This window comes from Numida meleagris, chromosome 3 (genome assembly GCF_002078875.1).
Source record: "Numida meleagris isolate 19003 breed g44 Domestic line chromosome 3, NumMel1.0, whole genome shotgun sequence".
In the NCBI taxonomy this organism is placed as follows: Eukaryota; Metazoa; Chordata; class Aves; order Galliformes; family Numididae; genus Numida; species Numida meleagris.
Genome location: NC_034411.1, coordinates 46,599,892 through 46,663,954, shown reverse-complemented (window position 1 = coordinate 46,663,954; position 64,063 = coordinate 46,599,892). Strand labels below are relative to the sequence as shown.

At 38.4% G+C, this 64,063-nt stretch overlaps 1 protein-coding gene and 1 long non-coding RNA gene across 9 annotated transcripts in view; both read right to left on the bottom strand.

Moving 5' to 3' along the window:
- Window positions 3,388–34,308, bottom strand: LOC110396591. Its single transcript, XR_002437079.1, has 2 exons — window positions 21,223–34,308; window positions 3,388–13,222 (listed from the first exon to the last, which is right to left on the bottom strand). It is a non-coding gene; the product is annotated as an uncharacterized LOC110396591 (long non-coding RNA).
- UTRN (utrophin) overlaps window positions 44,655–64,063 on the bottom strand; it is a 354,351-nt gene continuing 334,942 nt past the window's right edge. For all 8 annotated transcript variants that reach the window (XM_021391928.1, XM_021391929.1, XM_021391927.1 and 5 more), the window contains 6 exons: window positions 61,315–61,473; window positions 60,696–60,939; window positions 54,197–54,305; window positions 52,644–52,730; window positions 48,692–48,714; window positions 44,655–46,821 (listed from right to left, as the gene is read on the bottom strand). In XM_021391928.1, coding sequence (XP_021247603.1) covers window positions 46,813–46,821; window positions 48,692–48,714; window positions 52,644–52,730; window positions 54,197–54,305; window positions 60,696–60,939; window positions 61,315–61,473 — 631 coding nt within the window. In that variant the 3' untranslated portion in view covers window positions 44,655–46,812. The remainder of the gene's footprint in view (window positions 46,822–48,691; window positions 48,715–52,643; window positions 52,731–54,196; window positions 54,306–60,695; window positions 60,940–61,314; window positions 61,474–64,063) is intronic.

The following is a 64,063-nucleotide window of genomic DNA, read 5'->3' as shown; positions in this document are numbered from 1 at the left end:
TTTATCCATTTTTCCCTCCTCTCCAACCTCTGGTTCCTCCTTCACGTTGCTTGCGATCTCAAGATGCCCTGTTCTACATCCCAAGCAACGACTGGGGTGGACAGAGTTGGCCAGAGGTGCCTCTAGAGCCTTTCCCCAGCTCCTTGCAGGCTCCCCCAGCTGTGGGGCGGTGACAAGATGAAGATAAAGCAGGATATCTGAGAGATGGATACCCATAACCACCAGAACATCCAATAACAGCAGGTCAACCAGGCAATGAGTACTGAATCAGTCTTGCTGATTTCTTAAAATTTTTCCACTTCAAGTTTCTCAACATTCAGTGCAGGAAATTAACATTGAAGAAGGATGATGGATAAACTCTCAGAGAAAAAAGGTAGTAAAACATAAGAAATTAATTAAGTATCTTGAGAAGTATTGGCACTGGCTGGGCTGAAGGAAAAGGATGAAACCTTTCTGAAGTGAAATCCAGAATTCACTGTTTGTTTACGGAGGTGCTGCCAAACCATTTTGAGATAGAAGCAAATAAGATACAGCCAAACCATTCTGGAACACTTCCTTTTCCTAATATAATTGCAAGGTGAGAAGTTTATGCCCATCTCAATAAAGACTAATGAGGAAATTTATTATATGTCTGCAGCACATCACTTTTAAAACCTGAAAAAATGGGTTCACAACTAATGCCAAACTATGTCCCTTAGTTTAACATTTTATTTGCCTGCTATTTCTTCATGGTAATTTGAGGTTGCTGAAGGACTTTTTTCTTTTCTTCTTTTAGATTCCTGTATTCTTCTATTTTATATATAAATATATACATATTATATACATACATTTGCTATATGCTATAAAATATGATATAAAATATAGATATTTTATAGCATGAAAGGTCAGTGACTGGGCATCTTGAATGACATTTGTTTCAAAAATAAAACACCTGAACTCATGTTCATGTTTGAGATCCCATTATAATAGAGATCAAGGGCTCTGTTCAGATGATTGAAGGTGGACATACAGAGCACTTAGAGCTATTTTAGGATATCCAGGTCACTTACTCAGGGGCTGTAGTTATGAAAATTGTCAACAGGGCCTACCAAGAAATTCAGCTTTCTCTAAAATATACAGAATACATAAAGTACTAAGGTAATTTTCTAAACAAAGATGCAAGGTGACATTTTAGAATCCCTAAATCATCACACCAATCATCCATGTGGAAGGGCTCTTGTATCTCATAGGTTTCACCTCATATTTGACTATGTGGATGTCTCAGAAACTCTAAGACAACTCAAAAAGGCCCCATAAATCTCTATTAGTGTAACTACCTTAAGTGTAAGATCTCCAGTGACTATAGCGGGAGATTAGATAGCTAACTTGTATTCCAATATTTAGAAACTTCACTGGGATCATATTCACAAATGTATTCTCATTTTGTACCCATGGATGAAGAAATTCCTTAATCCAAATTATTCCAAAGCGCAGGATCCTAAAGCACACCACTGTTAGTGTGATCAAACTTTTCTCCCGTTCAGATTCCTCCAGCTCAGTTGTCCTGAAAACCAAAGAGTTGATAAGTGGTATTCTCAGGACAGACTATTTCTCAATTAGCCTCAGAGTTGGTCCTTTTACTTTGCTAACTTATCCAAACTGAAGTTATAAAGAAATGCCAGTACTATTTGCTTGTTTTCTCTCAACTGTAACTTTGGATGATTTCTGGACTAGTTTTAACTGAAGCTTGCTTCTGGCTTTTTTTTTTAATAAATCAGAAAAGGTGAGAGTTATTGGCTTAGTACTATTCTGTGGTAAGAAAAGCTATCCTTAAAAGAGCTATCAGTGTCCAAGCAACAGCCATTTGTGTCCAAGCAACAGCCTCACTCACTCTGTTCTTTGACCTCTCCCTCTTAAGAGACTGGAAACTTCAAACAATGACAAATAGGAACATTATAAATCCTTTGAAAAATGTTGACACTGGTAGGAATGGAGCTCACAGTGTGAAGGTCATGGAGCATATGAAACTAAAACATACCTCAGGCAATAATGCTGGTTCTCGCAGCACAAAGATCAACCATGGCATTAATACAGCTGTGCCTAAAATTCTTTTATCCAAAAAAAAACGACAATGCAAATATCTTAGTGCAGATTGTAAAGCATGTGCTGACGTTCAGAACAACTACCTCTGCACAGAGAGCAAAGAGGATCTATTAGACTTTCTCTAAGATGGTTATTAGCGGAAGCCTCAGTATTCTGAGAACTATTAATTCTGATTCAGTACCTACCACTGCAGCTTTTACAGGGAGGATCTAGCTGACCTGATGTATCAGTGCTGGATGCTATTCAGCTGAAATGTCAAGGCTTCAAGCACACTGCAATGGTTTTTCTGTGGAGTTCTTACCCTTACTGCCTTAAGCTTGTTGCTTGAATACAGGGAGAAGAACAAGTTTCTAGCAATATGAATGATATTGCATCATTGATCAATCCACAGACATCTTGTCTGTTTCTAATTCTATGTCTGATGTTCATGATACTTCAGACTCATTGGGCTGTATCTCAGAGAGACTAGAAATCCCTGATCCTGTTCCTAAGGGACTATCATTAGTGACCAATGGTAGACGAAGAGGTAAATTTCTGAACTTCATTCAGAAGGAATGAATTTTGAATTATGAGTCTAACTAAACTAAATGATCTGATACAAGCAATCCTAAAGAGTTCAATAATACATGACTTGCTGGAATTTTACTCTTTTTCAAGACTATACCTTGTTTAAATTGCAGAGCCACTAGAACATTCAGGAACACTGCTGGAAATGAAAGAATAGAGTGAACAAATAAATAAATATTTATATATATACATAGCCATGGAAAGACAGATCTGTAGAGGTACAGTTTATTGGTCATGGATAAAAAACAGTTTAAAAAGGGAACAGGAAATGTAAAAGAAAGCAGATCAAAACTAGTGTGAATAATATATGTAAAGAAAGTAAAATAGAAATACACATAGAATTCATGGAGCACAATAAGAATAGAAGCCTTCCTGATTGCATTTTATCTTTTTTTTTCCCCCTTACTGAAATATTTAGAAACTCTTCTTATTTATTTACCCTTAACATACCAGAGCTGTGCATACTGACCAAAGCAATAGAGACCAGTCATGTGCTTTTGCCTATGTATGTGCTTTCAGTATGGCTAGTGCCTTACCACATTGCTGTTCTTTAGCACCAATGACTTTTGTCCAAGAATAGTGACATAATCCAATGCATGACACTTCCACTCTTACAGTCACATGTGAAGTCAGTCCACTCCATTAAGAAGGAAGCCTGGAATTAGTACAATTCACATAATGTATCTGAGAAATTCTGTATATTTGCATGCACAAGAAGAACAGAAAGCCCCAAGGAACTTAATGTTGTATTCCATTATTTATTTTTCCCTTAGGTAGCTTTAAGTGGCTTTACTAATAACAGATTACAATTACTACTTTTTTAAAAATTACATTTAAAGGCTGCAGTTAATTATTTTGTTATCTTAGTAATAATGAACTGTTTATGGCAAGTAGAAGAAAATAGTTTCCACTATTGTTTTTGTGATAATAGATGTCAGCAGTTTGATGCTAATACTTCTCGTGTCATATGAGTGCCACAGTAAATCACTTATTAAACAAAGAATAATTTAAAAACTTGCCCTCGCACAGTGAAGACAGTATTTCCTAAAATTTAAAGATCTCACTCTAAGAAAGCGTTGGCTGGTTTCTAGCTTGTGCTGCTTATCTTAAGCCCTCTACATATTGTGCTGGTGGCTACTTCTTATTTGAAATTGAATTGGCTGGTGAAAGAAAAAAGAACTAGACTGTTCAGTAACGTGCATCATTGTGCTTGATATCTTGAGTCAATGGACACATATATTTGATTTCATATGCTAGCAAATTGATAACAATGCAGTGCAGAAGTTCAGCAGAGGAGAATGGCAACTAGAGTTCTGTTTTTATCTATATTCCTTAATTAGACATATTTAGTAAAACTTCTATTTGATTTCTGCACCACAAAATCATTACATAGGTAGATATATGTATAATAATAATTATAATTAATTATAATTCATATAATACCTCAGAGACTGGCTTTGTCCTTTCTCTGCATATCATTGAATTTCTGGTTCAACTTCTAGTAGAAAGTCGCTACAGAATGAGACTTTTGGATCAGAGCCTGTGTGGGACAATGAGCTACACACATTTCTGAAGTATTGTACAAAATAGCCTTGACTGGCCCTGCTGGCATCCCGCATTTTAAATAGAAATAGTTCTTTCTACAGTTTGACTTACATCCTTACTAATACACTTGTTTCATGCTGACATTGAGTTTTATTCAACAATGAAGAAACATACTCCATAAATATCCAAATCAGTTCTGACAATGAAAATAAGAAATTTCATGGAAATATTGTTAAGCAAAAAATATCCATATATTTAATACTTTTTTTTGGAGCCTATAAGATTTTAGACATAAAATTATGGTAAAGAGAATGCATGTCATGTTTTCATATCCATACGCATGTCTTACCTAATGCTCACTAGAAAGTTAAAATGAACAGACTGCAAACAACCTGCTCTCTCTGCCCAATGGATATACTTAGAAAAAAAACACTTTCAGAATCCAAAATGCAACATGGAATGTCTGCAAACAGAAACTAGGGAATCCCACCAGCCCCAGTTGTAAGCAGACAGTACCTCTTAATGTGGCATTGACAAGGGACACAGCATCTAAGACCCCCCTATTTATAGAAGCTTGGGAAGATTTATAGCATCATAGAGTACATGCTTTCATATATAGCGTACATGATAATTCTTGTCTCTGTCAAAGTAATGTTTTTTAGAATATAAAGAATTTAGTACATTTACCCATCTAGTACTGCAACTTTCTAGTGAGTCATTTTCTTTATGGACTTCTGCAGAAAATCAAGTACATGTGGGTACATTTTTTTTTCCCCAAGAGAGATGTTTTTCTGATTTGGAAAAAAAAAATTCTATCCAATATCACATCTTCTGTCTTTCTGGAGTCACTAGGCAGATGACTTTAAAAAGGATTTATTATCTTTAGTTATTTAATCAGTAGAAATCCCTTCTTCAACAAACTATTTCCTTTCCTCAACAACAAAGCACTTAAAGTCTTTGCTTTCATTGTAGTAAATCCCTAAGCTTGTTTTTCATGACACAGTATATCCTACCTATTAGACGAGAATTGCAAAGAAAAAAAATATTTCCAGAGAAAGAGAAGGAAAAGGTGAGGAGGAAGCTGTTCCCAAAAGCTAATCCATTGACTGAAACTAGGAAGGAGTCACAACACAAATATTCGTAGTAATATTCAAATTTGCTGCAAAAAAAAAACCAACTTCACCTTCTCCAGAATATGACAAATAAAAGTCAATGATTATTTTAGCTAGTGTCAAATCATCCTTTGAATTTTGTAATCATAACAGTGCAGTTATGTTACAAAAAAAAACCAAAACAAATTAGGCTTGTAGGGGGAGGTAGTGGGATGGAGTTTTTATGGGACCAGATGGAATCACTAGGGAAGGTAGACAAGGTTTTCAATACTCAGAGAGCAGAAAACGATTCTGCTTATAGATTTTGTCTATCCTGATGGAGACTTGCTTCCCCTTTTCTCTTGTGGCATTTTCCTGATAGTCTTTTTTGAAAATGTCGTGGTCTTTAACACTAGACACTGAGCTGGAAATCAAGTTAGACATCTGAAAAAAGCTTCAAGGTTATTATTTTTTACTGATTGAAGATGATTCTATGAAGTATGTTGCAGTGGCATATTCATTAGAGAAAAAAAATCTCCTTGAGTTAACCCACATTTACTTAATGCGCGGGGACACAAGGGAGAAGAGGAAAGCTATAAATACAAGAAGTTCTGAAATGACACGTAATGTTATTTTTAAGTAACTAAACAAGATGCGTGAAGAAGTAAAGGCCATTGTAGGTCACTTTACTATGATTTTCCTGTGATTTACAGTCAGTGTTCCATCACAAATAGGTTCTGTTTACCTTAAGAAATACTATGACTAAGAAAGCAAACCAGTGACTTTGGTTCTGAATGCCATCACCCCTGAGTGCTGTATTTTTATCCCACAGCCAGATCCAGAAAAGTCAGTGGGCTACAAAGAAAGAATGGAATAGAGCAAGCAACAAAAACTAGCATGATAATTCAATTAAAATCACTCTAAAAAACTGAAAAAATTGCATTTCCTAGGAAAGTAGAAGTTGCTTTCTAAATCTGCCCTGCCCAGCCTTTTTAACTCTTGCCTTCTTTGACTTTCTCTAAAAGATCCAAGTAGCTCCTGGATTTTGGATCTAGTAAGTAAATCCAAGTAAGACTTTTCAGAAAATACCAAAGGCTGTTCTGTGTGGAATTGTCAGTACAGTTTTCAGTCACAATCTAAGAACAGTTTGGTGATTTTTTCATACCTGCTTGCTAGTTTTATGCTTCACAATTTTGTGAATATTTGCATGGGGATTGTGTAGTGTATTGCAGGGGACTGTGTACAATGTAGGTCTTTATTTTGCTTGCAATCACGACACACTTCCTGAAGAACTATGGCTCCTTCATGTATGGGAAGCCTGTCACAATTTAAGTACTGTTTTAAACATTAAAAAAACAAGTCCTGTTGACTTGCAAAATTGATGCATCTCCAGTTTTAGTTTTGGACGGCTGCAGCCAGAATGAGAAGGCCTTGCAGGCAACATATTGCCCACGTACAGGGGATCACCCTTTAACCCAATACTTGGTCCAGTCTGATTCTGACACTGTCAGAATTTTGCTTGCGTGGGCCACTCAAATCAGCAGAAGATGTTGAAGATAATTGTTAGGTATAGCAAGGTGCTTCCAGTTGATAGAGGGCTAAATCAAGAATCCGGAAGCGCAAAAGGTGATTTACTTTTGATGCTTTTACTCTGTAACACAGAAAATATGCCTGTTTCACTCATGGGTCTGGTATAACAATAATCAGATATGTCTACCTGCTTGAAAGGAGGAAATGGTGTTTGCATTCATGGACTCTGCTTTGTTTGTGTGTACAAATAACTGTATGCTAAGAAAGAGGGGAAATACAAATAGTATGTTCTTTTTCCAATGAAGACATGTTCCTCACTGTTGAGTGGCAAATTGATTTTTTTTTCCACTGCTGCAGAACACAGTTATTGGAAATTGCAGGGTGATAACATAGTGTGTCTCAGCATAAAATGGTTAGAGGATAAGAAATCAAAAAAAGGAAAAGAATAAATGCTTAGGGCAGAGGTTATCAGTTGCACTGTAGAATATACAAACTACATTAACTTCATTGTTCATCTGAAACTTATCAGCAAATAAAGTCATTTGGGCATTTAGTTAAGTGTAGCTGAATTCAAAGCACTATCAGAAAAGGAGAAAAAAAGCAAGAGTACAGATAGCCTAGGTTTCTACTAAGAAATGTCTGTTTCACAAGGTCATTTTTCACACTAGAGTGGAGGTGCAATACTAATAGGCAAAACCTGCATCCCTGGGCTGCCATTCTTGGGTGCCCTCTGCTATGACCTTCACTTCCATAGAACAGCTAGTGTCTAATTCTCTGCTGCCCTGCACTTTAATGGCCATTTACATCTGTGTAGACTTACTACAAAATACTAACAACTCCATGACTGAATGCAGGATTGTTGTTTGGCGGTATTTTGCCTACCATTATGGATGAAACTTATGGAGAGGGAAGGAAGGAGTTTTGCACAGCCCCATCAAATCTCTAGGAAGAGCTGCTATTTTTCTATTTCTGCTGTTTAGGGTGAGAGGGAAAGGGCTCTCTCTCCCATTCTGTTAACTATCCTTGTAGTTTATGGAAGTGAAAATGATTGTGCAAACAACATTGAGTCATCATAGCTCTACATCAGAAAATAAATCAACAGCTACAAGTAAAAAGGCATGGAATATTCTATTGGGAAAATATTGAGCTGTCAGATTACTCAGACTGCAGTATAATTTCTCTGTTTGATATACCTGCTTGTTGATGTTCAGACTTGCTGCTTTTGGCAACAGGATCAACATAAGAAAATATCAGTATTCTTAGCTGCAGAATTAATGTTTCCTCAACGTTATTTTTTTTCCTGTAAGCTGATCTATTTGCCTTTCAGCCATTAACAATCAAGACTGATAAACTGCTGTTTCTGAAGGGACTGAAAAAGCTCACCATTATTAACATGCATAAGATTATAGATAATTTTTAACGCCATTTCTCATTTAATCTTCAAGTTTACTGAGCAACAAAAGCCAGCATGAACAAGGCAGCCACAGGAAGGAAAGAAATAGCACGAGTGGAAAAGAAAATGTAGGGGAGAGAGTGAAAGGCACAAAGAAAGTAAACCTTAGCTTTGTGAATTGCTTCAAGTTTTTTGCAACTGCTTTCCCACACAGATCAAGTATTTATCTTGGATGAGGAGGGGGAGAGAAATGGCCATAAAGAAAAAGCAACCTCAAGACAGCAATCCAAAAAGTAATTTTTTGGGTGAGTGGCAAACAGATCTATATAGAGGTATTAAACAGTGTAGCTGCTAAAAAGCCTGAAAAAAAATCTTTTTTTTTTTTTTTTTTCCAGCAGCTTCATCCAAATCTGCAGAATTTTAAATAACCACATTTCTGTTTCCCATGTAACCTCCCAGAGCACTCAGCCGTTGCAGCTGGCATCTGCAAACACAAAAGGCCATCACCACAACGGACTTTGGGAGCAGGTTGCTTGCACACCCACCTAGTCATTTTCTCTGAAAAACAGCACGTTCCTTGCCTTTTGACTAGTGGGTCTGTGTGTCTCCAGCTTTACTTCACTCTTCTGACTTTGGGACTTTCATTCTCTAGAGTGGGCTAAGGCATAGCCAAGAAGCTGCTGAAGTCTCTTGACTAAAAATAAGCAAGATACCAGTTTCTAAGGTCTAACTTGGGATTCTATAATCTACTGCAGGCTGTTCTGGTTGGAGCTGCCGGCTGCCACCATTTGCTTTGATGCAGATCAAAGTTAGACATTTTTAGAATATTTCCGACTAAATGCTTAAATTGCTTTGCCTATACCTTTACCATCCACAGTTACTCTTTCAGTGCAGTCTATTCGTGGAAATAGTGTTAGAAACTTTCATGCCTATTTATTTTCTTTACAAATTCTTTGTGCTAAACGTGATTCAGAAACTAACAACAGACCATATATGAGAGCCTATGAAGTCACAGGCATTGCTTACTTAAAATAAGCTACTTAGTCAGATTTTTTATTATTGCTTCTGTAGATCACAGCCAATATTTTAACTTATTGTTAGTCTATGCTATCTGGAGGTCACATCAGCATCTGCTCCTCAGTGTGGCTCTGGTTCAGTTTCACTACAAATATTTACAGTAGTCAAAGTCAACACCAGTTCTCCTTTCAGTAAGGTTTTCAAATAACTTTGGGATTTGCTCTGGTCAAGCTTAGTGTCTCTGGCCAGTGGAATGCATTCTTCTTTTTATAAAGCTTGAACCACATTTTCATATCATTCCAGAAGCTGTCTTTTGTTTCTTTCTCTTGCTTTGAAAATAGACACTTTTAAGGTCCAGTAGTATGTTCCTAGAACTCTAGAGACATTGAGATTCTGACCAGCTCAATTTATCTTATAAACAATGCCAACAATTAAGAAATGCAGACATGTCATAAATTAGGCACAGAACTTCTAAAATTATAAATACTGACATGTTTCATGACTCTTGAGCTGTACCTGACAGTTGGGGTTGTACATCAGTAGCATTGCATTGGGTGTGCCTTTGATGTTGTTTTTTTCAGACCTACACAAATAATAGCTGGGCTAAAGAGGCTGTCTCTTAACCATTGGTCCAAAAAATTATTTCCAGGCAGAAGCTGCTTTCTTGTCTGTTTTATTTTCTTTTCTGACCTGACATCCATCTCACCCTCAAAGAGATGAACTCCTTGCAGAAGATTTGTACAGCAGGGCTGAAACCTCCAGAGAAAGTTGGTTATATAGGGGTTAAAATTAATCCTCAGTTAAGAGCCTGTACCTTGAATAAAATCTTGAGTTGCTTCTCAGCATTTTAACTCACTTTAGTCCATAAGTCTTCTAATCACTTAATAAAGTGATTCCTGTCATTCTTATGGATGTTTACTGGGTTTTGTTTGCTAACAGCTTGTTATTACATTGGTTTTCTTCTCTCAGTCTACCAGAGAGAAGAAAATTTGGAACAGACTGCTGCAATCTGATTCCACCTGTCTAAGCATAGCGCTACAGTGCCTGTAATATGTACCCTGAAATGTATAGCTTGAATCTGCAAGCTTCTTTCAAGCTCATCTTCTTATGGAAAAAAAAAAAAGATCAGAAAATACTGTCTTCAAGCTCAACACTCATTGTGCTCAATTTTCTCCCCTGTTGCTCTCACCATGTTATCAGTTTTATCCAAAACACTCATATTTATTCATGCATAGAGGTGAATACACTTCTAAAGGAAGTATTTAAGGAGACCTGGAGTTTACTATGAAGACTTTTTTGATGCCTAAAGTCTTGTTAAACATTTGCCAATGAGATAGTATGCAGGCCTCTCTGAAAGTAATGCCGCCTATTTATTTCTATGGAAACGACAATAGATACAAAGAGCACAGTAACACTATTTGACAGACCAAATTTACAGTTACAAAACACTGTTTCTGAGCACATTCACCACCATTAGCTGTACATTTTTGCTAGGAATGAACAAGAGCCTGAATGCTGTTCTTGTAAAAAGCTGCACCAATGGAAGTGACCCACTGTTTCAGAGATTCTATGATAACATCATTGCTAGGAGAATGTTGCCCACAAAATCTATTTTTCATCTTTCCAAACAATCTTTTACTTTGCTGATGCCTCTGTTGAAATGCACCATCCAGCACCCCACTCTGCTCACATCCACTGATTGGTCTCCATAAAGGTTCAGCAAGCATCAATGAATACCTATGGGTACCATTTTTAACTCATGGAGGAATTCAGTGATACACTTTTGCTTCATCTGCACTTCCATGTCAGACCACCCCTCTGCTGCCACCTGTCACGCTGCAACAACATGTAATGAAATACTTTGGGGAAGGTTCAACCCTTACTGCCATGCCACTAACATCCACCTTTGAGTTTATAGGTCAACATAAAATAGAAGGCATTACTTTTGGAGTAGAGCTCATATATTTATAATTCAAAGTTAGGATGAGTCCCAGCTTAGGTCTAGAGCTAAATGTCATAAAAACAGGAAATCTGGGGGGAGACTCTGACACTCCTCACTAAAGTCACCAAAATTAGAACACTCAAAGCTTTGAGCAAGTTGAAATAGGATCCCTACTTGTATTTTTTAGATGATGTCTCTACTCGTTTACAGGAAGGCACAGTTAGTCTATCTCTCATTAACAGATTTTAATTAAGCGTAAATGTTTAATAAGTGAAGTTTTAAGAGTTCCCACTTCCTTGGTTTCATTTATAGATCATATATTTTGAAGGACTGAAATGTAAAAAAAAAAAAAAAAATTGAGACCAGATGAAAAAGCAGTAACAATGAAAAAGAAATTATCTCTATTCCAGTTTTAAGTGGGGATGAGACATTAGGATCATTCTTTTTCTGTCTATGTATTTTCTCAGTTATTTCACAAGCCTTTTACTTTTCTCCCCCTACCTCCTCCCCTTCCCATCTCCCAAATGTCTAACCATTCCCTACTTTTCTTAACTGATTGAAACTGATTAATTTGTAGGTAGTTTTGGGAACCAACATTCACAACCCATTAAGAGTAAAGGTCTCTTTCAGCAACGTGTCATCTTTTGCTTAGAAACTGGGGCTCCTCTGGAAAAATATATGCTTGCTAGCAGCTCTCAAGGGGCTAAACAGGGGAAAATGACCTTCCAAAACGGTTGAGCTCCTCCAAGGAAAAGGAAGGAAATACAGTCTACAACACTGCCTGTGAAATGTCCCAGGCTCTGAGACTATGCTCTGTGCTCATTTGTTTCCCTCAGCCTTTGCAGGCTGAGCTTCATGTTCTCAAACTTTTCCAGAGACCTCTTGCCTTTTGATATCCAAAAGTTTCACCCCATAGAAAAATAGTGCAAGATCTGAAATGAAGCGGTGAGAGTTACCAACACAAAAGTCAGGATGAACCAGACACTAGCAATAGGCAGTTTTACAGACAGAAACAGTGATGGGAGCCGCTCTGCCTGTATACTTTAAGATGGTCATTTCCATTCCTAACTCACTCCTACTGAGCTCTTCAGTACTTATCCCCTGCCTTGTACCGGATGAAGCATACCATACTTCAGTGTCTACACTGTAACACGCGTTTCTGCATTTCTCTTTAGTTGTGAGCTTGTGCTTATCCTGGAGAAAAGTCAAGAAAGCCATTAGCCTACACTGGTAGCATTGAGGCCATCTAAATCATATACTGGAAATCAGACATTAACTTCTCCAAAGACTGAAGTCATTTGCCTATAGAAATACAGGGAAGAACTTTTTGATTTTCCCATTTAGTAGAAACTGTAGATAATGACACTGAAGAGACCATAAGTACCAAAAAAAGTTAATGCTTGCAAGTTTGTAGTGTATTACTGTGAGTGGCACCTGCAGTAGCAGCCTTTGTGAAGAACTGGACTGCCTTGTGATGGGATCATGCCACCTACATTTCTCAGAATCTTTCTTTCACCGGAGGATCATTGACCGATTTTTTACAAAAAGAAGAAATAAGCCTGACATCTCAGGAAAAGAATAGGCTAGGAAACAATCATATCTTCTCTGCTATGGTTTAAAATTAATGTTTCACTCAGAGAAGAGATGGAGAGGAAGCTTATCAACTCAGTGATAACTTATGAGAATTTTTTTGATCTTAACAAGAACCTCTGTGCTTCCGTGCATCAGCAATAAAGCTCCTAAAGGATTCACAGTTACTGTAATGTGCTTTCTTTCAAGGAACAACTTGTGTTTAAATTTAGAAGCTCATCTTCATTTATAAGTGTCACTGCAGCAAGTAAACATTTAATGTATGGAAACACTGATTGGAAACTCTTTACACTGGTTGGCTGCTGGGAGCGTATTATAACACTGATCTTTAATTATAAGCAATGAGTTTAAACAACAAAATCAGCAGTCCTCAGAAGTGTAGGGAGTTTTCTTCCAACTAGCTGCACAGATTCAAGTAGTTTGTCCAAGACAGCAGCATGTTTGACATCTTTTGGCCATCTTCTGCTAAGAAATATAAACATGAAAAGCATAATAAATTACTACTCAAGTTTTCCATTTCCAAAACTTCAGACTACTAGTAAATTCATTGTGAAAGGTAATGAATATTGCATTTTTCACAATTCTCTCAATACTTTTATAATGTTATCCACTAACTATGGAAGTTAGAGAAAGAGTATTGTGCTCTCCATGTAAAGTAAAGTGCAAGGAAACATTTTTAACTTCAGTTTGGCAAATCATGCTTTGAAAAATAATTGCACTGTTCACCTGACAGTGAGCACCAGCTTTTCCAGACAGACTACCATGCTGTGCATCTTGGTCTGACATGTTTTTACTTGATTTTATGACAGAGAAATTCCACTGAGCGAACAGATTCAACATTAGCATGAGAGAGATAAAAAACCTCTACTAATGGAACTTAGTCAATCATCAAGAGCAGCAAGATGTCTGCATTTCTAGATTGCTTTCATAATACCTGCTATTACTTGAATTAATTTTCATGTCTGAAGGATTTAACTCAGGTCATATTTGCAACTATCATCCAATTTAGTAATCAACAACCAATTTAGAAGTGCAGTATTTCTTGCATTTTATGTGCCAGTCTGCAGATACGTAAACTCAAATGAGCCAGATAAATTTTGCTTGAATGACAAAGATAAATCAAACACTAGTACGGTGAGTCACCTTCTTTTGTCCCAGACAAGGGTTTTGGATCCAGTGCTTAAATATATTAGCACTATCTATTCATCCATTATGTTTTGTGTTCTATGAAAAATAGTCTTATCAACATTTTTATCTCTTTTTTGATGGCTTCCAGATCCAAATTAATTCTGGTAGTACCCTACTGATGATAGTATCGACAGAACAAGATAATTAAACAGAAATAATACTCAACAAAATGGAAGAATTCTGTTTTAGTAGGAGCTCAGGGCAATGACAATGTTTTTCTATTTAATCCACAAGTGATTATCTAGAAAGGCCAAATGACCATATCAACACAAGTTTAAAAACGGAAGATTTATCTACCTTTATTGTTTCTTGTTTTTAAAAATACTGTACAGAAAACAGAAAATGCAGATGACAGGGAGAAATTAATAGAATAACTATTTATTTTTTAATATATAGCCACGAATAGAGAAGGCTGCACTGAGAAAACAAGGTCAACAAAGACAGATTTTCCATTTCTAAAAAAATAAAAAATTGAGTGGCTGTAAGAATTTTAAATAATCAGTATGTCTCTCTATGCCTCTATACTTCCATGAACTAAAATGCTCTTTTTGTTATTTTGAAGTATTATTTTCTAAAAATCTTTTTTAAAGTTTCTTTTTTCCTAATTTTTGTAAGAGAATACAATCATAAATTGTTTTAAAGGGAATTATTTTCAAAATTTTTAAACCTGTTTGATTTGTATAATTTTTCCAACTTAGCAAATCTGGTAAGGCAGAAAAGTAAAAAGCAAAAACCTTTGTGATTCTTCAATTGATTCTTTTCTATGGAAAAATAGATGGAAAACTATAGACACACAGAAGCAGTAAAATTCTCTGTCCAGTGTTGAAATAGAGAGATGCTTCTTATAAATATTTTTACTGTCACACAGCAAATGCTCTGTGCAAATAAAAATCTTCTTTAAAATTGTTATGCATGACTCTTCATCACACACAAAGTATTGGTTTCTTGTAAATTCCCATTCAAAAATGTTATAACATCACTACAGACATAAAAAACTAATATCCCAGTTCTATGGACTTTACATCTACAGTTTTGTATTGTTCTTATAATTCTTCGTGCTTTAGAGAACAACATAGGCTCTCTCCAGTGGATAATTTAACATTAGTACATCTACACATTTTCTTATCACAGACTTTTTCACTCATTGAAAAAAATATCAGCATTATAGTTCAAAATAATTGCCTGAAATTTTATGGACCTGAAATTTACAATATACTTAGCAGATGTTTTATCTAAGTTTTATGTAGATCATTAATAAGTCTTATCTTTCAAAATATGCTATATTGTTCAGTTTGTTTGCATTAGGTATTCTTAAGAGATCGTTCCAGAACAAACTAAAAAGACATACAGGCCTTTTCAAGACATTGTATTAGAATTTCCATGAGGTCAGTAAAAGATTTTCAGATATGACTTTTTCTTACTCAGAGTACATCCTCTAGACAGGGCCTCTTACTAGATTGAAAATACAAGTATTTATGACTATTTAATTTGGCCCAGATGTGTCATGTGTCTTTGCAAGACAGAACTGCCTGAAAAAAAATCTTTCGAACTCAAGAGAAGTTTCTGAGCTTTATAACTGAAGATACCACAATTATTTTTAAACTCTTATCCCTGAGATTCCCCTTTATTTTCTCAGAAATAATGGAAAAAATGTATTGTAAATTCAATTGAAAGGCAGATCCTCTTGACCAACCTGATCTCTTTCTATGATTGAGTGACACCTCTGGTGGATGAGGGAAAGGCTGTTGGTGTAGTCTATCTAGACTTCATCAGAGCCTTTGACACTGCCTCCCACAGTATTCTCCTGGAGAAGCTGGCAGCCTGTGGCTTGGACAGATACACTCTTCACTGGGTAAAGAACTGGCTGGAGGGCTGGGCCCAGAGAGTAGTGGTGAAAGAAGTTAAATCCAGCTGGTGACCAGTCACAAGTGGTGTTCCCCAGAGGTCAGTATCGGGGGCTGTCCTGCTTAATATCATTATTGAGCTGGACAAGAGGATTGAGTGCACCCTCAGTAAGTTTGCAGCCAAGTTGGGAGGAAGTGTCAATCTGCCTGGGGGTAGGAAAGCCCTACAGAGGGATCTGGACAAGGTGGATAGCTGGGCTGAGGCCAATGGGATGAGATTCAACAAAATCAAATGCCAGATCCTACACTTCAGCCACAACAACTCCAGGCAATTCCAAAGCTTGGGGCAAATTGGCTGGAAAGCTGCACTGAGGAAAAGCATCTAGGAGTGTTGGTCAACGCTCAGCCAAACATGAGCCAGCAGTGAGTTCAGGTTGCCAAGAAGGCCAATGGCATCCTGGTTTGTATCAGAAATAGTGCTGCTAGCAGGAGCAGGGAGCGATCATCCCTCTGTACTCAGGGCTGGTGAGCGTGCATCTTGAGTACTGTGCTCAGTTTTGGGCCCCTTACTACAGAAAAGACACTGAGGCCCTGGAACGTGTTCAGAGAAGGGCAATGAAGCTGGTGAGAGGACTGGAGCACAGTACTTATGAGGAGCAGCTGAGGGAGCTGTGATTGTTTACTCTGAAGAAGAGGAGGCTCAGGGGAGACCTTATCGCTGTCTGTAACTGCCTGAAATGCAGTTGTGGTGAGGTGGGAGTCTGCTTCTTCTCCCATGTAACAAGCAACAGGATGAGAAGGAAAGGCCTCTAGATGCACCAGGGGAGGTTCAGGTTGGATATTAGGAAAAATTTATTCTCTGAAAGAATGGTCAGGAGCTGGAACAGGCTACCCAGGGAGGTGGTTGAGTCACCGTTCCTGGGGGTGATCAAGAAACATTCAGATGTTGTACTAAGGGACATGGTTTAGTGGGGAAATATTGGTGATAGGTGAATGGTTGGACTGGATGATCTTGGAGGTCTTCTCTAACCTTGAGGATTCTATGATTCTAAATAATGAAAAGCAGATGTACTGTGCAAAAAGCTTTTGAGCTTGTGATATCTGTACTCCAGCAACAGACCAACCAACCAGACTGCTCTTTGGGTTGCCAGATACCCTGATTTACATTTGACAAAAATCTCTGAAATCTGATATAGTAGCGATGAATATCAAAGCTTCAACAGGTTTTCTTGGAGTTTCCCAGTACAACAGAAGCAAATGACAGTTTTGCATCATGAGAGGATTTAAGCAACTTCCACTGGATATTTACCTGAATAGGTTTTAGCGATCACTCTTTTTGACTTTCTGCTCATGCACTCTCCATTAACAAAGAAAAGCCTATTTTTGTTTGCAAAAAGAACTACTTTTATAGAAAGACAGATGTACAGTGTTGCACTCTCATTTCTATAGCAATGAGATCTCCTTCAGAATCCAACATTTCCAGTGCATAGGTGTAAAATTACAGGTAAACTCTGGTGCTGATAGTAACAAATAAAGCTATGTGAAAGTTAGCATTTGCTTCAAAGACGTGGAATAATATCCTAGTTCTAATGAAGCCGCAGAAACATATCTGACAAATACACAATTCTGGGAAAAGAAGAGTGTGACTATATAATGAAATTGAATATTGAATATTGAAAATTGAATAGCCAGTACAGACCAGGTTGCCCTCATAGCACTTCCACATGGAAATCAAGAACTGCTAGAAAACAGAGTAAGTCTTGCAAGTTTTCTTGTTCAATTTTTGCAAATCCTAGATGATACAGAAATTAAAGATAACACAAATTTCAAAACCATCCCGAGCAGTAGGAAGTTAATTATCCTTAGCAGCAATTGTGCCATCACACAGCTTAGATTGGTGACGCCTGTGAACAATTTTAATCTCCATAATTTTAGAAAAATATGAAAAAATACATGGAACTGAAGTCCTGGGAATTAATTTCACACCAGAAAGAAGAAAGGAAGTAGATTTACATAACTATATGAACCACTTAGAAGAGAACTCGATCACAGCCTGATATCTACTACATACTAACATACAGAGAGAAAAATTGTTCCCACATGAAGAAGAAAGTAGGAAAAAAAACATCACTTGATGCTACAGTGGGGTGAAGTTAGGTCACTTTACAAAAGATGTATGTCAAAGTAGTTATGCAATAATATTGATCACCTCAGGAGCAGATGATGGCTGTTTCAAGGTAAATACCAACTAGATGGATTTTACACCATTTTAAAGAGAAGCATAATTCTGTAAAGTGTTGTATAAGATGTCATGACAATGTATGATTTAAGTTACTCTCCTGACTCTTCCTACACATAAATTGATTTCACTCAGTTCATCAGGGCCCAGCTTGGCCTGGCCCAGCCACCTTGAATTCTCCCTGCCAGCTCTAGCTCCCATGTCAAATGCTCAGGGGATGGTGTCCATGGGCGAGGGCAGGGCCTGTACCAGGGTCACCTTGGCTCCCGGCTCATCTGCCTTCAGGGAGCAGCTAGCCCTCACTGTGCTCTGACACTATACCACAGCATTTTCCCCAGAGCTGGTTTCCAAACAAGGTCAGCTTTCCTGCTAGGGGCAACTGTATCTGAAGTCAATGCAAACTGAGAAAGGCATGAAACCAGTCCTACTCCCTCCAGTGAAGTTTTGCTATTGACTTCTACAGAACTAAGATTTCACTTCATAGCGCTATAGCTGTACAAAGAAGGAAAAAAAGAAAGAGCTTACCTAGAGGAGGAGAGGGTTAAACACAAGATTTTAAGTAAAAAATAAAGGGGGGAGAGGTGTTCCTTCTCATGTAATTACCAAATGGAATATCACATTTTACAAACACATTTTCTTACATTTCCTCAAGCCACCAAGTATAAAATTTGAAAGGGTATTTTCAGAAGTTTTTGAGAAGGTAAAAAATGCTAGATCTCCAGTCTGAGTAGCTCCAGTGGGACTGCAAATTAAACTGCGGTAGTATTCCTTTCATCATTCTGGAGGAAAAGTGGCACAACACAGCTCACACTCACAGAGCTGAATTCCCCTTTACTCCATCTCCTGCAGCCCAAAGAAGGGCTACCTCTTCCATATTGCTTTTGAGAACTCCCACAGCTTCATGCAATCCCCTAGTCAATAGGAAGGCACAGCCTGAGCAGTGTTCATTTAGTTGGAGCAACAAGAGGAAGTCCAGCCATGCTAAGCATTACATCATATGAACAATCACAGGCAGCGTTTGATCCCATGCCCTATATATTTATTTTACTGTTATCAAGACAACTATATAGACCACCAACACAGATGTACCATCATGTTCTAATGCGAACCTCACCGACTACTCCCATAATGGTTTACCTCAGAGGATCTTTTGTGTCATTCATTCTGAAGGTTACGGACTTTCATTAGCCTGTTGAGTGTACTGTCCTTAAGCAGGACTCCGCAATCTAATAATAGATTTGTGTTATGGACTCATCTTTCCAAGAAAAAAAATGAAAACAGGTCTAGAGAAAGATTATGTCAGCACGCACTTGTGCAAGATCAAAAATAGGTCTAGCTGAATGGCTTCCACTCAGAGGGCTACAAGGTATTTCGTGCCTTTAGCCATCTTCATCTCAAAATAGAATCACCTAGGCTTCTCAAATGATATTTTCTTTTTCCCTTAGGTTATGATATCATAATTAAGTTTGCTTTGCCTCAAAAACCACGACCTCATCTCTTTAATCTTAGTGATACTTATCAGAGTTCCTCAATGGTAGAATTAAATTAACCCTAAGGCAGCTCAGAATTACCTTCATAAAATGATGAAAGCATCATAACATTTGTAAAAAAAAAAAAAAAAAAAAAAAAATAACATAAAAAAAAAAAAAAAAAAAAAAAAAAAGGACCATTAAATGTTGTAGAACTGGCTTAAGACTAGATTCTCTATGAAAGATATCTAGAAATAGTTTATATTCCCAATTAGTCTTTCCAAGGACCCTACAAGCTATAACTGTACTTCCAAAGAAATAGTTCAATGCACAGTAGCTCTGCTCATGGTCCCAAGACATTAATGGGATCAAGTAATTCTGATTACAATAACCATATTATGCAAATGAAGGTTTTCCAAATGAATAGGATATTAAAGCTATTATGTTCTGACTATTAAGGCAATGACAGAAATTTTTTTTGAAGTCTGGTGTATAAGTGAAGTTAACATGGTTTTCTCATGTGCTTTTTCTGGCTTACTGAAGGTACAGTGAAACCAATTTAAAAAAAATAATAATAATTCACAACACTGTGAATACTAGGACTCTCTTTAAACTATAGAAGATCTATGTTTAGATCTTCCAAACTCTAGCTAGACATTTAAATTTCCCAGTGGAAGATTTGTCAGCATTGATTTTGACAGAATATTTTTGGCTACATGAATTTGGCTCTCCCTGAAATTTCTTTTACAAAACCCTGCATCTTATCCCCCACTTCTTCTTCTCCATAACCATGAGAAAAATTGCCCCACTTCCACATTTAAAGAAAGAACAATAATACTCTTTTGCAAAAAGGAGTAGGATCTATTATTGCAACACACAAAACTTAAAATACAAATTAAAGCACTCTATTCAAGATTTGCATCTTCAGAAACGTCTATTTTGTTCTGGGTATACATAAACACTTACAAAATTATCAGCACAGATAATGAAACAAGAGAAAGAGCTGTAGATACAATTCATCCTACAGATGTTATGATCAGAATGGATGTCAACAAGACTGTTACTTAACCCTCAGTCTGAGGTGACAATTTGCAGTATTTTAGATGAGGACTACTTTTAATTAGTTTTTGCCATGTCCAGCGGATAGAACAGGGACTGAAACTCCCCGCTGAGATTTGGGACATCCTTACCTCTCAGCACTGACCTTCACATACAGAGAGATTGTGAGTGCAGCCAGGAAAACAGCTGTGGGAGTATCGACCAGGACTGACTTGGAAATGGCTACTCCTAAAATGTGGAAACATTTGCCTTTGCCAGAAACAGCAGATGATCCTGTAGTTCTTGGGCTAGTGATCCTGTTTATGCTTACAGTATCAGGATTTATGGGTTGGCCAACCATGCCCAACCCGTATATTAGCAGAGCACTCCACGTTAACAGATATGTCCTACTCTCCTTTGCACCTTCCTAGCAAGGTTCAGACTTGGCTCACCTCCCAGAAGCACAATGTTACTACTATTCTGTTAAACGCTATACAAGGCCCCTCAGCCTCTTCTGCTTCTCTGCTCAGCTATGCTGCCTCTTTCTTAACTGAATAAATAAAATGAGGGAGGAACAAAGCCCCAGACAAGCAGAAATGTACTTCCCCTTTCCCTTCCAGTGTTTAGTAAATATCACCACCCCCACACAACCTAGTCAGAAACTCAGACATGCTAGGCAGCTCATACCTCTAGAGTATCTACATTCTCGAGCTTCTAGAAGCTGAAGAGGTCCCTCAAGGGGAACAAACTCCTTTTTCTGGGCAGCCTGCCTCTGTAAGCTAACAAAGATGCTCATCAGATCCTTATGTTCCTATATGTCAGTCTTCATTGTGGTGACAACCTGCACCTGGGCCCCACAAAGCTCTGCTTACGGCACAGATACCCCTTACAACAGTCTCCCAGCTCTTTTCAGCTGGTGCATATCCTGCCAGTTCTGAGCTGAGGAGTAGCAGCAGCATGACAGAAGTGCATAGGAGACCTACTTGGATGTCTCTGGAGGACTGGGCACAGTCAGACCAGAAGAAAAGTTGCATCTCTATTGTACTCATGGTCCAAAAGTCAGAAATCTTTGAACTCTGGTCTTCACCAAGATTTCCCCAGATGAAGAACTCTTTCCTTTTCACAATGGTGGAAGACAGGCATGAACTGATGCACAAGTATCCCAGGACACGGCCTGAGACGGCAGACCCACAAACACAACACTACTCAGCCAGGAGGACCTTTATGACCATCCTCGGCTGCTGTGAGGATCCAGTCCCAAGATCTCAACAGATGTACAAGGGAGAGAGTGAAGTAAAAACCTTTGCAAAGTCTTTGTAATCTTTGAAGAGCAACTTTGGAACAATGTTAATGGCTTCTCTGAGCTCATCAGAATGATTAGGAAGGCTTCTTTTTAAAAGAGTCTCCTGGAACTTACGAGGCAGGTGTTCATGTTTACTGTTGCTTTTACAAAATAAACCATTATACATTATGACTCTGAATCAATTGGAGGGAGTCATTAATGCTATTTTGAATATGATTTTAATATCAAATGCCTCTTGCTTTCCATGGGACAGTCAGGGGGTGGACTTTGAATCAAGTGCTGGGAGACTGGGGTAGAAAAAAATCATACTTTGAACCATATAGGTTTTCATAGTTTAGTTAAAGAAACTCCATTTGTCGCAAAATAAAACTTCATAACAGTAAGAAAGGGATTTTTATTCCTAAATAGATTCACAGTACTACACTTTCATCCAGTATATGAGTGGGTAAGTCCAGTGCTTGCTCTGAATTCCTTAAGGCATCTTTAAACTCAGATTAATACAGAGAGTTCTTACCACACGATTCACCACAATCAGACAAAATGGAAGAAAAGCTTTTCTACTGCTTTTTAGAGTCTGAGGATGAGCTGTACAAGCAACATTACTTCTGCTGCATCTATTACTTGGACCATAGGGGCTCCATCTGCTTCAGTAATTAAAATCTAATTACAATTTTAAAAATGAACTAGCTGAGAATTGCGGCACAACTGAGTTCCTCATAATAACTTCAATTATGCATGCTCATATTTTCTTACTTTCTTTTCACTTTCTACAACACCGAAACCATTTAGGGGCAATTCCTCAGTGTCTTAAGAAACTCAAGTTACTGGTCAACTTCATATCCCTCACAGTTAATAAGGTTCAACCTCGTTTGGTGTGATCTATAACCAACTGAAAAGACAACCCTGAAGGGGAAAAGGTATGACCATGTAAAATTTGCGCAAGTAGCATCAGGACCGGGCTGCATGTGCTTCTCCCATTCACACATTACAACAGGAAGGTAATTCCTGTTTTAGATTAGGAGTGAAATCTAGTCTCATTTTATCCAAGTTACTTCAGCTGGAGATGGCTACAGATAAGTAGGTCATTCTGAATTAGAAGATGCTCAGAGAACAGAAAGTTAAAATGTCAGATGTATCATTCTTGCTTGTGTCTGCAATTATACAATTTCACTTTCATCTCTAATGTGTTATTAGTAAGTTATATTAGGAAAATACTGTATCACACAGCTGGGCAAAGTTGTTATTGGGCCAAGTTCTGCTTGTGAGAAAATGTGCCTATATTTACATTTATCTGTATAGTAGATAAAAGATTAGATTTTCATATGGTTTTTCAGCTCAGTTATGATGATCAGGCTCTCAGGAACTAACAAATAGTGAAATTAGAGCTGTCTTGTGGCCTTTGTATAATAAAACAAGAAAACATTGGACTGGATGATCTCAGAGGTCTTTTCTGACCTAGGTGATTCTATGATTCTATACACTGCTTTTTATTATTTCATGGAGTGAAAGTAGGAGTGATGTGCTCAAGAAGTGAAAGTAGGAGTGACAGTTGCTGAAGGGGTCACCACTCTTCCTCATACTTCTTCCATTTCCCCCATTCTCACTCCCACCTCACCTAAAGTTCCTATACCTGAAACCCACCATCCTTTCTTTTCGGGATCTCCAAATCCCTTCTTGTTTTCCTTCTGGTTTCCATTATTCTGAAAGACGGGTAGGCAGCTTCCTCCCTGCGGGCTGGGTTGGGCACCGGGTACCCTTGCAGGCAGAAAGGTTATCTATTACCTGTTGCTGTAACAGCTAAGGGCAGAAAACTGCAGAAACATTCCTGCTCTAGTCTTAAAAAACCAAGCTAGAGAGGGTCTCTCACTCTACAAAGATGCTGTCTAGATGTGCTGGTCAGTGTTGTGCCAAGGGCACTGTCTCACATGAAGAGAAGTTACAAATGGCTGGTAAGGGATGTGTAAACTGGGGTAACGTGAGCAAGGCTTCCCAGTGGATGCTTATTTATGGCCTTCATTCAGTCTTAATATTAGATAAAATTCAATGAAATGTACCCTTTCAGCATCGTATTTTTCATTTATATTTCAGGCTCAGAAATAGAGTTATACTTATCTACAGGTAGTTTCACACATGCTTTGCCAGGTTAGATGTGAACTTCACTGAGAAAGAGAGAGGACATATTTCTCCATTGTGATATTCACTGCTCCAGCTGTCTACTCTCTTACTTTGTGTACCAGCCTTCCCCCTAAATATATAATTCATTGATTCATCCCTAACAAATCCATGAGGTGACCTGTAGGCACTGGACAGCTCAGTTATCTGAGACTGGACACTATTTGAAAAATAAGGTTCCTTTAGAGAACCTGTGAGGGAGACGAGGAAGCTAGATAACAAAAAAAAAAAAAAAAAAAAAAAGCAACAGGAATATTCATGGTCAGGGGCAACAAGAGCTTACAACTAAAATTCCATGTGATAAAAACTCCTGCTCATTTGAAAAGTTTCTTTTAAATTTACAAAGCCCAAGGTCAGGGCTTCCATATTTGCTGCTGCTCTGGTTCACATACCAGATCCCACGATGAGTTTCAGTTTTCAGGCTAAGCACTCATTTGTTGTCTCTTGTTCTAGCTGCTGGACTTCTACATCCACAAGTATGTAACATATAAGTAATTAATGGTACTCTAAATATTCATAAGTCACTTCCTGAACTTACTATCCTCTCATAAGAAGTGTCTAAAAATCATTTAAAATATGTATTCTTTAAAGGAAAAGAAAAGAGGGCTTTTGAGTTCAAGCTTTTTATCCTCAGTTTTGAGGATTTGAAAGGTATCTTCCTAGCAAAATGAAAGGTGCATTGCTCTCCTTGTCTAAAGATTCAAGAGCTAGATTGCAAAATCTGCCATGAAATTGCCAGGAAAAAAAACAACAACAAAAACACCACAGCAAAGCAAACAAACAACAACAAACAGTTCAGGAGGCATTAGAGTTTGCCTTAATCTTTCATTTTTCTCAGCATCTTTTTTTCTTTTTTTTATTTTTTTAAAACATGCATCCTGTATCATCTGGTTAGGGACCTGACTGCAGTTCTGCTTGCTGTATCTGCTGCCTTAAACAGCACACGCTGCCCCGGAAAACAGGAGATTAGCTGCATGAGGAAAGGCTCCTCTCCCCTGCTATGGAAGCAGTGCTGCTGGAGAGTGAGGAGCACAATTCTAAAGGTGGCAAAAATACTTTGAAGTCCTTTTAAGGCAGGTAGAGCTCCTCTCTCCTCACATGCTGTGGCTTGATGGAGAATGATGGACAACCAGGATCTCCACAGGGGCAGAAACATTGTCTCTTATGTATGTCCTTTCTCTTCTACCATAAACCTTCAGCTCTTGGTTGGGAGAGGCAGAGACGGTGCCTACTGGACAACCGCTGCCTTGGCCGGTGCTGAAAGAACCAGTCCCCTCAGCTCTTGGTCCACCTGCTATTTGGGAGGAGGCAGACATGTAGGGCAGGAGAACAAGAGAAACAGTGAGGTGATTGCCCACAGCCAAAGAGAGCATGTCAGCTTCAGTGGTGCAAGAAATTTCAGCTCTGGAAGCCAGGCTCACATAGGTATTCACCTGAGAGTCAAGCAGCCTCATGAGGCTGCACCCACATGTGGCTCTTTGAAGCCTTCTCTGTAGGGTCAATTCAGGATCCACTTTGCTCTCTATACTCTTTCACCTTGTGCCTATCTGCTGGGGATAATTCACCTAGCACATATTCATGAGTTCTTCTGCAAAACCTGGGTGCCTTAAAAGCAGTGATGTGACAGTCACATAGATATGCTTGAACAGCTTTGTGCAGCTGGCATTTAGGTAATAGCGCAAGTGAGAATATAACTTCATTTTGAAAGAAAAAACAGAGGGATCAAGGAGAAAATCACTGACGTACAAAGACTTATTACTGCTAGTGATGAAACATTCATGAGAAGGGACTTAAACATCAACATGTCAAGCCTTTCTGCTAATCTAGGACACACCATTAGGATTTGCAGTAAACAGCTGTCAGCCTTTCCATCAACAACTTCCGTCTGCACTCACTGGTGGCACAGCCACGATCAAATATTAACACACCAGACAACAGTGAAAAATCAAAGTTTGGTTAGAGTTGCATAGGAATTTCTCCTACAGCCTTGCAAGGACGGAGCCAAAAACCTGTATTTGCCCAGGATCAAGCAGGGAGCCCATTAAGGTAGCCCAGATGCCACGACTGCCTGTATTACCAACCTCTTTGCTAACAGTCAGCACCGTTGTGTTGCTGATGTGCTAGCCTTATTGAAGGCCCCATTAGTGGAAAGGAACATTTCAGAATCCTTCAACATCTGAAGGAGCAGACCAGAGAAGGCAAGGAGAGAAAGAGTTTAGAAAAGTCTCCACTTATCCTGCAGCAAAACTTCTTTCAGCAATGAAATAAAGCAGAAATAGCTTATCTGCTTTTAGACATTTGTAGCAAATATTGGTTCTGGCCACCAAATCATTAGAGGTAATTTAGGTCAGCTGGTAACAGCATTAGTAACACCTGACATTTCTCCACTTCCGCTCTGCACCTGAATCGATCCCATGATTTTCATGCGCTGTTGGACCTTTGATTTGAAGTGAGGTGACGCATAGAACTGGGTGTTTTTTGATGGTTTTTTCAGCAGGAAGCATTTCACACCATGGTTTCCTGGCTACTGAAACTCAGCTGCAAAATGAAGGGCAACAGGGAGATGGGACAGCCCTTTTAAGGCACTCCAAAGCATTAACAGGACACAGCAGTTGGACGGAGGTTGCGACTCAGTTTGATATTAGGAAGGACCATAAAACTATCTAACACCGTTCAGTGTATATCACCAGTTTTCACTTGAGAACTGAGGAAAACAGAAGTTCTGCTGTTGTAGTGTATTTCAATGCTTAATCACAACCTTTGCTAAAAATGGGTTTGACTTTCACTTCCCGCTCTTCATTCTAGGCCCAGCACGTTAAAGTTCATTAAAGTTGTGCCCAGCATACGTTATTTGTGATATGCAGCTGTAAAAACATCTCAATATGGTTTAGCATTGTTTAGAACTTAAATTTTATAAAATAATAAATTGACAAAAAAAATCCTTAGGATTTCAAGAGTTATAAAATGTATTGAGAGTAAGTGGAGAAATGAAATCGGGCCTCAAGTCTGGTGTGTTTTTAGAACAGTATGCAAGCTTTGCAGTAACTTTCTGGAACACAATTCTGTGTGGGAAAATAGAAAAATATTGAACTGGACATATTCTATACAACTCATAAGTGGTTCCCAACAATAAACTTCTCAGTTGTAAGCCTAGCAATTACAGATCTGAGCTGAAAAATGAGCCCTGACTCTTCTTATTAACGAGTCTGTGCTTGCAGTTACTTACGGATATGAAAATTCAGGTCAATTTGAGAAATACTATGATAAATCTCTGGTGAGACTCTCCGCATTGCCCCATGAGCCGCTAACATGAGGTCAATAGGCAGTGATCAAAAGCTTTATTTTTCAGGGTAATTCCAATAAATAGAGGTATCAGCTGTTGTAATGCAACTGCATTCAGGAACGATTTTTAGTGTGTACTCATTAAAGGTCTGCTATACAACTTAAAAGTCATTAAGTGGAATATGAAACAAAATTATTATTTTATCACAGCTGTTAAGAGACCCAAATTCATCCCTAAATTATACTGGTTCCATCTCACTTATAAAGTATGCTTACAGATGATTACTGTGGGGAATAAATTGCAGAACAAGAAGGTGTATCAGAAGTTAGAGGTTACAAATTGGGTTGGATATTAGAGTGAATTCATAAGGTAGGGAAAGAGCTCTCACTTCAGATAATTCAGACAGCACCACAGATAATTCAAAGCAACTCAAAATTGCAACCTTCTGGAAATCTGGTCCATTAGCAGGGCAATAGGAAAAAAGTGCTGCATGAAAACCTATAGTGAGACAGACCATGCAGTGTTATGTGATTAGGAATAATTCACTGTAAACATTTGTGGTGCCTATTTCGATTACAACAAATTCTATGTTTTTCCCCCTCATCACAATTTTCTTTTGGTAAAAATCCAAGGATATCTGGCTGCCTTAGGCCTGCTTTCATGCAACTTATTCCCTGCCATTATGGCAGTAGATCAGGTCTCTTCTCAGAACGATCTGTGCTATTAAAGACATATTTTGACTCATGAGGCTTGACTGCAACATTTCAGATGTCCTGTGTGTGCTGGCAGTGGAGTGAGATGGCAGTGCAAGAAGAAGCTGGCTGCTGTGCAAAACAGTATAGGTAGAATCATTCATCCTCCAGTCCTGTTGGAGATTGGCAGGTCTCTCTGTTGGCACTGAAGGATGTTTGTTCAAATGGCTGCCTATATGAACATGAAGAGGAAGTTCTTTCTCCTGTTGCACTAAATCAAGACTTTTACATTTAATTCTGAAATGGTCTCAGAGTAGATGAGCGCACAGTTGCTAGCAGAGGAAGGAGGCACTTCCTTCTGCCTTTCATTAAACACACTCTCACTGAGTTCACGAGTTGTTTTTTTCCTCTAATTGCTGTCTGTTAATGTATTTTTGACCCTATTCCATAAGTCAGCTTTTAAAGATGGGCAAGTGGGCTACACCTCACACAAGCACAGTGCACACTCTGTGCAAGGTTGGCCACCAAGGAGATGTGCCTCTATTTATCCTTCTTTTGGGAGAAGATTGAAAGAAAATAAAGGCAGAATTTGGAGCTGGAACCCATACAAACCTTCAGCTCTGACTGCTACACCACGACACTGACTGAGCTGGTGGCTTCTGCCACTCGATAGAGCCTATGGCATATTCTTAAGACATAGAGCTCAGTGTGACCTGCAGATCTGCTTTGCAAATTTAGATGTGCTCTGCGACACAGTCCCAGACAGCTGCCTCAGATCTGCTCCTAAAATCCACCAACCTTTGATGTCACGCACCAGACATGCTAGAAGTAAGAAGGAAAGCTTCAAAATTCAGTAAACCTAGCATGCATGCTCTAAGATTTTAATTCTTTTGATTTCAGTGCTTTGCAGCGTAATCTGAGTTACAGTTTGTGTTAATTTTCCGATCAATTAAAATCTGAAAAGCAGCTCTCATGGAAAATGTTTTAGAGTTAAATGGAGAAGCTAAAGCAATTCTAATTTGAGGAGATACTTTCTAAATACGTACTGGTAATTGGAACAAAATTATCTGAAATTAAGCTTACATTGAGTATTTTTCATGTTCGACTTGTTTTAAGAACAATTACATTATTTTTACTTTCTGTGATAATTATACAAGTAGCCATCACATTCTTTCAAAATAATCTATGTGAGCTCTATTTAAGGAAGAAACATTTATAGTTATATTTACCTACAAATCTAACTTGTAGTCTATTTTAGAAAACCCAGCATTTAGAGCCTAATCATACACAAATGACAATTTGCATCCACCTGGTAGATCAGACTATTCACTACTTCATTTTACCTGACAGAGAAGCAATGGAGATTTGAACAGCTTACCAATTTCTACAGTACATGTTCTGCTTATTCATTTCACTCCCCATGGTTATCTCCCTTACACATAACAGACTCATGCAGAGCCATAAATTAAGTAACAGAGAATCAAGAAAACCTCCATATATACCTGATTTGAAAGGTATTTTCTCACAGCTCATTCTGTGTTGACAGTTTCACCAGTTGGGCCAGCCACAGAGATACACTGTATATTATTTGTACCATGTTTTTCCCACCCATCAGTATAAAAATATGTAAGTCACTCCAAAAGTAATGCCTCTTATTTACTTCTGTAGAAATTACAACAGATACAAAGAGTGCAATATTTGATAGAGCAAATTCTCAGCTTCAAAACACATCTTCAACATAGTCACCAGCATCAGCTACACATTGTCACCATCCATGAACAAGAGCCTGTATGGCATGCTCGCAAAAATCTGGACCAGCAGCTGTGACCACTGTCACCACTGCTGAAACTCACCACCTACCACCTCACTGTGCTCACTTCCAACATTTGCTCTCCATCAAATGTCCAGCAAGCATGGAGGGATGTCAGTGGGCGCCTTCTTTTCTGCATGGAGGAATTCAGTGACACACCTTTGCTTCACATGTACTTCCATGTCAGACCCCATTTTGTCAGACTGCCCCTCTGCTGCTGTCTCTCACATGGCAACAACATGTAATGGAATATTGGTGGGAAGGTTCAACCTCTACTGCCTTACCACCAACATCCACCTCTGACACTGTGGGCCAACACATCTTATCAGCACGGAGTCAAATTAAGACAGCTTCTCAAGGCAGCATACTGGTTCAGCTCTGATGCTCACTGGGCAAGTAAGTCTCTTATTTAATCCTTCCCAATGGTCCCAGAACTTATCCAGCACTAAACATACAGTCAGAAGAAATTTGCTCCAAATTACTAGCTAATGTTTGGGTTGCAATATGAAGTATCACACCTGGCTTCCTGATGGAAACAATGTTAGCAATTTGAGAGGAACACCTGAGGATTATTGTTTAGCCTGTTTTTCTCTTTTGCCCTAGAAGAGCAGAACCTTGCTGAAAAGAGTGCACTAGACTTCAAAATCACTTTTAAAAGTCACATGAGACTCTTGCTTGCATCATACTGATAACAATAAAACTAAAATAAGGTAAAATAAAACAAAGAAATGCATTAAGTATTGAAAGCCAGCTGAACTCTGCCAGCAGTGTGACTAATTGCTACTCTGTGGCACTTCTGTGCTGCTAAAGAATTGTGGAGGTGACCTTCCTGACTTCCAGAGCCTCGCAGGGAAGCAGCATACCTGTCTGGGCACAGCAGGGTGTGGAAGTGAGGAGCAGCAGTGCTGGGACCTCTGAGATCATACAACCACAATGTGACTAACTAACTAACAGGCCACTGCTCTGCTGCCGGTAGAAAATGGTTGCCCATGGCAGTGCTTGCACTGCAAACCCAGGTGCAGCAAATCTCTAAGTCCTCGCTTGCTTAGCTTCTGCTGCAAGTTGATTTTTAGGGGTTTGCTCTGGCTCCTGAGTGCTTCGTTGGCACTTGTCCAGTCTCCCACCCTAGGTTCCTGTGTTATGAGCCTGCCCCTGCTCTGCCCTGATGCCTACAGGTTCACAGATGTGGACCTGTGGCACAAACTGAGATTGGCTACCCCAGAGCTGCACTAAATGCTGAAGCTCCAAGCACTGCCCTGCTTTCAGCAAGGAAGAAGTAACTCTTTCCAAATATGCGTCCGGTCTCTTTGCTCTCTGCTCTCATGCAGGGTTCCCATCCACACTCATTGCTTGGGAATTTGTCATTTTAATTGCACAACTTAAGTGTAATTCTTTTCCCAGCCTTTTTGCTAAATGTAGTATTTCCAAACCATGTTAGGAATCAACTGTTTCCTAGATTCCAGAGTTTAAGAATGTGAAAAATGGATACAAACACACGCATGCACAGGGATAGCCAAGAAAATAGAAGATAATGAATGTTCACCAAATACTATTTGAAGGTTAAGACATTCTTTTTGTTGTTGTTGTTCTCTTTTAACTGATGAAGAAGTATCTCATAGACAAGTTCTTCTATCCAAATTTCAGCACAATATCTAATATAGTATCCAAAATTACATCCCTGTTATAAACCAGTGAATAACAAGGTTTATGAATAAAGCTACTGTCTTGACCTTACATTTATTTATTCTTCGAAAGTGTATTGTTAATGCAGAACAGCAATCCAACTCAATTAAGTATATCTTTCCATTTTTTTCTAAGTTAAAGGAGAAAAGAATTAATGCAAAATTAGAAATCTTTACTTACATAGAAAAACAGAGAGTGGTATTCCTTTCTTAACTTTACCTTATTACTTTTATTGAAGCAGGTATTATACATAGCACATTCCCATCCATTCATACTGCAGGGCAACTTGGTTGCTTACACGGAGATATATCCTTTGTTCTAGCTCTTGAAAAGCCCATAAAGTCAGCTTTTTCCTGCTCAAGACACTATTACTGCATTTTTTTTGTCATGGCTGAGGCCCTGCTGGACTGATCCTGCCACTCAAGAAAAAGTAAAAAGAAAGTCTAAATAGCCTCACTAAACAGTCATGGAAATACCATTATGCAAGTATTATTCTGCAGCATATGTTATATACATATGTATATAATATATATAATATAATATATATATATATACAGCATGGTGGTAGTTGTTACAAGCATCTCAGAACTGGTTTCAGATGATCTCTGCAATTTTCATTCGCCTCTTCACAAGCATAAACATGCAATTTACATTTATAGACTTCAGCTGATAAAATGAAATGTTATCTTCATATCATATATGTCTCATTCATACCCCCAAGGTAACAATTTTTGCTTGATTAGGCTACACTCAGTGAATCCAGATCAGTGGAATTTAGACTCGCTGTATTAAAATTCATAATCCAGGAGGCACAAATCCTTTATCTTCAGTGCTACCTCTGTGTTATTCCTGTACCCTCATCATCAGAAGCATTTTTAAACAACCCTTGGGGGGGATGAAAATCACAGGTAATAAAACAGATAACCAAACCCAGCATCAAGCTCCTTGAAAGTGAGGGCACAAACTGGAATACAGGAGGTTTCATACAAACACGAGGAAAAAAAAATAGCTTACTTTGAGGGTGACAGGTTGGGTCATTCCCTTCTCTGGAGTTATTAAAAACCAGCCTGAATGTTTTCCTGCGTAACCTGCTTTAGCAGGGGGCTGAAATAGGTGATCTCAAGAGGTCCCTTCCCACCCCTACAGTTCTGTGATTCAGCACCCACCACTTCCTCCAGAAAACAGTGAATTTGTGCCAGGAACACTACAATTTGGCAGGGAAAGAGCAAAGACAAGACCATGCCACTAGCAAACGAGAGCTGCTGCAGTTAATGTGCTCTGTGCAGGCTTGGCCCAGAGCCTCAGCTGCCAGACCCAGCCACTCTCAGCTGTGTGAAGTGAAGGAGTGACGAGACCCTGACTGGGCATGGTGCGGATAGGTTGATGGTTGGACTAGATTGTCATAGAGATTTTTTCCAACTGTAAAAATTCTATGATCAGAGGCCAGCACTAATGATTTGTAAGACTCACTAGGGGACTGAGGGTCCTGTTCTGAGTGGTGGTGTGGCCTCACATAGGATTAAGATACAGAAGTGGACGATATCTCACTAGGGCCTCCGGAGATTATCTACCACTGCAAGGCAAAAATTGGTTTTCTTGTAGCTTTGCCAGTAGTAGAAAGAAAATAAATAGCTTGTGCTGAGATCAAACTGTGTTGGATTTATACATAGGGGTTGGGATTTGATAACAAATGATGTGTTTTGGGAATATTACATTTTTCTCCCCCTAAAATGCTCTGTCTTAAAATAAGGATTTGGTAAGAGTAGTTCATCTTCTCAGAGTCTGGAAGTCCTGAAACTGAACTCAGCTAGGAGTACTAATAGCTAAGGGTGTTCATACCAAAAGACCATCTCTGAATCTAAGTTACAGTGCAGTAGCAATCAGGTCTGATCCCTCTTAAGCCTCCCCTGAAAGTCAAAGGGTTATTTATCATAATTATACATGGTTGTGGCTCCTTTCCATTGTCAACATGTATATTTGCAGTCCATGTTCTTCAGTGAAGCGTCTCAGTTTGCACTTTAGTGAATGGGGAGTTGCATTCTCTGATGACTCACAATTTTATTACCTCTCCCTGTTTAAATGTGTGCTGTAGCTCACATCTGACAAATCTAGCAACCTGTAAGCCTAAGCTTGAGTACTGATTTTCCCAAGAGCAAAGCAGAGTTGCAGCCTAATGAACCTTTTCTTTAGCAATATTTTTATCGAGTGGATTGCAAAGACTTGGCTTGCTGTTGGGCAATCAGGGAGGAGATTGGGAAGAAGTGTAGCAGTTCTTGTGACTTAAAACAGGGTAATATAACAGCTTCAGAAACACCAGCTCTGTGTGCAGGTTGCTGCTATCCTTCCTCAGCTGCTTGAACGGAACTTATGTTTAAAACTACTGCTTGGGCACTTGTTGGAGGCAGGATGTTAAGTTCTGCAGGGTCTGGAGATCACTCACAAAGTGAATTTTTCAGCCCAGCAGTTGTATGAGACTGTGGAGCTCAGGTGAAAAGGAGAAGGAGCCCTCAAGTAAGTAAGTTGGGCGCAGCTGGCTTCCCCAGGCTCTTGTCCTGATACTGCTGTGGACTTGAGAGAGCAGCAGCTGTCTGTATCAGTCTCTTCACACTTAAATATTTTTGTCCGCCTCTCCCTCATAGGAGTATCCAGCATGACAATGTACAGCTTCTGGACACTGATTTTTTTTAAACTGGTTTTTTTTTTTCCCTCCATAATTTTCCCCTCTGTACAGGGGTATATGTAGCATTAATTAACCTAACCCTTCCCATGGAAGGAATTACCTTGCCTTTTGTGTTACTGTGTGTGTGTGATAGGATTAGGTAAGTCTGTTTCCCCCCCCCCCCCCCCCCGAGGATAACAGCTATCCTAAGAGCATTCAGAGCTTCTTCATAGGTCCTTGCTTCATCTGTAAACTAAGGATTGTAGGCTTTTTGGTATCGGCCTTCAGAAGCCAAGCTGCTTGAGGCAGGTGCTGGACTGAAAATAATACTTCTTTCATTCCAGATTAGCGCATTTTATGTCAATCAATATAATATTAAACCTGAAATTGATAATATGCAGTCTACAGTTGGATTTCAGTGGTTTATTCTGTTTTTATTATTTTATTATCCTGCTCATAAAGACTTTCTATATTGCCATCCCTCTTGCAGACCTTTGAATCATTTCCATCAGAACTGTAGGGCTGACTTACAGCCCTGTCACTGCCCCCCAAGGGCTGAAGTGAAAGCATGTGGGAGAGGCTGCAGCTATGCATGACAGCAGTGCTCTGCAGTACAGCTTCAGCAGAAGACCTGTACAGCTCTCCAGTATAAACCAGAGTGACACACTCCACAAAACATATGAAGGGATATAAGACAATCATACTGGTAATTTTGTTTTTTTGGTAAGCAGCACTTTCGGATCTGCCACAATTACATCGTATGTTGATGTTTAAGATTTTCCCCTCTGGTGAAGGGGAAGGCAAGGACCATGCATCAGTAAAGAGTAAGGAAGATGAGGTCTGAAAGACATTGCGTTTGCTGCATTAATAAAGCTAGATGGGTAAAGCAAAGGGCATTTATTAGTAATGTAGTGCAATGATTCAAGTAAATGGAGAAGAGGCTCTGATTATTCCTAGGAAGCACTTCATTGAATAATATGATTTCATACTTCACTACTTTTGAACTGTGTACAAAGTCTTATTTACAGCATTAAGCCTTCTGCTGACCTGTATGGTTATTTAGGCTGCTGTCCACAGCAGCTTTAGCATATGGTGCAGACTATGTATGTGAAACATGAAAATTAGTGAGCAATTAACTTCAGAAAGATAGCTTCTAACACGCAGAACCATTAAGTAAATAGAATCATAGAATATCCTGAATTGGAAGGGACCCACAAGGATCACCAACTCCAACCCCTGGCTCCATACACCACCACCCAAAACCCTATGCCTGAGAGTGTAGCCCAAACACTTCTTGAACTCCAGAACTTGGGGCAGTGCCCAGTGCCCTGGGCAGCCTGCTCCATGCCCACCCCCTCCTGATGCAGAACCTTTCCCTAACACCCAACCTGACCCACCCCCAACACAGCTCCAAGCCAGTCTCTCAAGAGGTTGAGAAAGCACACTGTGTAGCTAGAAAACAGTAGTGATACATTTATCTGAAACTCTTGTGGTTTATTCCTTAAATTACCTTGTTAAGACACTAATTAGTTTCTTGCAGAGTAATTGGGTGCCTATCCATGATGAATTCTGTAAGTACTTTGACATAGACCGCTAACCCTGGACCACAATATATAATTGCAAGAAAACTAAAACTATCTCCCAAAGAGATCATGACTGTCATACTTTCATCATTTCATATTTGCAGCATAAGAGGAAAAAGTGAAAACACAAAACCTCTGAGCCAAATTTCTTTGCAGACTAGCTTATAAATATCACCATTTTAAAGGAAAACAGTAAGAATTATGTGAAGAATATGAATATGAAGGGAATGATTATCATGTATAAACACAGACTCAGGGCAGTGTTCCTACTGAAGATAGAATAAGTTGTAAATAAGTTGTACAAAAAGAATCATGGTTTGAACTAGGTTGTTTAGGCTCTTCTAAGTGCTTTGGTAGCTGAGTTTTTTGAGAAACCAAGCAAAAAGGCAATGAGCCTTGAGGTCCCATTGTCTGTCTTGAGTTACATACACCTGTTCTGGGAAGGGGGGTGTTTTTTGTAAAGGATCAGATATAATAATAAAGTTCTTCAGGTGATTATGGAATCTGACCTGTAATTGAAATAAACTGAGGAATGTGTGCCAGCCACTGCAAGGCTGATTGTGAGATTTGTGCCTTTTTGTGGCTTTGATGAGCAACTCCTGTCTGTACCCAAAGGCAGAAGTTCAAACATGGGAAACCATAGTGAATTTTACCGTCTAGATGTCAGCTGCCTTCCGGCACAGGCAGAATCACAGCTTTAGGCTCTGGGCATTACAGTCATCAATATAGCTCATCACTTCTAGTTGTCACTTTCTAGCCGTTAAATGAATATCTCAGAAATAAGTTCATAATGAAGTCAGAGCCCTCAGGTGATAGGGTTATGGGAAATCAACAGCCACCAATGGCAAGTTTTTAGTTTTTAGTGCCTACCAGTGAACAGATAGGACAGGCTCGGAAGGGGGGGGGGGGGAGTAGGAGAAAAGGAGCAAGGATATTTGTGGCAAAAAAGCCTTCCTCAGTGCATTTTGAAACATCATCCTGCAATTCTAACATGAGTACTTTATCAGGATGCTCTGTTAGCACATGTGTTCAGTTGGCAAACTTAACCTTCTCACAAGGGCAGCTGGGAACCACAAGTGCAGTTCAGTCCATGACAGGCATTGTGATTGTATACATAAGAGATGGCTTGTGATCACAGAATAACAATGTTTCCTACATATACCCACTCACAAGGACTCCAATACAGATTGTATTGACACTAAGCAGTAATTCATTATTAAATTTTTAATGCTAAGTCAGTGCAATACTCTAAACACTAAGCTGAAGGCTGAACATAAGCAATTCCAATCTTCAGTCAAACAAGTTGGATGGGATGGGGGAGTAGGTAATCGACCAAGTTATTTACCAGATTTGATAGGAATGCATATTTGGTGCTTGGTTCCCTGGAGCTGAACAGCGAGATGATTATTCCCCTTCAATCCCAAGTTACCTTTCTTTCTCCTGCTCTAAGATGAGGGCACATTTCTAAGGTCATTATTTCTTAGTTACCTACTCTGTGCTGCTAATATCCACCAGGTAAACACAGCTTTCCTTCTTAAGTGTTGCTGAACAATAGGTGCTACCAAAAGAATATTAAGAAGTCTTGAACCGGGGCCAGGGGAGCCCACATTGGGCCAAGGCCCTTCCCTTTGCCCTGCCCGGTGAGAGGAAGGGGTTTGAGAGCCCCCAGGGGCTGGCATTGCCTCTTCTGTGGGAATGCATCTCAGAGATGCTGAGGCAGTTGGCTTAGCAGCCAGCTGGGGTTCAGCCACATTACTTCTTTAAATTTGTCATAGATCATTCTGTTGAACTACCTTCAGCATAACTCTGTCCTGTTATATATAGTTGTCTGTGATACATATCAACTAACTGAAATAATGCCAGACCCAGTAATTACTTTCTGAGACAATTCTTACTGGATGGGTAGTCCACAGGACTGAACTTTTAGATGTGTTTTATTACAATAAATGTACTTCTTGCTTTGCCACTTCTGCCTGTCCAGGAGAAGATCACTGGGTTGTGACTTTAGTCGCAGAACGGTTTGGGTTGGAAGCGACATCAAATATCACCTAGTTCCAACCTCCCTGTAATAGGCTGGGCTGCCACGGGCACCATCCAACCTGGCCTTGAAAGTCTCTAGGAATAGGGCATCCACAAACTCTCTGGGCAACCTGTTCCAGTGCCTCACCACACTCTGAGTGAAGAATTTCTTCTTAACATCGAACCTAAACCTCCTCTCTTTCATATTTAAATCCATTCCCCTTATCCTATCACTATCTACCTGCAAAGGAATTTAGACCCCCTCCTGCCTGAAAACTTCCTTCAAGTACTGGCAGCCTTCAATGATGTGTCCCCAGAGCCTTCTCTTCTCCAAGATGAAGAAGCCCAACTCCTTCAACCTTCCTTTGAAGGAGAGTTGCTCCAGCCCTCTGATAATCTTTGTGGCCTCCTCTGGACCTGCTACAACAGCTCTGAATCATATCATTAATCTCATGTATGGTTTGAGAGATGTAAATGCCACCACTGGAAACTAGAAAAAAATTGCTCAGGCATCTGCCTACATCAGCTATTCAGGTAAAATATAGTTAGAAAAAAATCCTTTCAGCATTAAAGCTGTTTACATCATTAAATAAAATGCTATACTTTATCCAATCTCTGTGGAAACAGACATGCTATAATCTTAATTTATCACTTCTCTTTCTTTTACAACTAAGTAAAACTAACAAATAGATGTAGCGACTGCAGACAAAGCTGACGGGCTTAAGCTGCAGTATGTATGCTAATGCACTTTTCAAATAGCTTTGAAAAGCATGATTATGCCTTCCTGTTTTGGTTTATATTGAACCATAAAGAGCCCTAAAATCAGCAGTGTCATGAAGAGATCTCATTTAAGGGTGTTTGTAATCAGCTTGTAAGAAATATAACTCAGTTGTGTGTAATGACATTGTATTATTCACAAAAAAGTTTCTAATTTAAGACATACATTCCAATAAGCTTTCAATGGGAGCACTGCTTTGGGCAGAGAAATAGAAATTGTACTAATTTTTCCCCCACTTGTAGTAACTTATAAGGCACAAGAGATGCTATAAAATAATGAAGTGAGCTACAACCTTGACATGCTTGTAGAATTTTTAATTAGAAAGCTAAGTGTTCGGTTTTTTGGTGGTCTTTTTATATGTTTAGATACTGATGGTCTCTGAATACACGAATGGAAGAAGCCAACCATAAGAAGTGTATGTATGTGAGTCTGTGCCTAGGAAAACAAGTCTAGAAGAACCTGTGCTCTGTAGGCCAGCCACACCCCTCACCAGGTGCTCAATCACCAGTTCAAGCTGTGGCCTAACAGTTTCCCTACATGTGGATAACCCGGAAGTTAGCAAACTCATTTGTCACCTTCTGCCTTTCCTGTGGAGCCATGGTTATTGTCCTGAGACGATGAGCTCTCGCAGCAGACAAGGGATGCGATAGCAAAACTGCAATCAGCAGATCAAGCAAATGAACATTCCCTTTTATTTGGGGAGAATGGGGCTAGAGTGCTGTGTCTGCTTTTGGACACCTGGCTCAGGCCCTTGCAGCAGAAACTGTACTATGAGGAACCAAATGAGAGGTCAAAACAAAAAGCTATCTTTCACAAGTGGGACCATTAATTTTCCTTAGCAAGTAAGGAGACATTTTGGGGGGAAAAAATGCATGTGTAGGCAGTAGACAGACAGATACCATGGTATGTTCTGTTTGTGTACAAAGGCTGGCCTGTATTTCATAATAAAATGTTAAGTTGTTTTGATGTTCTACTTCCATTTCACCTGTTTTTCCTTTTCAGCCTGGGAAAAGGAAAACTTGGGGGGAACTGGGGTCTAGGGGAGGGAGTAACATTCTTATTCTGCTCGTGTTTGAGCCACTCAGGTTTTCCATTTGTTCACATCTGTATTTTTATAGAAAATTGATAGGCGCTATAATTGCTGTCTGCTGAAAGCAAGTAGGTCAGAGCTACGCTTTCCATTCCAGAGGGGCTGCTAGGGCTGGGGAGACAGAAATACATCTGAACAGTTTTTCTTTCTGTGTGCATGTCTGTTTGTCACAACCATTCATTAGACTCCTCACAACCACTCACCAAAATACTTTCAGGGGCATTAAGCAAAACCAGCACAAACAGCTGCATCTGAAACATCCCTCTCTACCCATCTATTGCTCTTCTTGCAGCAAAAGGTTTTTTCTCAGCCCCATGCAAGATGGTACATTGGCTCAGTGATGCTAACTGTAAGGGGAAAATTTCATCAGTGCAATTTCCTAACAGATGACCAAGGAGCTGGTGAAGGGGGAGACTGGTGGACCTCCTGCTCCTAAACAAGGAAGAACTGCTAAGAGATGTGCAGGTGGGGAGGCTGCCAAGTCCCCTGCAAGAACGTTATACTAGTACTCTGGCAGGAAACAGACAACCAGGGAAAACATGGGTCCACTGCAGGAGGGGACCGGGTGACAAAGCACACAGAAGTCTGAAGTGCTGAATCTCCTCTTCATCTCCATCTTTAGTGATAGTTCCATATCATACCTGGAAACCCAGGCCCTTAGGCCAGAAGGGAGGTCTAGGGCAAGGGAAATGTCCTCCTTGTCAGTGGAGAAGGATCAGATTAGGGAACACTTAATTAAATTGTACATACATAAGTCTATGGGATGTGATGGTGTGTACCCGGGAGTGTTGAGCAAACCTGTTGATGTCATTGAAAAGCCAATCTCAATCATCTTTGAAAGGTCATGTCAGATGGAGAAGGATTCTGAAGACTGTAAGAAAGCAAACTTCCCTTCTGTTTTTAAGAAGCCGCATCTGAGGAACCCTTAACTTTCCTTCCTTTTGTTCACATTCAGATCAGTGATGTGGCTCATTGCAGTTGCAGTTAGAATGAATCTTCTGCCCATTCTCTTATTCATTAATGCTTGAAACTTTGTATGTGGGTTAGGCAGTAGTGTATACTGCAAAAACTTATAGAGAAACACAATTGCCCTGAATTGCTCATGATAAAAACCGATCCTTCAGTAAGTAAAATCCAATCTCCAGTGAAGAAAAGTGAATGGTTTTGCTACCTATTTTTGCAGAGCCACAGTTACACTGCAACTCTTCAGGCCCGTAGTTACATGAAGTTACTGTATTTGATCAAATGTTTGCCTACTTCCATATAGAATTCAGGTGAAAGATCATAAACTTTCTCATCCAAGTGGCCTTTTTTTTCTCTTAAAACTAGCTTGAGACTCTCAAACTATTGGTAACAGATCTCATCCCCTACTTTTTATTTTTAGCAATTTTTCAAAGAATTTATATCCCAGTTATAAAGACATAGTAGGTACTGTGGGGGCAAAAGGAATTCCACATGCAGATGAAGCGTTGCTGCAATACTGCCAGGTGTTTTTCATTATTTTTTTTTTATAACCAAGTCACTTGTTCTAGCTGGCTACAAATTCTAAAAATTACATTCTCCACTGCTTTGCATACATTTAATACCGAAGTATTTTTCTTTGAGCTACCTACCCTAGGCTATCTTATTGCCATAAAATGAGTGTTTCTGAAGTAGATTTCTCTAGGTTAAATATTAGTTAGTAAATGTCTAAAAGCAAGGCATTTTCAAGGTGTTTACCTGACTATAAAAACAGTGACTAACAGGAGCATAGTTCATCTGTAAATAATATGTTTCAGAGATGACAACTAAGAGATAAGACAGATCCCGTCTATATGGTTTTGTTGTTTTATTTTCTGTGTAGGCATTAATCTTTAACACACTCTGGCATCTAGGAAACCTATTCAGCTTCTCTGGTTTGTCACTTTTAACAAGCATGCTAACAGAGCAGGCCTCATTCTAAGGAATTCCTTGGTGTTGTCTGCAGCAGTTGGAAACAGCCTCCTGCCTTCCCCTTCCAACAAAGGCTGCTGTGCTTGCCTGCAGCTGTTCTTTCTAAAGCAGAGCTTTAAGTTGCAAAGAGTGCAGTTTCTGATGGAACATCATGAATATTTAAGTGGTGTTAAAGACAGAAGATAGATTCCTAAAGATGTATAAGCCAAGGAAGATTTCATCTTTGTTGACCACTGGAAGAAAGTTCCTTTTGTGACGAACATGAGAAATAGTTACTGCTTTATTTGTTTGTAAGGCTGAACGCAGCTCTCTCTTTTAGTTATCCCACTAAAGGTTTTTTTTCATACCACTGTTATTAATCACTGCCTTGGCTAGACTTGTAAGGATGATGTTTTCGTTATTGTTGTGGGAACAGAACACTCAGCCTTATGGAATGACAGCTTCATTTCTGCACTACAGAGGACAGGATTGATTCCTCACTTTTGCAGTGGTGTGAATGTTTACCTTCAAGAAGGTTTTTTGAAGAGCAGCTCTGCACTAGAAAAGAGAACAAAAAATACATACAGCCAACAAATTATCTCCAGAGGCTGATTTGTATTGCCAATGTCTAAAAAACCCACATTTTTAAACTGTAGAAATAACAGTAGTGAGGACAGAAGCCCTGATCCAGGACAGCAGGGTGACAAGAGTCCTGTAGGGTGACAGGAATTCATACGTGTCCATGGACAGCTTGTGCCTGGGTCCTGCTTCTCTAACCTAGCAGAGCTGAAGTCTCGTAATTCAAGTAGCTCACATAGTGGCACTTGACCATCTGGAGGGCCTTGCCTCAGTCCAGAAAGGGAGAATACCAACACCCAAGAAAATCTGTTTCAGAGTGGAAGTTCCCCTGAAAATGAAGTTTCGGTACATGGGGAGATAAATACAGTGTGATTTGTATTAGATTCGTCCATGACATATTTCTGAGAAAATGAACAGGTTTGATAGCAATTTTCAGCTCAAAGGTGTTTTTTAATAAAGATTTAAACAAATATGATATCAAGCAATGCATCCATGCTGGGACATGTGGGAAGGTGTCTCACCCAATTAGATGGTATGCACGTATTTGGGATTGAGAGCTCTGTAGTACAGGAACTTAATTATTTTCCTGAAAATACCACTTTTTTTTTTTTCTCCCTGATAAAAATAGCATATAGGCAGCATTTGTAGTAGACATGGAAGAGGACAGTTGACCCTTCCCCACCTCTCCATCCCTCACCTAAACAGCTTCTTGCTACAAAAGCAATTGAAGTGGGAAAGACAAGGTGAAAATCAGCACATTTTCATATCTACCTTTAAAAAAACAGAACAGCCAATCATATTTTAATTACTTTTACATTTGAAATAAATGAATGAGGTCTATTCTGCATTGATGAGATCTAGAAAACGTAATTTATTTCGGTTCATCCTGTGACTGAGGGACATGTGTCTACTCATTATGTTTAGCAAAAGATGAATAGGTCATGTTTTTATAGTGAAAAAATCCCATATCAGGGAAAACACAGCTGAGGCAATCTCTCCAAGTAGGCTAACATAGACAGCGGCTCTAATACACAGAAAATCAGAAAGAATCATAGAATCAGCCACAGAATCATAGAATCCTTAAGAGTTGGAAGGGATCTCTGGAGGCCATCTAGTCCAACTCATACTCTTCTTTTCATTCTTTTTGAGAAAAGATGACATCATTCTGAAGCTCCTTTTCCCCCAGTGACTTAAACCATATTCATTTGTTCATGAATAGCAGTACAAGAATACATGCCTGACCATTAAGAACACTGTTTGTTGTTTTTTTGGGATTTTTTTTTGGAGAAGAAAAGACTAATGTTACAGTTCATGCAGTCAGTGTTTAGAAATGAGCCTTTTATTTCTAGCAAATGCTTATTATTAGGTTTATTCTAACAAACACTGCAGCCTTAGTTCCTCTCTGCTCACCTCTGAAAGGTGTTTAGTTGGTCCTTACCCTTCAGCTGTCCTTCTACTGGTCAAGTAGGCCATGCTCTTCCTAGTCATTATTAGCAACAATTGCCCTAGCGTTTTACAGCGTATTGCTCACAATATTTATAAACAAGTTCAGAATTACACTGTACCAACACTATGCAGTAATAAAGATGCCATGACACAGAAGTCTGAAGTACTTCTGACAAATGGAAAATAGTTGAGAATGGAGAAAAATATCACAATACTCTTTATGGAGCTCTTTTCAAAGAAAACTCTCCAGTGTTTTTTTTTTTGTTTTGTTGTTTTTTTTCCCCCAGATTCCTAAGCTAAAAAAAGTTATTTAAAAAAAAAAAAAAGCATGAGTTTTGAATAGAGTTAGCATGAGTTTTGAGTACATCCACTACTACCATAGCATGGCAGCAAAAATGTATTAAAGGGTCATTTGTCTTGAGATGTTGTGTTGAGATCATCAAGTTGAGAAGGAAAGCTGCCTCAATATACACAAAGAAAAACCAGGCCCTTAAGATGTCTAAATCCAACCCTGGGGAGTTATTTAGATATTTTTGCCCCTCAGAATTCCTCACTACTAAGACAGATGCTTTCTTCTCAAGGAATTCTTACTCTTTTCTCCTGCTTTAAGCATAGCAGTTCTAACACTCATTGACAAAAGCTTAATGGAAGTACCCCAATTTAGCACGTTATAAGGCTAGAAAGTATATATCATGACTGAGTAACTAGTACTGTGTTTCAGCTGAGCATGTTGACTAAATGGCATTGAAACGTAGACTAATTTACAGTTCTAATATTTGACAAAGCTTCATGTATTATTGCTGATTCTTAATATGTATACACAGCACCTTTTAAATTAAAGCAGTGCTTCTCTGTTGATCATATTTAAAATCTGTCATGCAGCTGAACAGGACTCCAGACTAAATCACTGAAGGTGAAAAACTTCAGAAGATACACACAGACTTATGGGAGAAAATACTGTTTTATCTCATTTATATAAATGAAAACCAGATTCCAAAATGCTGGTATGTAGCACTGCTGTATTAAAATTAGTTCCCTTGAGAATTAAATTTACAGCACGTAATAATGAGAAGTGCCATCCTTGGAGATCACAAAACTTGAAGGAACTCCATACATTTTCTCATCTTACTGCAATATATTCCATTTATTTATTATTATCGCAGAGGAATAATGTTACAATGTAGTGTTTGTAGTAGCATTTTCTTGGCAGCAGAGGACAAAGGATGCATACAAACACAGGCAGAAAAACAACTTTACACATAACCTCATATTCAGAACAAAAATAAAAGCCACCAAATTCACTACTTAGACTTTTTTTTTAAACTTATGTGGGGGCTATTTTTAAGGATTCTTTGCCTAGAGAATGACCTAAGCTTGATAAAAGCAAAGTACTTTGCAGAGAACAGAATATAAAGCTATTTCCAATACTACTCATGAAGATAGGTCTGAGGTAGAAAGGTGGTCATGGCTTTCCTCTTCTGTAAAATGTGTTTGTCTTCTCAGAATAACTATGCTACTTTTTTTTTTTTAATAGGTGAAGCATTTATAGTAGCCAGCATCTTCTCTTCTCACCTTGACAGTTTTGCTCCACCCACTCAAGAATAATACTTAGCATTTAAATAGAGCTTTTCAGACTAACTAACTAAGCTCTCTACACCTTTGAGAGGTAAGTACTGTCATCCCCATTTTACAGATGGGAAAACAGAGGCAGAGTGGTTAAATAATTTGCCAAAGAGTTCAGAAAGAACTGGCACCAGAGCCAACACTAGAACGTGGTCAGCGCTTCACTCAAGCAGCAGTGTTCCAGGAGTGAGTACTGTGGGTGCAGGACAATCTAGTTGGCACCACCTCAAAAGCACTAGATATTCCTGACTTTGTTTTAATGTCCTCAAGAATCTTTTGGTAGCAGTACAGAATTTATAACTCTTCCAATACCATTTTGAGGCTTTTTTTCTTCAGTAATAATCAACAACAACATAGTTTAGATTATCTCCACTATACATGACATATATTGCATGCATTTTTACCAATTAAAGGTATGTCTTGTAATGAAAGCAAGTGTCCATGCAGCATTGTAAACTCCGTAAAGGCATTAAAAAATCTGTTGATTATTTTAAATCTAGAGATCAGCTGATCAGTGACATAACTTTCCCATAATTATCCCTACTTGAAGTACATAAATAAATGATCTCAAAGATAAAGATGAGTTGCAAGATTACAATGCCACATGATAACATCTAAGAGCACTGCAGCTCTGAAGAAAACATTTCATCACTAACAGTATTGGAAAAGGCTTTCTAATTGTCTCTTCATTTCTAAGAGGCAGATAAAAGACTCGTGTGTTTGGATAAACAAAAGAGGATCTCACGGAAATGAGCTTTAGTTCACAGACTGTGGGTTCCAAAACTTGAAACAAGTTTTGCACAGCAAGGAACAGCAAAGCTTTGTCTCCAAACAAAGTTGGGCAAGATTACACTAACTTAGACCTTACTAAAAACAACTTAAACTATCATCTAAGTCCTCTTTTAGCTATCTCCTGATTCAAAGTAAAGTAAAGCTTAAAAAAAAATCCTCCAAATGGAGTGTGTTGGCTAGAATCAACTAAAAGAATGTTTAAAATATTATTTTGGTGCATGATAATTCTTATGAACTGAAATCAGAGTTTACCTTGTTTAATGGAGTTAAAATACTGTAGCTTGCACTTAAAGGCAATTTGTGTTAAACAGTAACAATAACACGCATTACGGGAACTTCATATGCCAATTCTGAAAACAAATCAAGGGTAATTCTGAAGTGTGCCTGGTCAGATAGTTAGCATATAAATAATCAGAACAGAATATTAAATGAATGAGAATATAACTGAGGATATTTTACAATGCAAAAGCAAAGAGCTGAAAGGAATGTATAAATGTAACATTTTGCTCCAAACTCCTTATGCAGTTCACTTTATCAAAAAGAACGTATATAAAGCCCCTGCCCCTTTTCCCGCGGCTGTATATTTATACAAATCAGTGACAAATACTCCACTGCTCATTAATTTACAGTTGCATAGAAAGGGAAGAAGAAAAAGAACCTATAATATAAAAACAATATCCTTATCTTTGGGTATTCAGTGTTTTAGTATTTCAAGTAGAACACGCGGTCAAAGCAAACAGCATGTTCCAAGGTCCCATGCAGCCTTCTGATGGAGTGGAACTCGCAATTGGTGTTGTGTAGAAAAGGGCTGTACTGCACGTCAGGAAGCACTGGTGGACATCCAAATGAGCACATCACATTGCCTGTAATGATGAGAAACAGCCATGTCAGTGCCATACACTAACATGCACAGTCCCCTACAGAGAGCTCTAAATACTCTGGACTTGGTTCACTTAAGGATTCAGATATAATTTTGCAAAAACCCTATATTTTAAAAATGTAGATGTATTGTCACAAGATTCAGCAAATCACCCAGGCATGTAGTTAAGAGAATCCTCATTTTACTGTGCTGCAGTACTTAAAATTCTTACTGAGTAAAGCTCAAAGGATTTTATGACTACAGAGTAATAAATACAGTTCACAGGCTTTCCTTGTGGTGTACCCATAGAAAAAATGTTTAGACAAACTACTGTTTTATCTGAATCCTAAGTGGTAAATTGGAGAGCATACACAACTGGGGCTTGGACAGAGTCCCCTAAAATGTGATACTTATTTCCAGGCTCCTGTTTCAGGAGGAATGGTTTTAAACTAGAAGAAGGGAGATTTATACTAGACATTAGGAAAAAAATTCTTTACAGAGAGCGGTGAGGCACTGGAACAGGCTGCCCAGAGAGTTTGTGGATGCCCTACTCCTAGAGACTTTCAAGGCCATGTTGGATAGGGCCCTGGGCAGCCTGAGCTGGTGGGGGGCAGCCCTGCCTATGGCAGGGGGTTGGAACTGGGTAATGTTTAAGGTCCTTTCCAACCCAAGCTATCTCATGATTCTGTAATTCTGTTCTCTGCAAAACAGACAAATATCCCTTCTCAAATGGTGCTAGAGAGATGTATTTCAAGTGTGAGATCACTCGGAAATCATTTTGTTTCTAAAAAAATAAAATGCTTTCTCAGGAAGATTAATATTAATCACTGATTACACTGAAAGATATCACTATGCCTGCTGACAGGAAGGACTGCTGAAAAATGTTATTTTAATTCACTAATTTACCTTGTTAAGAGACTGAAACCCAAAGTCTGAGTCAGTGTTCAGAAGGGCAATCCTATTACACCAGATATTACAGTCCAAGAAAGTGTTTGGTCAAGTAATACTTCTGAATTTTTAGATATTAACACGGGAGAGGTGTGACCTTACAAAATGTGGATTAATGGACAAGGTGAAGAAACTAGGGAAGTAATTAAATCTGTCTATCACTTCATCCTTCTGATACCTTACACATAGCAAGCTGTGGTAGTCTATTAGACTTATTTAACAATGAAACTTTGCAAGAAAACTGCAATGACAGAAGATTATGTTGTTCCTTTTTAGTCATAATTTTGCTCTAATATCAACCTAAACCTATAACAAGTGTGTTTGTTGTGGGTTTTTTTGTTTGTTTTTTTTCCCCTACTTCTCCTATTTGTAAGAGAAACTAACCGCTCATACAAGGTAGGTTTTCAAGAACTTGGTAGCATCTAAATATCAGACCGATTTCCACATTTTTGTGAACTATGGAAGTAGTAAAATATCTTCTTTGGGTTTGTAAAGAGGTTGCCTACTGTGAGAAGCAGCATAATTTAATACTGAAGTTACTCTACAGCTCTTGATGCATAGACCCATCTGGAACTGGAGCTATGGGCATCAGGGAACAGGCACACACGGATGTATTTGCAGGAGCCAGTTTTGATCCCACAGAGCTGAGGCTGGCTTGAAACTAACTAGCAAATAGATTTGAGCTGATTCCTTGTGGTCAGCACCCTAAAGCTGCACATCACAGTACCTTTGTTAATGTCCAAGCCAGCCGGAATTTTCTATTAATTTGAATATTCCAAAATTTAAATTTCCTGTTACAGTAGTCTAGCCTCCAAATAGCCCACTAGGGAGAAAATAAGGAACTAGTCACTTCACTTTAATGGAATTTTCCCACTTGCTTTACTCTGCTTCCAACAGCTATGCAAATATATTAAAATGCTTCATACCTGTTGTCTGCCAGTGAAACTTGCTGCAAATAAGAAAAAAAAAAGTTAGAAATTTACATGATTCTGCATCTTGGTAGTACAAAAACAAATACAGTAACTGGAAAATACGTACTGTCAAAGAATAGAAAGCTTCTATCTCAAAAAAACATTTAACTACAAGTGTGTTGCAACGATGTGTACATAATTTTCTTCATAATTTTTCTTGCAACAAATTTATAGCATTATGAATACAGATTATATTGCTCGTTTTTCACCACTTACAACTACATAGATCTATGAGTGCTATATTATAAAAACCTCTGTTAAAATAAAATCATACTAGAGCAGCTTGGTATGTCATTGAATAATACTGATATTGTCTATATTGCAGTAATAGCTGTGACATTTTAGACATTTCATTCAAAAAGGAAGTAGATGCATGTAAGAAATGCATGCAGGGATAAAAGGCTGTGAATGAGGAAAAAAAGACAAGACAGAATAGAAAAACTGGAATTTTTATCTCAAGAGTTAGCAGTAAATAATTGCTCTCTCCCCACTTCTTTTAGTGCATCAGGTTTGCAAGTTGCTTGCTTATTTATTTTAGTGTGATGTAGCAGTTAACAGAAATTTAAAGATGGGACACCTTCTGTATCCTTGCTTGGCTACTTCGAAGTTACTCTGGGAAAGTTTTGCAAATCCATTTTTCTGGAAAGCCCTAAGCACTGTGACTGCTGTGACTGTCCCTTCAGCTATGCAGAACTCTCCCAACATGTTTTGTGTGCAATCAGAACAGCAGCAGCCAATAGCAATCATTCCCTAGGGTCCCAAGGGATTAGGAACCAAGAATGTCCTGTGGTTAGTAGTCTAATGCAACTTTTTTCCTCCAACTTCTTTTAATGCATTTTATGGAAGTGTCCTGCTCAGTCTGTAGCAAGACAACTTCTTCCTCCTGATCTACCCTTCAGAAAAAAGATCAGGTAACAGCATGGGGAAATCAACACAGAATTATACACAGTACGTGAACTAGTCTATGTCCTTTTTGAGCATCCTTTGGAAGTAATCCACAGACTCCCGGGGTTCAACATTTAGGATTCATGCCATCAGGCATGTCCTGAGCCTAGCAACTGAGCTATAGGCCCCATATTGACAGTGTTCTCCACTCCTCCCAATGCCTCCTACAGCAAGCAGCTGCAGTTCTTGGTCCCTGTTGTTTCTTCTGAGACATAGGAGGTGAAGATGGAAGTGCTGTTATGCCCCTACCTTGCAGAGGTTTTGAAGAGAGACTCTCAGTATGCTATGAGGCCTGGATGTTATAGCAATAGCTGTATAAATGGCTACCATATAAATCATATAAATGGCTATTGTTATATAGAGACATTGCAATGCTACTGGTGCCAAAGCCAGAGTATCTCAAGAAGTTGCTAAGTACTCTGATATCCCTGTGAAGTCATAGGGAACAGAGTGATGAACAGCATGCAGCATGACTCAGGAGAATAGGAGAAGCGTTGGCAGGCAGCATTTTTAGTGTTTCTTTTCTTTATCAGTACATCGAAAGGATTGACCTGGACCTCAATCAGTCATGAAAAGCCTTCTATTGTGACCTTTAATTTATACGACAAAATTGGATTCAGAAAGCCACAGCAACATCAGATAGTCTCCGCAGGTCATCTTGTGCAATCTTTCACTCAAAGCAAGATGATTGCCATCAACAGTCTTGACAGCCTCTACGGCTGGAGACACTATGACCGCTGCGTGTGACCTGCTTCAGTACTCCCTCCTACACGCTTTTTAATTTAGGAGAAAAAAACTAATGAAAATGCTACCAGCACACAAGAAAATTTCCCTACCATTTTCAAACAAGTAAATATTTTTAACTATTTTCAAGTTACACTTTCATCAGAAGGAACTCATACTTTTTTTCAGAGATGTTATCTTCTTCCCCTTAGAGCTTGGGGCAGGCAGAGTAGTCCTTAGCATTGAAAAAGGTCAGTGGCATCTTATCTGTGGAGGGCAAAGGACCCTTATCATTGTCCCCAAGACCAGTTAATGCCACTAGAAGACACAACGCTTTCAGAACAAATTACTTTTGGGCTTCAAGGCTGTATTAGAGAAGGAAAGGTGCTTCCACTAGGCTTTACTTCTTGGAAGCTGTGCTATCATGGTTTTGTTGTCATTAAATCAAAGCAGGGAAATTACTTATTAAAACACTGGTTATATTCTGACATCACAACGCCAATAAAATGGCAGACAGCACTTAGCCCTCAGCTTAGTCCTCCAGCTCACCCTACAGTATGACTTAAGAGCAAATATGACTAGTACCTAGTATGTGGGAAGCACAGGTTTGGTTTGATTTCTGCAGCAGCATGTCTATGACAAATGGAAATATCACACAGTATTTGGAACTGGGACTTTGTTAAAAGTTTTTTTTTTTGTTATAAAAAGTTCAGCTACACATGACAATCCAAAAAAAAAAAAAGCGGTGTTTTTACTTTCAGTCTCCTCTTGCCCTATTTGCAGTGTTGTTTCATGAAAATTTGATTGTTTCCTCATTTCCCAGTGTGGAGAACAGTTTATTATTATCAACTTTGCCCCAATACATGAATCTGAGGGAGTACTTCTACAAATTTGTTGTAATCTCACCTGGGCCAAATGCCCAAGCAGCTGTTATACTGCTTATACATGCGAGAAAGGAATGTGCAAAAACAAGAACTGTACTTTGCTTGTATTTTCTACTTATTATACAACACACCTCTGAGGTGTGCCAGGTAGCTTCACTAGCTTTCAGCTTCAAAAACAGATGTTCTTTAGAATCAAATCCTTAATTTACAAAGCAATGGGCTCTGAACTACTGAACTCACTGAAAATATCAAGGGTCAGCTGTATCAAAACCTCTTTCACTAAATTCTAATTTGCTTTCTCAAAATGTGCAAAGTGCATCTTCTTTGACGCAGTTCTTCACAGCCAATGTATATACAAGAGATAAAAGGGGTATTTTCACAAAGTTCACTGAGCTTACAACACAGAATAGAGCAGAGCTCTGATGTTTCCAAAAGGACTGGGCATTAACACCTCCCTCTCACTTGTGCCTTTTAAAACTAACCATAATTATTACATTTCATCGCAAAGAACTGTTGAAAGTGGAAGAATGAATCAGCTTTCTACTGTTTTGCTAAAGCAGAAGAGCTGAAGGTGAAGATAAATGTATGCATGTTGGTAAAAAAAAAGACAAATAAAGTTGCCACTTTATGCCATGTCTGCCAAAAACAATAAAACAACAGTCCGTATGAAATACTGATTGAACCAGAAAGATAGCTACTCATTCTTCCAAGAGCAGTGACACTCTTCAAGGAACAGTGTCAGCAGAAGCATATGTCAGCTGATAGAAGCCATGCATTTGAAGCTATTTGACTTTACTTTAGTAGACACTGAATAAAATATTAACTTTCAATGTACTTAAGCAGGGAATGGTGTTATGTGCTGCATTAACAGTTTTTTCTTCTGGTCAATTAGCTTAGTAACTAGTTCAATAATTAGTTCAGGGAATCAGGATTGGGCTATGGTCCCTGTTGTTGCCTATGGCATTTTTTTCAATTTCTATTACAGAAGCATTCAAAATTTCTGAATTTACATTCACTTAAGTTCTACATAGGCTTTACATCAGCAAGAAATGGGCTTCTAGGTGTTTTTTTCCCTTATGCAGACACAAATGAAACTTCCATATGGAGCAACAGGCTTTTCTTATAGTGAATAAGTTCAGTGTAAAACAAGAATATTTTTAAATTTTCCTCCATAAATATGGGAGAATGAATATTGAGTAACCATAAAGAGCAGAGTTCTGTAAGTTGTATATCTTGACAAGAAATCTTATCAGAGAAAAGATTTCTTCTTAGTCAACGTCATGGGAATGACTTTTTTCTTCAAAAGTCCGCCTCAAATTCACTACTACTGTCAGAGAGTATTTTGTTAGACTTACAGCAGCAAGCAGGAAATGTGCTGTTGATTTGCTCCATAACATCTGTCAGATCTGTGTTGGTATCGTGAGGTGGAACTAACAAGTCATCTGCAGATATGACAACAAAAAAAAGCAATTAATTTAGTAACAAGGAAATAAGAAAAGATGACAACATTCTTAAAGGCATTCTCATCCAATCATCCATTTGAGCATTGCTTTACATTTCAGCGGAAACCATTAGCTGAAGCATCTGTAACTTAATGTGCAGGAACTGTCACTGATAACTGACAGATTTAGGAGAGGAGATGAAAGTTAAATTACCGATTTGCAGCATAAATACTTTGTTATTAAAGCTCAACCATTGCACCCAAATTTTAACTGGAAGGAACTATCAACAAGAAGCAGCCTATGAGAATTTACAGTTAAATTAAGTAAAAGGTTTATAAAATAGAGGGATTATACTCAATAATTGCTCTGTTATGTTCTTTACTTTTTGTGTCAGATAGTTTGTCACCTAACTTCCAGAGTGAACACATTTTAAAAAAAAGAAATCAATAAATAAATCTCTTCTAGTCAGTATTTATTCAATATGCACCAGCAATTTCACTGGTGTTAAAATCCTCATCGCTGTGATATTTTTAAAGTGCTGCTTAAAATTAGCATATGGAATGGTTAGGGAATACAACCGGCTCTGTAATTAGATGGCATTGCTTATAAATCTACCATGGCATTAAACCAGACTCAGAGAAGTTCCATGTTTTTTCAGACAAATTATAATGAAAACACACGTCAGTGCTGAATGAAAACTTCTCAGTATGCAAAAGAATATTTTTCTGGCTTTCCACAGAAATAACACAATTTTCTTAAATTTATAAAACAAAGGCATGAAAAGAAAAATAGGGAGGAAATTACGCTTAGATAGTTTGAGAAAAATCTGTTATTTTTTCTCCTATTTTTGAACATTCAATGGTCCGTAATTATTTCTGCTAATTGCCAGTGGAATTAATGAGTTTTGCTATTGGAGAATTTAAAATAATCTTTCAATAGTGAAATTCCCTGATGTGCAGGGGCTGTACTATTAAATACTAAATAATTCCGAAAGATGTGAAGCCTTTGAGGGGTGGGGTCAAAGTACCAGAATAAGGAGGGCATACACTGAATTTTTAAAGCAGCAATCAGGAAGTTTCAATTATATGGATTTGGACATTTGTTCCTGTATCTGACAGATTACTTGGCTGTATGCATGTACTGTAGTACAAACAGCTGCTGGCCATTTCACTCCAATGCAATCTGGTTCTCCCAGGGGAGGGGAGATTAGCCTACTAGCTCAGGATGGCTAGGACCAAAAAAAACTGTGATAGACATCCATAAATCAGATCCTTGAGATACTGTACCTGCTTTCAGGTGTGGGGAAGCAGCACTCCAGGTGCAATAAGCATTGCTCCCAGTACCATCACAAAGATCAGTTCCTTTTTGTGTGTTTTTGTTGGTAAATAATTTCACAAAGATGCGAACAAAACCATTCATTATTCACCAACAGACTCACACAGCATGTTACCTGACCAGACACTCACCTGTCTGATGAAACTGTGAGCTCGTCTCTTGATCGAGCGAATAGCCAAGGGCTGAATGCTGAGGTGAAGTGCAGGGGGAGGCACCATTAACCCGGGAGTCTGACTCAGGCTACATGGGAGACAATGAAATGCAAATTTAGGTAAATTATACCTACATAATCGAAGTGTGAGCTCATATATAGCAATCCTGCCTCTTTTCATTTTTTCCTCCTCTTTCTCTCCAAACTATTCAAAGTTGGCTTAGGTCTATACAGCTATCAGGAAGACAAAACAAAACAACCTATTAAAAAAAAATCCGGCTTAAACATCATAAACACTCCAGTTGTCATTTTATTAATAATGATATTCAGCTATGAGTGGTGTGACACAGAAACACAATTTGTTAAGTACAATCCAAACAACCTGACAAGGCTCTCAGCCCAGCTACACAATGGTATTAATGAGGTTGGTATGTATGTGTGTATATATATGTATGTATATACATACACATATGTGCACACACACAACGCACTCAGCTAAGCTGTACTAAGAAGCTTTGGCTAAGGTGACTGATCATGCTTAAAAGCATCAGTTCAATCCAGAAATTATTTTGCTAAACTTCTTTCACAACCAAGCTGAACAAAGATGCCAGATTCAAGAGAACTGTTAAATCTAAAAAGTAGTAGCTACCACCCACCACTCCTGCTGTTGCTGCTTCTCCACAGTATGGAGATCTCCAGATTGCCAAACGTCCCCAAATTTTACTATAGAATTTCCAGAAAACTATGAACAGGAGTCCCCATACTTTGAAACTGTAGAGGCAAGTCTTTCTGGTTTCCTACAGTCACTTTAAGAATCAAACATCAAAGTACTGTAGTCATTCATAGCTGTAGTCATGTGTGTGAGATTACGTATAAATATATATATGTGGATGCAAGACAAGAAAAGATCATAAAACTTCTTCACTATAAAACTCAGAAATACTGGGAGGAATCTTGCAGAGGCATTTCTACCTCTTTCCCTTCTTTTTTTTTTTTTTTTGTAAGAAATCCTATGAAGAAGAGTTACACAATACTTAGGCTCCAAAAATGACTGTTATGAAAAACCAGAAGCATGTGAAACAGCATTTATATCTGAGGCAATTACATAATCATCACTGAAATGGCTGCGCCCCTCATCTATCTTTTTGACTGCAAATCATCAAATTACTTTCAAACAGCTTAAAAAATCAGATTATTTATGTAAATCTGTCAAAAGTAGACACAAAAGTAATGCAAAAATTATTTTAAAGATTTTTTTGAGACAGCAAAAGTATCTAGAACATCTACAAGACTCAGTGCAGAAGGAATTGACACAACAGCTCATTTGTGCACAACTTTGCTCCTCAGTAGTTCACAGCATAAAGTTCACAGCAACATTCAATTTTTTGAGAAAAGTTAAAAAAAAAACTTCAACAAAAAACTGCAAATTGTTGAACAATGAGAGATACCTTTTCTTGCACACACAATGGTGAGACATAGAAGGAAATGTTCCCTTGAGCATTCAGTGAATCTGTTTTTCTCTTCCCAATCTCATCTCTCTTTCCTTATGACAATACCAACTTCCACATTTGACTAAAAGAATAAATCAAGAGAGATTGCTCTGCACTTAGAAGACAAAGAAAAATGGAAATGTTCTCAAGTCAGGCAAGGATTTTTGCCATCAAGACATCAGTATGAGCAGTGAATGCCTACTGAGTATTTAAGTCATTTGTTATTCAGTATAAGGCTTAAGCCCAGCTACAGGGTCTAGGTAAAATGAATTTAGTGATTTAAAATACACCAAGTCGGGGGTAACTAATCCCAGGAAATTCTGTACAGCACCTGCTGTTCAAGAAGAGTTTAGAGCTAAGGAGATGAAGAAACCTTTCCGAAGGTTACAAGTTATTTCAGTGTAGAACAAGGGTAGCTTCAGTGGCAGAGTAGGTGTTTGTCCTCACCACCAATAGACGGATAGAGAGGATGTGAGTCATCCAAAATGCAGACTTGTACCTGGACTGGATTTCTGTCCCTCCTGAAGCAGTAAATGTGGATAAATGATGCAGAGACGACTGAGTGAGGAAGATCAGCACTGGACTTAACAGTAAACTGCAGTACAGCAACACAAAGGCTAGACTAAGGATAGCAAGACATTGCAAAGTCAAGACTAATTAGGATAGAAAGGAGATGCCTACAAACTTAAATGACAAATTAGTAGTGAAGGTTATTTACTGTCACTTAGGAGTGCTGTTGCAAATGCCAAAAAAAAAAAAAAAAACAACACACAGAGCACGAGGACTCTAATAGTGGATTAACTGAGAGCAAATAAAGCATTTTGGAACACTTTACATTGATCTATCATATATTTCTGTAGCAGTTAGATGAAACATCACAGTTGGATTTCATTATTTTTTTTAAACACATTCCTTTCTAATCAGAGGACAATGTCTAATGACTTCATTTTCATTAGACACTATTTAGTTCTAATGACTACAATAACAACAAAGCCAAACAAAACCAAAATCCTCTTCTTACAAAGTCAAGACCATACAGCTCAGCAAATGAATAGTGGGGTTTGGAGCAGCAAAGAGCGAGCTCTGGCTGTGGAAGAGAAGTCTTAATAATTAGATACTAAGCAAACTTAAACGCAAAATAATTGAGGCTATAGCTGCATGTATTTATATGATTTAACAGTTTTAATGAGAGATAACCCAAACTTTAATGGGAAAGAAATGGAGGTACAGAAAAGTCATAGTCTCTTTTCTAAGGCTGCATAATGAGCACCAAGAACTTGTGGAATCAAAACTCAATACCATCATATTCTACTTGGGCCCCAATTGCAAAACACCTGCAAAATCTGATCATTTCTATCATCAGCTTCCTCTAGGTACTATGAAGTTCAGGCACTGTTATTCAAAACAGAATAGAAGAAGGCAGAAACCATAAGAAAATAGCCCTACATGTTAATGTTATCATTATGTGTTATCGTACCTGCTCCTTGAGTAATTAAAAGCAGAGAGATCGAGCACACTTCAGTAGGGCTGAAGGGAAAGTTTCCAACTTCAGTTTCTGGGAGGTGACATATTTTTTGTTATGAAAAACTAAATAAAGATGCAAAGGGACAAATAAGCTCTGCAGAAAACTCTGAAACTGAGGGATTTCTCTGTAATACTGCAGCTTTAAAGGACCTAAAGGGAGGTATTTATTTTAACAATTTGGATCAAAAATGATTTACATCTGTGTGACTCCTGCTGGTGTCTTTCCTGCGGAAGTGCCTGAACTGTAGCTTAAGGGACCAATAAGTCATGCTCATTATTCACCTGACTTCTGTTATTGTTGTCATTTTTTAAACAAACAAACACCTCCCAAACACCTTAGTTACAGAATACCTCAGAAGCAGGCTAATTCCCTTTCCAAATTCATTGCAGATGTTCCTTCTTGTTCCTGACTTATTCGCCCAGCCACAAAAAAACCCACAAAGCTCTCTCTGTTTCTCTGTTGCTAAAGCTCTTCTGCTTTTAGCAGGGGAGGGAGCTGCAGCCCCTATATATGTTGTCTTACAGTTTTATCATACATCCATTGACAGATGATGTTAATTTCCATTAGATTCAATATCAAATCCAGCATGAAACCTCTATTCAGTTGTTCAGGGAAAGAAAAATCAAATTAGGCTTTAAATGCCCTTCATAATAGGTCTTAATTCTATTTTGTACATGTAGTATCTAAAAGGGCTGTATAAAATAAAAGTGAAAATGCATGTTTTTTTCCTATATGATTAACAAAACATGGTGGTATCAAAGCTGTCGCATGCGAATTCTGTTTCACCTTCCTCTTTGGCACTATAATCAATCAGGCAGACCAAATGACAACATTGTGTGACAGCTACCAATCCTTCGGGCTTGCTAAAATAAAAATAGCATGTTAACTTTAGAATTGTCGCTTGAAGAAGGCAAACATGCAGTGAGGATGTATGCGCTTTTCTGCTAAAGGTGCTCTCTAAAGAATGCCTTTGAATGCTCTGATATAGATCTAAGTTACTGTAGGAGTTTCTAAGTTTCATTAATTTTCTACCCCTGTTTCTTAGACGAAGAAGTCCCAGTACTATAGATTCAGTGGCACTTTATCGACATAAACAACAGTCAGGAGGCTGAGTGGAGAAGACAAATGGAGAGATTTGCTGCTGACAAAAGAAAGAAACAGAGAGAACATGAAATGCGAATCACAGCAAAGAAAGTGCTGTGAGACGGACAGTGGTGTCCTTTAACACTGGTAATCAGTACTAAAGGAATTACATAGTTGTGTATTTTGACATTTGGACTTAGGATAATCTTCCATGCAAATTATTCACCTCATTAACAAGACAAGGGATTTTTTACATCCACTAAAAAAGTAATTGGGACAGTTGGCAAAAACAAAGGAAATAAATAAATAAACTTAGATCTCCAGCTGGCTTCTGAAATAGTCCTTCCCAAGCAGCGAGTGAGGGAATGACTTTCACACACTGTGAATGGCCTAGACAGAAAAACAAACATGTGGTCATTTTTCCAGAAAGTTAAAGAGGGCCAGTAACATGATTCAGCGCTGCTTCAAAACTGTATTGATGTCAACATAAAGAAATTCCAAAGAACATACTCTGAAATTCTGAATTTTTTAAGTTTCCAAAGCCTCCTCAGGGGAATAGCTTCAGCATTCTTGGAGACAGATTGAGAAAAATCTGCTTAGTGGCAGGTCAAAAGAACACAAAATCATAAAGTAAGGATGTACTTAGGTATATTGAAAAATCATATATACTACAAAAGCAATAATGCAGATCTTCTTAAATACTTGACTTGGTACCAGACACTCCATTAGAAGAGGACAGAACAGAAACAAGAACATCTTTGGGAAGGGCACAAGGAACAATCAGAAGCTTAGCATGACTCCCCAGACGAGGGTGATTGTGGATAGTAAGCAAAAGAGCAAGTGTATAGCAAAGGAGGTTTAAACAACCAGAAAGATTCTACCTTACTCTATCAGAAACCAAAAGCTGCAGAACCACCAGAAAAATCCAGACATAGAACTGCTAAGAAGAAAATGCTGCTGTTTCCTCAAAGCCACTGCCCACTAGCACAACACACACGAATATCTTAAAAGATCTTGTTATGAATGCTATAAAGGCACTGAATGATTACAAAAATGTAATATTAATAAGATTATCTACAGATACATTAGAAAAATTTAAAGGGTGAATCGCTTTAAGTATGCTTTAAGCACTAAGCTGAAACTGTCTGTAGTTTTGGCAGAACTTCTGTGTTTCTATTCTACAACAGTTTCTTTACAAGTTTTAAACCCTTCACCAAAACACCTAGTGTTGGCAATAGTTATCAAGATACTTACTTCATGAATGATTATCAACAGCTGCACCAATTATCTACCCTGTTAAATATGTAAATTACTCAAACACTGATTGAATATGCTAGAATGACAGCAACAACAACAATATTCTTCTGGAGGAGTAGGGAAGTCACTGGAACAAATGCATCCTAATGCTATGACACCAAGACTACCTAGAAAAATGACAGTCAGGGGAATAACAACAACAAAATCTTCATCGCTGTAGTAAGGGTATCATCAACAGCAGGAACTTACACCACCCTGATAATTGTTCTATGCAGCCTGTTTCTTAGTGTAGTTAAATCCTCTAACACATACACCCAATCAATCAGTTCAAGGAAGGCAGGAATCATTTGCCTTACTGGACTCTGACCCAACGGTAATGATTACTTCTGCAAAAAGATTCATACATTCAAGCTTCCACACACAATGTTCTACAAGCTAACATCTCTAACAACACCTTGTAGAACTTGCTATTTTATTTTTTTGTACCTAGATACGCATGTTCTTCAAAAATGATCAATGCTTCTTCCCCCAACAAGAAATTCTACTATCCCTAGCTACTGGCATTTGCAAAAATGCTCTTGACTGCAACACCTACCTGTAAGCAGAAATTTTGCTGTAGCTTATAGGTGTAAACATGCCACTCAAGAACTGGACTTCTTAACAGAATTACTTGTTCTTTTGCATATTAGAGATATCTTTGGCAATCTGTCTTTGTTGTGTCAAAAAAGGTTTCAGTGACTGACTGTGGCAACAAAATGAAATAACTAAGATTGGAAAACTGAAGTCAAATACAGGGTGTGACTGCTACCACTATTTGGAAAAGGGTATGTGTTTTCATCCCTCTGCTTTTAAATTCGGAAAAAAATGTTGCACTTATTTATATATTTCTTAAGTTACCACAATCACACCAGCACTTGTAATCATTTTGTGCTCACTTGACATTCTCAATAGTTTATAACAGAGAAGGAAAAATGCCTGTTCACCCTAGAAATGACTGACTGCAACAGATCAAACTAACATAGTGGAAATATCTACAGTAAAATTGCAACACCTTTGCACCACCAACAAATACATCACTCAGAAGTAACCTGCCAGAAAAGACATAGACATGAGTATACATTTACCTGCTCAAGTAGCTGACGCAGTCGGTGAAGCTGAGACTCCAATTGTTTATTGTGATCTTCCAATATTTGCATCCTTGCTTCCAGGCGACCTTTATGTTGCCTCAGAAGTTTAGCTTCAGCGATGAGCTCAGCATCTTCAGAAGCATGCTGAGGTGAAACAATGGAGTCAGGAGGTGATGCAAGAGGGTTTATTCCTCTCCGAAGATGTTGCTCTTTTAGTTGCTCATATTCTATCTGCAGACTCCTGGTATATTGAAGAGAAGAAAGATGATGTAAATAATTTAAAATAAAAACACCCTTAGATCAAATTATGTTATCACAACCCCCAACTAGAGATATTAGTAGCTCATACAAAGACAATGCCTTGACATGTAGTTTATGAAAACTTACACAATGAAGTAGAGGTGAATCTATGGTATTTTAGTGTAGACCCGCCCCTTCTACCTAACAGAGTTATGCCATGAATGACATGCCTTGACTTTTTTTTTTGCTGAAATCATTGAAATAACAACTCCTAAATGCATCCCTTCTCATCTTCTCCAGTAACAATACATAGCATACACTTAGCTCAAAGAATGAGGTGACAATTCAAACACTAAATAGGATGCTTAGGAAACACCTTTGTTCTTCCTCAAGGTCAGCAATGATGCGCTCCAGCTCTCCTCGCTCTTCCTTTTCCACTGATTTGAGTATCTGTGCAGGACTCTGTGGCTGACTCACAGGTGACTCTCCTCCCAGCGTCTGACAATACTGCTGGATAAGGGCGTGCTCATCCTCTCTGGAGCAATATAATAATGTAGATTAAGACAGAGCAATAATGCATTTATTACGTGTGCCAACAACTTTGTCAAGCTGAAGGACTTCGTTTGCTCGTTTATGTGAAAGGACTAAGAATAGGAAATAAGCCTGCAAGATTTTAAATTATAGATGTTAGATGTGTTTCTCAGCAAGCTATATTCAAATTTATGAATTGTTTCTAAAACTACAAAAGCATATAAATATACAATGCACAGGAGAAAGAGGACTGATTAGTAGTAGCATACAACAACAGTTCACTTTAATGTATGTATGGAGAACAAATGCTGCTGGTCATTCAGAAAGAAATAGTGAAAGCAAGAATTTGAGAACATAAACTGCACATAACTTACTTAAAATGCCTTAAAAATAAATAAAACCATAAAAAGTGTAGTTAATCAAGTTTGGACCAGGTTCTGATGTGATAATGAAAATACCATGGCACTTCTCCATCCTTTTCCTATTTTAGTAAAAACAAAACAAACTAAAAACTCCACTCCTTATAACCAAGTTTTTTCCAATGTGATGTAACCTCTGTAGGGGCTTCACACACCGTGGTACACTGCATGTCCAGCAAAACATGTAGGATGCTCCCACACTGCAAACTGACACAGCTGCAATAAGCAGGGAAGTGGTAGCACGTTAATGTCAACACCTTCAGCAAGCAAAGCTTGCAGTGGCAAAGTAGACAACAGAGAGGGAACAAAGTTTTATCATTTGGGTTTCAAAACACTGTTTAAATATTAATTTAAATGATACAATGTAACTGCACTACAGGCTTCTCTTGTGCAAAAGTGTTGATGTTGTCAGGGAAGGCTCATCTGATAAAGTAGTTTAGTCTGCTTATTTTAATTAGGCATCAGGATACTGTCTACTTTTTAAGATGATGAATTAGCTTATGAGCAACTATGTAGGTCATTTGAAATAGATTTTTTTAATAGCACTCTGCAAAGTTGGATTTATTGTATTTGAATTTATTAAAACTTAAATTCTGTCGAGATTTTACATTAGGTGTAACCTCATTTTTTTAATAAGAGATATAAGCCACTTTTAAGAAAGAATTTACAGTGGAAATACTTTGATATTTTTCACTCTGTTGTGTCCAACAGCTGAGACCAAAACAGGTAAATACAATCCCCCTTCAAGAAGGATTCCAGATAATGTTATCTTTTGAATTCTCAGTTATTCAGTCCAGAGAAAAAATTCACTTCCTTCCTCTCTCATTGGCTTAGAGCCTCAGAGTCTGTATATGACAGATTGAAAATTGACTGTTCTTTTTTAAGGCATCATATCCTGCAAATGATAGCAGTCTCTTTCATGTGCTAAAGGTAAATCTGATAAAAAGTCTTCAAAAAGAAAAATATAATTTTACCATGTGTTCCATATCTAGTCTGTCTTGCTGTTACTGTTTCAATAACCAGTGCCTTGCACCAACAAATCTGATGACTGTAGTTAAGGCTCATTAGTAATTAAGATTCATTAGTAGCACAGGAGCTCCAGCACTGGGCTTCACAACAACCTACAACTAAAAGGAGTGAGATGTGCTCTGTGGCATGGAAATATTTCAATTTTGAGAAATCTAGGACTTTCTTCATCAGAATTGATGATGGCCACCAATGTAAAAGCACAACATACAAATAATTTCCTTAGTCTTCCTTGGTGGTTATTCCTCTGAAGACCGTGTGTACCTTGAGAAAAAGCTAGAACTACACAAAATTCTTTCAAGAGCAGAGACTGAAGTTCCTTTTCAGCATTCCACCATACCAGAAAGCAGTGAAAATAACACCCCAGAAGGTCAGTTTTGAAAGACGTATACCTCAAATGAGAAGAACACCTCAACAAGGATAGCTAGTGAAAATGGCTTTTGAAATATCTTGTTCTCTCTGGATAAATATTTTCAACAGATCTATTCCGAAACATGCATGAGGGGACCAAGAGACAAAAAAACATTGAACATCCTTTGCCTTCATCAAGACTGAGTTGTAGAGAGAAAAATTAGTATTTCCTGACAGCCACTTTTCATCATTGTATTATTTTATGTGATTAAGATTTTAGATAGTAACAGATATTTGTGATTCTCCTTCTTCCATTATTCTCATTTTTCCTGTGGTGTTCTTCTCTTACCAAGCATCATGTATTCTAGTCCAAATAAAGCATATCTTGACCTACTGATGCGACACCAAATATTCAAAGAAGGTTCTAGAAGGCACTCTGAAATGCTGTTTTTGTCTTTACCTTTAATCTGGAGCTAATTTCTCACTATGACAAGTTGCCTTTTAACCATTTACACCATGTCAGAGTATTTAGGTGCTATATACAGGGACTCCATTTTGACTCATAAGACATTGAGTGGCAGTGCCAGCTCAAAGTACCACTGTTGTTCATGCTTGCTCCTATCCCTCTGCAACTGAGTGCACAGCTCCTTAACAAGTAAAATATCTTCAGTTGACTGTAAAGTACCATCAACAGCACTGCAGACACTAAGATGACCGGTATTAAAGGCACTGATTAAAAAAAAAGCAAACACAAAAAAACAGCTATTAAACATTCACATTTATACACAATTTATATTA